Source organism: Aplidium turbinatum, chromosome 18, assembly GCF_918807975.1.
Source record: "Aplidium turbinatum chromosome 18, kaAplTurb1.1, whole genome shotgun sequence".
NCBI lineage: Eukaryota > Metazoa > Chordata > Ascidiacea > Aplousobranchia > Polyclinidae > Aplidium > Aplidium turbinatum.
This window is the reverse complement of record NC_137489.1, coordinates 12,803,945-12,862,222: the sequence shown is the minus strand read 5'-3', so window position 1 is coordinate 12,862,222 and position 58,278 is coordinate 12,803,945. Positions and strand designations below refer to the sequence as shown.

Genomic DNA, 58,278 nt, shown 5'->3' with positions numbered 1-58,278 from the left:
TACACTACAGTAGATCAAGTCATGTTTTTACATCGAAATAGGTCCACTGGTCCAGGCTGATGCATTTTTGTTTTGACAGGCACATAAACAAATTACTTCTTAAAACTTCTGCTGATTTGAAACACACGTGCGGTAAAACCCAGGTTGGGTTAAAGTAAGATTGAGCGAGCAAGAAAAATCGCATCTTCTTTCTCGGTTATGAAGGGCGCGTAACCAAGTGCCCGCTCTGGATCCTCCGTCCCCATAGCTCAGTTGGTTAGCGCGTAACTTCAACGAAGATCAAGCGGCGCTGGTTCGACTCTCGGGGTGTGCGCTTGAGCAACGCATTCTAAGGACTGCTCTCCATTTAGTGGTACTTGATGGATGGAATAATTCTACGGCAACAAGACTTTACCAACCGAAAATTTGTCAATTTCAGTAACCGGCCTTGCGTCAAGAGCCTCTACAAGTGAAACTATCAGGAATAACCTGTCAAGGCTTTGTTAGTCCGAGGATAAAGATTCAAACCCAACCAACCACTAAATTCCTTGACTAAAGGTCCATTCACTTTATTAGAAACAAATTCCAAACAAACGGTGACACACGAAACAAGGGTTAAAATCACGCGGGGAAACAGCCTTAGCAGATTTAGAGCTCTTGCTTCAAATAGGACATTGAAAATAAATTCTAACAGAAGTTAGCAAGTTGCTGATCAGATAAGCAGAGTAGGCGTCTTTGAGTTTATAAATGCGAGTTGCAGGAGACAGGACAAAGACTGCATGCGACACCATATCGCTACCGTTTGCTTCAGGCATTATTGACTACAAGATGAAATTGATAGCCTATATGATAAAGGAAACATCCAATGAGACTAAATGCTCTTCAGCAACCTCTTAATATTCAAGTTACCTAAATATCTACAAGATGGTGTGGCTAAAAGATAGACTCTAGAGTCTAGTGGCTCAAAGAAAAGTAAAAGCAAACTAATATGTCGTAAAGACGTAAACTGTTTAAAAACATAAACGCAATAATGAAGCTACAACGAATACCAGGTGGACGACATTTAATTTACAGAATCGACCCGTGGCAGGATTTCTAGTAGCTACCCAAGCGATGAGAAACAACGGAATATGTAGTACAGTGATACAGTCAACTCCGTTTATTTCGGTCACTGGGTAATCCAGACAGAGCGTCAGTCATTGAACGGAATTAAAAATCTCAAACAAAAACTTTGGTTTATTTGGCTAATTTTTCGCTTAATTCGACCACAGATACGAAGTTCGTAAGATTAGTTTTTGTCAACTTAGCATTTCGTTCGCTTCGACACAAAAGCAATGGCATACCCAGAGAGCAAAATCCGCTAGTTCTAATAATATTCAAAAAACGTAAAATCAAAATGTAGAAACGGATTTTGCTGTCTGGGTGATGAGTGGTTAGGGCGTTAGAATGGAGATTTATGTTGGTTGATCAAAGATTTAATCGAAGACAAGATGGGTTTGCTGGGATCAGTGCTGCAAAGTAAAGCCGCTGGGATGGCTGTGTCTTTGCCAGGACACTTTACTGTGTGCCTGAAAGTGCCAGAGCCATAATTTGGATTCTGAGATGAATCATCATTTTTTCTTCAAAGAACACAAAAGTCTTCGCTTCTTGAATTGGTAAAATTTTGCCATTTTTGTCAAAGTGTTCAAATTTCTCTGCTTAATTCGGCCAAAATTGAACGAACCTACAATGGCCAAAACAACCGGAGTTGACTATATCTGGAAGCGAAAGCAAACAGCAGGTCACATGCATCGATCTTGTTATATCAGTGATGGCCGTAGTTGCTTCACACTGAAAATAGGCAAGAACCTGTTGTCTCCAAACAAAAAAGGTAAAAGAACGATCTTTATAGAAGAAACAAACCAGTCCACTGTATATTGATTAAACGTCTGCAGACATTGAATCAATGTGACAGAGGACTGGTTTGTTTTGTGAACACGTCTCGAAATATAATTTCATAAAGACTTTAACAACAGTGTGTATAAATAGTCCACTTCTTAAGTCTAATAACTAGACACGACATGTGCAGTATAAGTCATGCAGCAGTTTAGCCTTTGTCGTCCAACGTTTGTATGAAGGAATCGATGTTGTATTCGTCATCATATTGACTTTGATCCCATAAGTCTCCGAGATCCTCCATCATGGCACGAAGTCCTTTGCTGGAAGAGCCGTCTGCTAGCTTACCGTGCGATTTCTAGTGGAAAACACGCTTGTTTATGTTTTTTTTTAATTTAAACGTAATATATATTTTTAAGTTATGTTGAAGTAATGGCTGGTTGAAATTTTTAAAAGCGTCTTTGATATTTACGAGAACGACACGAAAGAGTAGAACAAAACTTATCATAGATGCAGCAGTAAAACACATCTCTACAACATGAAAAAATACGAAACAATTCTTTAAACATCCAACTCCACGACGTCAAAAGATGTTTATATGGCAAAAAGCCCACCTTGTCCACTGTGAATAGCTCCAGTACTTGGCTGGTTCCCATACTTTGCAGGCCTCGGTTATCTTCGCCGACCACCGTGTTTGCAACGCTTAGCTTAAACTTTTGAAGGCCCAAGATCTTTTCTTCGAGGGTTCCTCGAGTAATCAGGCGATAAACGTTAACAACTTTTTTCTGCCCTATCCTGTGGGCCCGATCCATAGCCTTGGTAAAAACAGAAAAAGAATTTTCAGTTCTTGTGCCGAGACAGCGTTTGTTTAGTGACAAGTTAGAAGAATATCAGTAATTTTCATTCAAAGTTCAAAGACTAACACGACATCGGAATAAGAGCTAGTTTGTCTGAAATTAAAGGAGGCAAATTTTGCAAGCCACCGAAAAAAAGAGGGGAAATTTTGTGAGAAAAAACACAGCAATCACATTTAAAGAACTGAAGGCGAGTTCTTTGGATCAAATTACTGGATGAGAAAACAGGGAAATACAACTTCCCAACTGAGCAGTGATCCATACCACTAACCTGTAAATCGACCATGGGATTCCAGTCATGTTCGACAAAAATGACTGTGTCAGCACCAGTTAAATTAAGTCCCAACCCGCCGACCTTGGTCGTAAGCAGAAGCACATCTATCGATGGATCGTTGTTGAACCTGGTCATCAAAATAAGCTTAAAAGGTCAATCGTTAAGTGATAACACGCTTGCTGATAAAAAAAAATTGGTAATCCATAAACATTTAACATACAGATCAAGAAGGCGACGCCTTGAATTTCTGAAAACTTTAAACAACCTGGTGGAGGAAAGTGAGCTGCTGATGTAATCATGACAGCTATAATAAGTGACGTAAATTGAAGCTTTACATTTCACATTGCTCTATCTTGTTCAAATTACACCACAAATCGGTATTCAACAGACAAGTTGACCGACTCCATGCAGCATTGATACACTACACTGCACGCTAAAAATAATGCAAGTAGTGACATTACTAACACATATATGACATCGGTGCATTTGTGAACAGCAATACCAACCTTGTCACCAGAGAGAACCTCCGATTGGCTGCCACACCCCCATCCAACCTCAAGTAAGTGACCGTTGGCATGATGGCGGAAAACAGATCCTTCTCTATGATGTCGAGGAGGTTTCGATGCTGGCAGAAGACAAGCGCCCGATGCTGACTCACAACAGCCTGCTCTTGCAGCGACTCGCTTGTCACTGCATAATTAAGGGTTTCATTTATATCTTTTTTTATGTTTAATAAAACGTTAATTTAACGCAAAAGATATTGTTTCGCTTATAAACACTTAAACAGAAAACGCTTTAAGTTGAACAAAGCACGTGCAATTTGAATTTCTTTCAACATAAAACAGTGATTGAAAAAAACTCACCTCCGATTCCGCAATCCAGTAACAACTGCTTCAAAGCGGTTAGTTTTGTGGCGTGCCTGATGTCACGGAGAGTGCTCTTGAGTGAGGTCAACTTGTTCATGATTGACTTATAATGCGGGTGAGTGGGCGTGACGACTAGCAACGGATGGTTGCAAACCTTCTGAAGATACTGAAGCGCCTGGAAAAGCAATCACGCGACGTTTATGACTATGGAAAGTTGCCATTTGTACGATCAGTCGGTTGAATAGTGAATACTGCCATGTCACAATACATTAAAAGCAGCGGTAAGACCACTGACTAACTTTACGCTTCACTGAAGCGACTTAAGGAGGTTAAGGTCACTGAAGAAGGTTAACCACCTTTAAGCAGCACTGCTATAGTTATTGAATAAAGCCTGACAAGAGATATTCTCATTGACAACGCTTTCAAAGGGATGTGTTTCGAAGGTTTTGTAGCTTTTGAAGTGGAAAATTGAAACTGTTCGCTTGATGAGCGGTATTCAGTCGGTGAAAAAAGACTTTCGCATTTAGTCGAAATCACTCGATTTGAAATGTACAAAACGATGTATCCGCGTTGAAGTAAAATACTAAAACCGAAAGCCAATAAATTTGTATTGACTTGGAAAACGTGCGAGGCTCCTTTCATTCTTGACTTCTGGTCTTTTTCATCACCGACGTTAGTGATCGAACTCTCAGCGTTCTTCTTAGCTCGGCTCTTGGCAAAATCTTCGTACAACTCCAACTGAAAGCAAAGAATTGTGAAAAATTAGCCACAAATACGTAATTGGCGACGTTGGTACAATGTGATTTAAGGTCAAAGAATGCAAAAATGATGTTAGGTGAAAATTAGTTTGTTTCTCGGAGATCCATCTACCTGAAGCGGACTCAGGTCACAGTAGTAATCCTGAATTATCTTCGGAGGAAGATCTTTGAGAACATCCTCCTTCATTCTCCTCATCATGAAAGGAAGAACTTGACGATGTAGAGATTCCATTGCCAAGACGCCTACAAAGGAAACAAAGAGTAGACATTTTTTTCTCACGTGAACTCCATCTGGGCTTTTGCACGGTGACTAAAGCCATTTATTTTCGTAGGCCACGTCCATTGTTCAGGAACCTTCTTTTTTTCCTTCACCCGTTGAGATAACGTAAGGAAGATATATTTAGTTTACATAAAACGTACATTCAAGATTATGAATGTCGTGACCGATGCTTTCGTTGAAACACTCTCTTGACCGAATATTATTTTTTCCTGATATCGACTGCTGTGGTATCCAGCTATGACCGAGTGCACAGTTTTGAAACACATTTTGTCAATTTTCTCAGTGATGGTTTAAAAAAATACTTCAAGAGTAATCGATACGATACTGTTTTCGGAATAGATTTGACAAGCATAACACTATCAAACCTCTCATTTACTAACTGGCCTAAAAAAGTATATGGATCGATTTTGTCAACTCCTGTCATAGTTTAATTGCAGAGCAGATGATGCAGTCTTCGCTCCTTTTCAAAGCTTTTATCTGAAAACGTGAAAAATATGTAACACTCTTATGAACATGCACCTTGTTCTTGTTCCTTGGAAGAGCTTTTCGCGTCACGGCTGGCGACGATGGGTTTTGTGAAGCGAACGTTGAATTCTTGCTCAGAACCCAAAAATCCAGGAATCAAAAAATCGAAGAGCGACCACAGTTCCAAAACACTGTTCTGTTGTCAAATATAAACGCACGTCAACAAACTGCGGATGACATTTTGCGGATGACAAACTGCGAATGACTTGAATTCACATTTGTGATTCATATTATCCCAAACAGCAAAATCTGTCATATTTTCACATCGATTCCACGTCTGCAGTCTCAATCAATGTAAAAATGATTGATTTTGTTGTCTGGCATGTTTCAACTATCGATCAACAGTTTATTACGTTTATGCAACACCAAGAGGATACCTGTATAGGAGTTCCAGTGAGAATTAGTCGATGATTAGACACGAGGGACTTGATGGCTTGCGACGTTTTGCTTTTTCCATTGCGGATGGCGTGGCCTTCGTCCAAGACGCAGTAGTTCCACTTGAACTGACTGAAAATCAATAAATGGAGTTACCGCTTGCACACAGGCAGCGGGTTTTCTGTGTATTCTGACCGGCTAGAACTGAATGCTCGACTATATGATGCCATCAGCATCATTACAAGTCTTGCTCGGAATGTGGGGGGTCCGTACATAAAGCTAACCCAAGAAAAGAACGTTTGATTTCCGAATAAAACATAATGTACTCTTGGTCTGTTTCGCGATGTCGCAACAAGTCAATTATACGTATATTCTAGAAAGACGATACAGAGCTGCACGACTTTAGCATCGCACGAAAAACCCATTGTCCCACACGACAAGTGACTAGAGAGTGAAGTGTCAATTAACCTCAAAGTCTTGCATTCATGACCGTGTTTCGATGACGTTGAATCAATGCAAAAATAACAGATTTTGCTTTCTCCGAGAAACCACTTACTTGAAAAAGGTGATGTCATTCCTGACAACTTCATAGGAAGCGATCACCAAGTTGTGATTCTTCACCTCGCGCTGCAACCTGAAAGAAACGTCATCGAATGTTAGGTTCTTGTGTAAGGATGCGAAGCCCGGTCACCATTTGTTTACCCATGGCACCTTCCCAGACTGCAAAGTCCGTCATTTTCACATTGACTCAAAGTCTGCAGACGGATTTTGCTGTCTGGATTGTGGTTTGCCAAAGATCCTTTTTATAGCCATATCGTACAAATAAAGGTACTTTTAAAGTCATTTAAAATTTCGGATTGAAACAAGCTTGCATGGAGCTGAATGAAATGCAAAATATAATTGGATTATATAATTGGAACTGAATCTAACAACGAATATGGTCGTGACTGTTTCACGTACACAAAGGCAAGCCCAATAATGTTATTGAAACTACGTCCATTCTACAAGGCCATGTTTTGTAAACGGAGTTTATGTTCAGTTTCTGTTGTGTTTTTATCTGTCAAGAAGAGTTATAACTGAAAAGCAAACAACAAAACTCGGTCGGCTCAGTTCAGCGACACCAGGCCAAACCAAAATGTGAAGTCTAACTAATAAATCTGTAAGACAACAGACAGAAAACGTAGATTGGGTAAAAAAAGCAAAGAAGTAGAAAAGAAAGTAAATTGCTACAAGGTAATACGCTAAGATATAATAGTAAAGCAAAAAAACTGATAAACCCAAAGCAACAAAAACACGTGAATTGACGTAAATATATAACAACTTCCTACCGATTTCTTTCCATGGGGTTACCAGCGTATTGGAGAGGGCTGAGGTTTTCGCAAAATTTCTTCACCTCGTCAAGCCAGTGCCCGGTCAAGGTGGGAGGACATACGACCAACGAATAGAGATTCAACTCCTCGGCAGAGTTTTGCTTCTGTTGTTAAAATTCTGTGGTTGGATTGTTAATAGCTTTTTGCAATTAGACTAAAACCGCCATTTTTTTATGGTTGTTGGGAGAAAATATTTATTCTGGGACTAAAAACGTCTTCTGAAACATAACCTTGAACTTTCGCATGGAAAGTGTTTTCTCTTGCCATTGGAAATGTTGCCTGTAAGCTACCTCATCCACTATAAACCAAACGTTTTTTTACACTCTGCAAACGTTGAATCAATGCAAACAAACGATTAATTTGCTGTCTGGATAGGTGTCGTTGAATGAAAAAGTTAATGATACGTTATGCTCAACTGTACAGGCCCAGAGCCGAACCAGTCTTGTTTGATCTCGTTATTTCTTCACTTACGAGCCATATGTTGTTTATGACGAGTTGTCTGAGAGGTATACCAATGCATTCTACAGTACCTCATATAAACAACCAAACCTATTGAGCAGCAGCAGCATACCATGTGCATCTCTGCCTTGTAATGGTGATCGGATGCGACCATGCAGATGGTCTGGAGCGTCTTCCCAAGCCCCATCTCATCGCACAGAACTCCATGAAGCTTGTAGCGATTCAGAAAAGCAAGCCACTTAACTCCATCCTTAAAATAAAAAGTTAATTGCCTTATTTGGTAACTCAATTGCAATGATTAACAAGCCTAAATTAAATTGGCAATAAAATGCAAATTTTGTACGTTAATGTGCATGTTGTACGAAGCCATCATTATACCTAAGAAATTAGTGCTTTTCCGCTGACTCAACGTCGGCCAACGTTAAATCGATTTGCTGACGTTGAATCAATGTAAAACAGAACTATTGCTGGCTGGACAAAGAGAGTGTTTGCTCTCCTGCTTCAAGTATGTCGCTTTGAACAAAGGTGATTTTTTTTTAAATCCAGCTTAGCTTGGTATCGAACCGAGGTTGGATGTTTGGACGCTAAGAAGCGGACACATTCCTCCATTCAAATTAAAAAAATCGCCAAAAAAAAACGTCGCTGCTTGATAAACCAAGTACCGAAATTTCACAACGATTAGCTAGAACTGCCAAGATAGGAGTCACCTCTTGGTAAGAGCGAAGAGTGGCGTTGATTTGCACAGGGATCTGGTAAGCCTCAAGTGATTGACTGTCGAACAACTGCTCTAGAAACCGACGTTCTCGAATCTTCTGTTGCACAAAGCTATCTGGCATGTTTGGAGGGTCAGGGATGCTAGACTGTAAAGACAATTGGATAAACTTCTTACAGCCTTCATTGATTTGAAGTTCAGTCTGATGAGTTGACATCAAAACAAAAATTAACAAATGATTTAGGTGAACTTGTAAAAGCAGCCATTTTGGTTCCAATAAACCACCTTTGAGGCTTTGACATAAATAAAAAATGCTCGCTTACCATTTGAACAAAGCAGATTGCAATATCAAGAACACATCTACTGGGCAGTAGCATCATACGTTGAACGGATCTTACCTCGACTGGCATGAATTGAATGAGTTGTGCAAAGCAGTGGGTGGCCAACAGCCGCACTTGGGGGTCACAGTCGCTCATGCAACCCAGCAAGGGGACGACGAGTAAGACAGCATACGTAACCACAGAGGTGCCCATGATATCGACAATATCTGAGAATGAAAGATTCCGTTAGATTGGCTAAAGCTCCGACCTAGTCATTAAAAGTTGTCCTTTTTGCATCGTTTTAACGTCGTATCACGGTGAAACGATGTAAACAAGGTATTTTTGTTGGGTGAGATAGCCAATGGTCTATTATTTCGCAAAGAAAAATGTAATGGCAAAGCGAAGTCAGCATTGTTTCAAGATCTTTGAAATGATCAACCAGGCTTTTAGAATAGTAAAAACAGAAAGATTGTAGAACTGTTTCTAACAACATTCACTGACCAAGTGAAGGTGCAAATGGCACTGCTGTACTTACTTGCCACTGTTTCGATTGCTCCTTTTCTGACGTAAACATCTTTTGACGAATCAAGATTGGAACGAATCTAATAAAAAATCGTTTTAAATGGGCAGAAGTAGCAACAATGAAAAAATCAATGCGATTTAAGAGAATCTTTACTGGCTTGGTAGAACTTCCCTACATTTTCAATTTCCACCTTGAGCATTAGCCTCTAGCTGTTGTAGTTTTAAGCAATTTAGAAGAATGCTAGGAACCCCTACCCAGACAGACAGGATATCACGTCTGCAGACGTTGAATTAATGTAAAAAACAGTTGATTTGTTGCCTGGGTACATGATGTTTGCCCAAAACACGCTACGAGTTAAAAGTTACATTAAAATTAAAACCTCGCCATGAATGCAGACTAAGTAATAATAATTGCTTATCTAGGCGACTTGGGCACGCTTTGTCAATGCACCTTTTCAAGCACGACGGGCATCACTTGGGAAGTCATGTGTTCGGCAAAACGGGCGAGACATCGCGCGCTGAGAAATCGAATGTGCGCCAACTTGGTCCAAAGAAGCGACATGACTTGAGGAAGAAGAGATAGAATCTGAAAAAAAAAGAATTTTCCGATATAAAATTGGCACAATCTACTTTTCACCAATTTTTGTTAACCAACACTGTCACTGCCAAGGGCAACACTGTCACTGCCAAGTGCATCAAGTTGTTCAAAGAAAATAGTTTAATATTTTTCGTGCCACTTAATATTCGAAACGTATTTTAAATAAAATAATAAACAATGCTCATTGTCCATACAATAAATAGCGTGCTGTATGGCAAGCGTATACCAAACGAGTATATTTAAGGGAGTGAAACCAGCATTTATCAAAGCAACCGGCTGCCTCACACAATTGGGACTCTCTTGGCTGTTGTGGTTGCTTCAAAACAAAGTGGTTTCACTCACTTGCAAGAACACTGTTAAAACACTAAAGCTAAAGTCAATTGCTGGCATTGGCAGAGTAGTTTTCATATATGTTGGCTTGTTGGGGTTATTTCCCCCTTGATCTGTGCACAAGAGCCTTGTTATTTCCAAATTTCAACACAAATCAATGCAAAAAATACATCAAGACCTTCCACAAGCTGATCAGTACCTGTTCCTGCATGATCGGATCTCGAACCGGCGGGGCCATCACCTCAAGAGTGACGATGCTTTGTGAGACCCTTGTCCACGATCCGTCGGTTTCTGGGTCCACGCTTCCAGTCACAGAGGTATCTGTAAATAAAGAGTATGTGAAAATAGTTCTTTCTTTTTTATTATCTAGACTAGACCCAGACGGCAAATAAACCGTTTTTTGCATTGCAAAATGGCTTGAAACCACTTTTTTACTGCAAAAATACGATGGATTTGCTACCTGGGGGAGGTGAGAATGAAAAAAAATTGAGTGTTAATCGTACCTTGCAAAGCGGAAACAATTTCCCATAGTTGAGGAACGATATGAAACAATTTGGTTCCGTACATATCGCAGATTGTTTGCAGACAGTTCTCCGCACCGGATGAAGTGTCTGGTTCATTCTGAAACGTGTGATGATGACTGAATCTCAGAAACATGACATATCAACAGCTTTCATCGATTAACGTTAAATTGATGCAAGGAGATGTATCTCAAAACGTAACGTGTTTCAACAGTCAATGCCTTCTCAGTCACGTTTACAGTATGAAACTTTCAATACGATACGAGGATTAACAATAAATCGTTAATAGCGCCATTTGGTGTATTGCCGAGACACAGCTGCGTGCTCTGAAGCGGTGTCGTGCGGACGCTCCCATACGCAGCCGACAGAACAGCACACAAGACCAGAGTTTACATGTTGATCTTTTCTTTCAGCTTTTCGTTTTTTCCTATTGATCTCCGCCATGCTTGCCTGGCATCTTCGCAGTTGAGTGATGATTCCATCTTGTGCAAGGTGGTCACGTGATAAACTAGAAGCCTTCATTGCGTCGTCTGAATCAGTAACAACGTTACAACTTTGAAAAATGATGTTTTTAACTATTTACCATAGTAGCCTAAGGGTTAAGTGTGCAGTAAGAGGAGGCTAGTCAGAGCTCTGCCTTACAAACTGTTAGTGAAACGCGTACACAAGCGAAGTGCACAACACATACAGGACATCTCTTCTGCAATCTGCGTCCTCTGGTAAATAGGGTAGCCACAAGTCATTGGGAAGCAGCAACAATAACATTTTATTTTTCTATCAATAACATAAAATATTTAGTCGATCTTTGCAAAAGTTTACCATGTACCTGAAAACTCTTCCTGAAGGCTACGTGGAGTGGGTGCTCTCACATTGGACGAGCAGAGGGAGAGACACAAGTTCTTGATTAACTTTCCGTTCGGGCAGGGTTGCCGGTCGCAACACAAGCCGATGAGCCGCGAGAGGGCAAATGAAGCAGAACTTCTTACGGTGGCATTGGTTTCTTTCTTTTAAAACAAAATAAAAAACGTTTAACAGTTGTTCGTTAGCAAAAGTGTGGCATCAGCCGCATCATTATCCGTTTGTCCCTCCATTAGTAGATGAAACCTGACCTTTGCCCCCGCTGGCAGGGGTACGCCAGTTTTTGTTGTCCTTTTGAATGATTGATAAAGCTTTGGTAGAGAGTTTCTTTTATTGAACCATAGACAAACAAACACAAAGTAATTTTAGCGGGTAAAAAAAGGTAAAGGTGAATCCCATACTTGAATCCAAGCATCGGGGGATGAGAGGATAAGGTTCTCATTATATTAAGCCTTCGGCACTAACGAGAGTAGGGTGGCCAGTTCCTTTCTCTCGGCCGCCTTTACTTCAGCAACTACGCCCACCCAATTTATTACACCCTGGGTAGAGGTGAGTGGTGTTTTTCAACAACCAGCTTAAGCCGGGAGTCGAACCAGGATTGCATGATTGGAAAGCGCGCGCCTTATCCGCTGCGCCATCCCACCGCAAGCGGGTTTCACATGTTTTATTACAAACAGATATAATTATAAAATAATTTACTCCGCCGCATAATTTACTCGTAATCATTCTTGTATCACTTGATCATGTTGTACTTTTCAGTCCGGAGTGTCGTCACAGTTATAGTGCATAGTGAGATTTATCTTATAATTTTTCATTTTATGTATGTCAGCTGCATTGCCGAGTGGTAAGAGCCCTGGAAAAGAGACTCGAGATGGCGCCGGTTCGACACCGCTCAAGAGCATGCGGCTGTGTCTGTGGCAGGACACTTAAAGGCATGTCTGAAGGTGGTCACGAACATTGGCTTCCTTGCTTTCCCGTCCACTAATCTAAATCTTCAATCCCCGGGCGTAAGCCTGGATACGACAAACAGAAATGTTATGTATTATATTTCAGATTAAAGTACCTAATTCCTGATGAGGACACACGTACGTGTCGAAAACGTTTGAGTTGATTTTTTATTTATGTTCTATCTCTTTGTAATAAAACATGTTAAACCCGCTGAAGTTACTTTGTTTTGAAAGATTGTTAAGTAAAGGATTGTTGGAGATATGGAAAATCGGACTTTTCACAACTTTTTTTTCTTTTTGAGAGATAAAAATCGTAGTGTGCTACGAACAGTTCAAAATCAACACCTTGATGCATTCCATTAAAGGCCGGATGACAGGGTTGAGCTTTTCTGGAAGCTTCCAAAGCTCGTGCTTGTTACCGGTGGAATACACAGCACTGACAATGGCGCAGGCAGCACTGCTCTTCACTCTGCTATCGAGCATGCTCTGCATGGCGTCCGACTGTGCGGCGAGTTTCAAAAGTGAGTCTCGTTGCTCGTACAAACCTGAGAAACAACGAATGTGTGAAGTTTACTTTGGTCGTCAAGTTGTAGTAGTCGCCCAGTTTTAATCCGGTGGCGTTCCCGTTACCTGAGGGCGGAATGGCCCGTTTCGGCGAGTCCGATTCGGCGAGTCCGATTCGACTAGTCCGATTCGGCGAGTTCCCTATTCGGCGAGAGCCTTTTTCGGCGAGTGCCCTATTCGGCGAGTTTTTGAAATTTTTAAAAGGAAATTATCGGGTACCGTAGCCTAATTACAATTGCCGTTTTCACATCGTTTTAACGTCGCTAAACGTTGAAATCGTGCAGAAAGGAATAAAAATAAAATGTTTGAATTATTAAATTAAAATTCGTCATGTCAGTTCAGTTATTTTTATTTTTGACCATCATATCAAAAACAATACCCGTCAACATAGCAGAGGTAGAAGCGACAAAACGCGAACGTTAAAACGTGCTTGAATTCGTCATGTCAGTTCAGTTGTTTTTATTTCTGATCATGATATCAAAAACAATTCACGTCAACATAGCAAAGGTGTAGAAAAAGGTAGAAGCGACAAAACGCGAACGTTAAAACGTGCTTGTGACCGAAGTAAGTTATTGAGTTGAAAGAAATTTGGCAAGGTTGCATCACCTTCAGAAAAATTTAAGATATAAAGGAAAAATAAAACAAAGAAAATGTTACAAAAAAAATAATGTTTATGTCTGTAAGTTAGTACTTTTGAATAGTTAAAATCATAGGCGCCTAACTATTTTTTTGGCCGTGGGGGCGAAAGCGTGTTTCATCAGCAGCAACGTAAATTCAGCGAAATGTCACGCAGATGGATGACGTAATTATGTCGTCACACTAGGATTGCTTTTATTGCCACACTCGGAGTTATCGCTACGTTCGACCTGCCGTTAATTATTATAAACAAAGCTCGACCAAAACACATGCTATGCGTCTGCGTTGGCTAGCGGTTGATGGACTGCGACTCTTTAAGCTAAGCACAACATAAAGTTTAGCAACGAACAAGAGACGAAAAGGTTTACTAAAAGGTATACTGTAAATGGAATGAAAATACTAACTTGATCATATGCTTGAAAATATACCTGTTGAAAGCAAAATCATTCATGTTTACATCAATTCAACAGCACGTCACCTTTAATAAATTTAAAAGTTGCTGACATCCGTAAACAGACCTTGAAAAATATTTACAGAGAGACGTTTGATTAAGTTTTCGACTTGACATTGCTCCCTTTTCACTACAATATCGCAACTTATGGCTGACCAGCTTTCAAGTTCTAATTCGGTGTAATACGCCCGTTTTCGTGTTGCAGATGAAACAAAAGATGCGCATATTCCCCGCCTTTGATCGGGTTTCTATGGCAACGGACGTGTGTGCGCCATGCAGTTTGCGCGAGTCCGTTGTTGTGTTGTTTATGCCGCTTGTGCGACTGTGCGCAATGCGGTTTGTACCAGCCCTTGTTACGTTGGTTAGTGGTAACCTCGGGCCGAGACTTCAAGTTCATTTTCACAGCAACCGATTCACTGCCGCAACAATTCTCTGCAGAGGTTTCGACTTTCGAAAGCGACAGCGAGACTGTTTGCAAGCGTCTGCAGACGTTAAATCAACGTAAATATGACAGATTTTTTTGTCTGGGGTGGGATTGTAGCATCGCTACTCGTTCTAGTGATTATTTACTGCGAAGCTGTTGCGGTTTGCATTTAAAAATGTTTTCCTGCTGCCGATCGCTAGTTCATCTATTGTTTTATGTATCAATGCCGCATAAAAAGTTGCTCCCACGCGGAAATATGCGTGGGGACCTGGTCCCCACGGCTTAGGCGCCTATGGTTAAAATGATTAGTTTGGATCAACAAATGTGTGACCTACACTCCTACAGCTTAGATTGAAAGGAAATTATCGGGTAGGCTACCGTAGCCTAGTTATCCCGACCAGCAAAAATTTGTTCCAAGAACCCAGTTAGCCTAACAGTTCATTTTTACATTGTAGTAACAGAATGAAAAGGCTAACCAAGTGTGTGGCCTATCGTTTTAACGTCGCTAAACGTTGAAATCGTGTAGAAAAGGGTGCTTTTGCTGACTAGGATACGTTGAAACTGAGAAACATCCAAGCACGTTTTAACGTTCGCGTTTTGTCGCTTCTACCTTTGCTATGTTGACGTGTATTGTTTTTTATATGATGGTCAGAAATAAAAACAACTAAACTGACATGACGAATTTTAATTTAATAGTTCAAACATTTTATTTTTATTCCTTTCTGCACGATTTCAACGTTTAGCGACGTTAAAATGATGTAAAAACGGCAATTATAATTAGGCTACGGTAGCCTACCCGATAATTTCCTTTCAAAAATTTCAAAAACTCGCCGAATAGGGCACTCGCCGAAAAGGGCTCTCGCCGAATAGGGAACTCGCCAAATCGGACTAGTCGAATCGGACTCGCCGAATCGGACTCGCCGAATAGTAGCAGACCCACCTGAGGGTGGCCGGAACCACTGTCACGTGCCGCAGTCGCGTAGCAAAATCGATTAAGATTTAAAACGTGAATGAGCAATTAATAGCTGTGTGAGTTGTAACATGTCTGTAGCTACTACGACCACAATGCCAGAAGAAAGGTGAAGCTTTTGAACAAACGTCTAAGCTTGGCTGTAAAATCTAAGGTGTGTGACAGCGCAAAGAAGAATATGTGTCGGGTGGAATCTGCTTCAACAAACAAAAGCGTAATTGCTTGGTATTCCGTGCTGTATGGAAAAGATACCAGAATGAAACAGTATATCAGGACTCAGACAAAGCAGTTAAGCGAAAGAAAAGCATCCGCTCTTTATGTTTAATAGAACGATTAGATGCATGTGCAGTTGCATGTTAATCTGGCTGGCCGAGCCTGCGTTAGTACTAGTCGCTTAAGTCTCTGCTTTCTCAAGTATGCGAGACTGCAAAGACCAGGCTTCAAAAGAGGCAGAGTTAACAGGCTTTCTTTATCAGAAAATGAATATAATATATAAGCATAAAACAAGATCTTTGTCACTCATGCACCAACCTTTACTACATTCAGGAACAACTTTCGGGAAAAATGTTGTGCAAAATTCAATCACTTCTCCAAACATAAACATTTGTTTCTTTGCAAAAGCCTGAAAATGAAGACATTCAAGTTTTGAGGCAGGTTTGTCAAAACATCAATTCATTGTCTTCAACTGATAAACCACAACGGGTAAATGCAAACTAATTTATATCAATTAAACAAATAGTTCCATTATGTGGAAGCGTTACCTCGCAGTTTATTTGCATTTTTTGTAATGTCATCAGCAAGCACTTGAGATCGGTCTGAACTTGCACGAACTTGACAGAGACCTCGTTGAAGTACAAAGAGTCATTCTGAAGGTTAGAAAGGGCACAGTGTAGCTCGGTGGACGAACACGATGGCAGCGTCTAAAAATGTAAAATAAACGGCTCCGGTTTACTGACTTGGTAAGTGTTCAAATAATGCTATCACAAACAGGGAGGGAGAGACAATATATTAAAAAAAGGCACAGTAGAACAGGAAAGTGTTTTTTGCGACTCGCACAATTGTAACTAAACACAAGAACTTAACGTTATCACCAGAGAAAGCAAAACTCGAAAAATGACACTGAACCACCAAATCAAGCAAAGGCAGAAATGCTAATATTTGAACGCTGTACAACAGCGTCCCATGATGGTGCTTGACATATTTAAAAAATATATGGCGACCTCTATTATACTTTTGACAAATCCTCAACGACGTTTTATGACTGAACCAAAAGAATACAAGCCATGACGAGTTAAAGCGGATAAGCTGTGTTCATATTGATAGTCCCAGAAACTAACATACTTACAAATGTCGCCCGGTGATTCAGGTTGAAGTAGTGAAAGTGACAACTGGCAAAACGTTGAAGAGAACGTGGCTTGCAAAGAACTAAGACCACACCAATCAAAACAAATCCAGCTGCGAGTTTATGGGCAAATGCCGAGTGGACATTTCATTTGGAAAATATTTGATTTACCTTTAGATTCTCCCACCAATATCCTATCACGAGCGCAGCCATGATACGCTGCGTGGCTGATTGCGATTTCATGTAGAGGAGCAACTGGTGATTGATCTGATGGATGGAGGAGTCTTGGCGGATGAAAGCATCGTCAGGAAGATTGCGAAAAGCGTTATTACATAGAACTCCGATCATCCTGAGTATATTGACAAGTGTTTAGTTATTACGAGCCAACAAAACTCAGGACTTGATGAAGCAAAATTATCTTCAGCTTTACAGGATAAAATTTTACAACAGGCAAGATTTCATCAGTGACTCTAGTTTGCACAAGCATTTATTTAGAAAAATAAAATTATATGACAAAAGTTTCCACATGGGGTGAAGCAACGTTTTGAAATAGCCTTTCAAATAAAACATGAAGATTTGGAAAAAATTCTGTTCAACTAGTGTTGCCAAATTGGAAAATTCTGTGTGGTTGTTATCAGGGATATCTAAAGAAGGGGATACGAAGGCTTTTATTATGTCTGACAATAGAAGGGCTTTTGTTTATCGTAAATAATCTGTGTTTATCGTAAAATGACAATTGGCACCGATAGTAGTTTAATAAATCTTGTTATAACGACTTGCATTGCGCTATTAGCATCAGGCCTGGATATTCACAGCATGCTCATGGTTGCTTGTTAATTCAACTACCCATATACTTGTTTTACATCTAGCCTACTGCAAAGGCTTTGTAAAAAAAAACAGCTTACTGGTAACTTTTCAACTGTCTTTGTAAACAAGTATTCTTTAAATATGCTCTACGTAACATTTGCTAACTGTCGTCTGTAGCTCATTGTACCAGCTGCACTACAAAACTTTCTACGATTTTAAAAAGAACCACATGTTTAAAGCACTACAAACTACCGCCCTGGTAGTGTCATGAGAATAAGACAATCGCTGCGAGCCTTCATATCCCCTTCTCTAGATATCCCTGGGTTGTTATGAACAGGCTTTTCAAAATGACAATTAATTCTAAAAAACACACAACCTCCCTTTGACCATTACAAGCAAAATCAAGCAAAGCAAGATCATGACATTAAAACGATAAGTATGTTTTAAAATAAAGTATTTTTAGTAACAAGAAGGACATATAGTTGTACCGCTACATAGTTGAAAGTAACACGCAGGCAGTAACATACAGAATAGATGTGATATTTTCACACAACATAATCTCAAATTGCCAGAAGCATTGACAACTTGACAAGGTTGAGATGAAAAAGCTTACTTTGCTGATAATTCTCTGGTCTTCATTAGATACTCTTCAAATTCTTCTTCACAGTGAGTGTTTGTTTGCCGGCCAGCTATTACTTTCTCGTTCGTGTTCCCATCGTCCTTGTCTTTCTATAAAATTACGTACCGCAAACAGCTTGTTAACGCTGTATTACTATAGGGATAATTTTAATGTCAACTTCAGTCCTGATTTTAAGATACACAGTAGCTATTTCTGAAACCTCTGGTAAAAATTGTTTGAAACTTTTGTCTAGAGTAGGCTACCACATTAAACTGATCCAAGAGTATTGCACAGCTTTTGCCATACAAGAATGACTTCGTCAGTACATATCATTCTTACAAACACATAACTTTAAAGCTTAACTATCATTAACTTAAAAGCAAACTATCATCCATTTTCCCTTTAGTTGATGATACCTGGCATTTCTCAGTTTTTGCAGCCCTTTTGCCATGCTTACCGGGTGTTGGGTTGGGGTTGATTCTATCGAAATTCCTCACACTGATGTCTTCTCTCACCAACTCTAGCCATCAGTTTTACATAACAACTTTTAGCAAGAACTAGGAGTTTTGAAAATAAGTACTTACAGGCACCACAGAAGAAGGGATCAATTGCGATGGGTTGTAAGGAACAAGCGCGGGCTGGCAAGACAGAGCGAGCCAGCTCGAGATGCGAAATGTGCAAGGAAGAATTGAATTCGTCGGAGATCGTTCGATGAGTAATAGAAATGCCTAAAATACCAAGCGAAGTGTCACAAAGCTTATTGTGGTGTAAGAAATGCGTTGGCGATTACATGCGTGGTTGGATTGTTATAAATGTTTTTATTTTAATCAATCCTGTGGAACAGCTTTTAAAAGATATGACCGCAGCGCAACATTTCCGGGGTGGCGAATGGAGGTAATGTATAAAGTTCTATAAAGGAAAATCGTTAGCTTGTTCACCTCTACCGCAAGATCTCGTAGATTCGCCTTCGGTTCCAGCAAGCAAGATTGGAATAAATTCCACAGTCCATTCACACATACTGATGATAGCCACGAAAAAGTCTGGAAAACGAGATGTCAAAATTACTGTAAAACAAACAGTCATTCGAATACATACACTGATTTTGCACGGAATGGCCCGTTTCGGTGAGTACGATTCGGTGAGTCCGATCCCTTCACGGGGGATTTTTTCAATTTTTTTTTTTTAAATTATCGGGTACCGTAGCCTAATTATCATTGCCGTTTTAGGGTTAGGGGTTAGGGCTAGGGGTTAGCGGTTAGGAACTCACCGCACCGGACTCACCGAATCGGACTCACCGAATAGTAGCAGACCCGATTTTGCAGTATGGTAATTCTTTCAACGAAAAATTGCACATTGTTTTCTGTAATTGATCACAACACACATGCAATTTATTTGAAACTGCAAAGTTCGATTTAACTATTAATCCCTTAATTAATAAATTACACTACAAAATGCAAGTACTTTGTGAGTATTCGAATACAAATTATGTGACTGCATTCGAATACCTCAAGCCTAATGATAAAGTTTGCTGAGCTGTAGGCCTACCACTGACCTGATGCTGCGGACCAGCCAACATCGAAAGGAGAGTTGATAAAGCGGCTTCTCTCACGTTCGCAATGACGTGGTGGAAGAACGGCCAGAGAAAAGAGACGAGTACCTCAGGCCGGTTCGCTTGGCTGTACAAGATTTGAAGTCAGAAAAAAAAACAAAAAAAAAACACTTGGATGTTACAAGAGACTACATTACGAAACAGCTAATAACACTCAAGTAAAGCTGTTTGATCAATAGGGTAGAACTTGGCTTGTCTGACGCAATAGACCAAACGAAAAACAACGGCTCTGTGGACAAAGAGATGGCGAGACCGAGCAGCAATGTTCAACTCTTTGTCGTTTGAAATAGTCTACATACAACACTGTCTCCTTGGTGAGCAAGCTTGCGATAGAGGTTCAAAGTCTCTGCAACTGCTTGAATCTGTCAGGAATTAAGTTTCAGAAGATATAATGGCAGTTTGAGGGCAATATTCCCTTCAGCAACTTCCATCCTGACAAATGAAGGGCCATGCAAGGTCCTCCACATTTTTAAGACCTTGTGAGATACAAGTGAAAGCGTTTGGGTTTAAAAATCGGAGAGAAACACTGCAGCAAGCTCACCATATCTTGTTTAACGGTAACACTTTGATTAATTTGGCGAGTAACAGTAGAACAGATTGCGTCGATGACGTCAGTTCATCGTAGTCGTGCAGAGAATTCCATAGCACCTTGAGTAGAACTTGCAACTGGAAAAAAGGTGGGTTATCGCAAGACTGTCTTCATATTGTGGTATGTGGATGCTACTGTCATTGTAAAACCTATTCTCGATAAACAATAAACATATTAACGAGACAAGGTTGTAAGCTGATGGTGACATCTGCTTCGTATTTTTGATCGTATGTCTTGAAGATAAACGAGATATCACAGACTGACAGAACTAATTTGTAAAAACATCTTTGTACTATTGGCAAGCTCATGAAGATACTGTAGACTTACTATGGGCACAAAAGTTGGCATTTTACAAGCTAATATTATTAAATCAATTTCACTATAGAAACACCATTTTCTGTTTATTCAAATAGAAAAATGGAAAGCCACTATGACCACTTCAATAGTACACTTCAATTTAATTAAACGAAAGCGTAGGCGAAAGAAAAAATTAGCAAAAAATAAAAACGTACGTGCTGTTCGTAGTTAGGATCTTTGGTTAGTAGATCAGTGGTGGGCATGAGTGTCTTAGCGGACACGCTCCTCACATCTCCATCTTTGTCATCCAATCCTCGGATGACAGATGGAAAGCAAATTGGGAGCAATTTGTGTTGAAGATCCTAAAATAGAAAAGAGTTTAACGCTTTTGGATAACATAGATTTTTTCAAAATTAATACATAATCTTGAGTTAACTACAACTTTTCATACCTAAACGTGGTTTAAGTATACCCTAGCACAACACGACCAGATCAAATTACCTCAGTGATCAGACGGCATCAAGCCATGCGGTTTACTAGGGACATTACATTACGAAGTGCGCAGCTCCGCTTTTCCGGTCACATTAGAGAGTCATCTGTCAATTTTTTACACTTTGCTGCAAGCTTGCTTTCAACACGAAAAACTTAAATTCCCTAAAAACCAACTTCTCTACTCTTATACTGTATAACCCATAAAAAGTACATTATTTTGTAAATCCGAAAAAGCGTAACCCATCTTTCTGGTGAACAAATAAGCCAAAAGCGGATGCAGTTTTGCATTCCCATGATTTAAACAGAGGTGATAAGTGCCCTTGCTACAAGAGTTTATTGATTTCAAAAGTTTTTCCTATTTTTAATCACCCGGAATAAAGTTTATATTTGAGTAAAACCACAGGACTTCACTTAAGGATCGCAGCAGCACATGATTTTTTTTTTCTTTCATTAATATTACTGAACATCAGCCTATCTTGTTTCAACGTAATTTGCCGATGCTTGACATTTGTCACATTAAGAACTGGGAAGCAGCTGACTCGATGACTGATATAGTCTTTCGCTGCTTCCTGTCTGTTGTGGTATTTAGATAGCTATGGTACTATTTTATTCGTATTGTTTATAATTGTACCGTACTATTGTCGCAACAGACGAAATAAAAGGTTTCTCTCTTTCTCTCTCTGATAAACCTGCGGCCCGTCAAAGAATTTTGTGCGGCCCCCAAAACAATTTGACAATCGCTCATGCATTAAAGACAAAAGACATCTCAAAGCTGTTTTATGCCTTCACTGATACACCTTTCCTTTGCTATTTTCTTGCCTTAAACACTAACTTTCAGGGTTTAAAGTTAGAGAATATGAAAGCTATAAGGTAAAGTTATGAAAACACTATTCACCAAATTCAACTTGTATTTTTGGTCGATTACGACAAAAAGTCGTTACAGGTCGAGGCTGGCAGATGAAAATCTTAGTATGCAGTTGAGAGTTGCCACATCGTCTGTTCGACCTGATATTGAACGCTTAGTCAAGCAAAAAACTTTCCAAAAATCCCACTAAGCAAAAAAATTCAATGCTTCAATGTTATTTTTTAATATTTTATGCTTCAATGCTGTATTAGGCCTAGATAGCTTCAGCTGTATGATTCGCATTGGCTTTTGTTTGGTGTTTGAAATAGAAATTTCATTTTAAACTTATTTGTTGGTTTGGAGCATAATGGTGGAAACATTTAGTCAACTTGAGCAAAAAGGATAGAGCCAAAAAAGAAGAAATCATACTCATATGAAAGCAAACGCTTCGAAAATTGAATTGTCGTCATTATCAGTGTAAGTGCTGTTGCTCTATCCTTTTGCTCAAGTTGATTTGTTATTATTTTTTACTGCTGTATGTTTCGATTCTGCGTAAGATAATTTCAACTGTGTGGGTTTTATTACTCTCATCTGACGCACCAACTGGCAAGGGCAAATTGAGTAAGATGGTATGGACATGTGATAAGGAGGGAGGAAGGAAGTTTTATTAGAAAGGCACTAGATTTAAAGGTGGATGGGAAGAGGAAACGCGGTCGTCCAAGAAGAACGTGGAAACAACAAGTGAAGGATGAGTTTAAAAAAGTCGGACTGAAGGAGGAAGATGCAAGGGACAGGGTGAAATGGAGAAAAGGGATTAAGACAATTGCTGCGCGGAAACAATCGGCCACCCCCACTAGTGGGGAACAAACCGACGATGGATTATGATGATGATGACGTTTGTTACTTTTCATGAATAATATCTTGAGTCGCTTCTAAAAGATTTCATAGTAGGTTACGATTAAAAAGTTGTGTGGCCCGATAACTCATGTGTAATTGACAAAGTGGCCCGCGACAGCAAAAAGGTTTGTCACCCCTGATCTAAAATTTATAGGCCATCCGTTTAGGCTGCATAAAAGCGGTGTTGCTTTAAGTGAAGTTTCCAGCAGACTGCCAACTAACTTTTAGTCAAAGTGCCTTAAAAATGATACAATTTTTTTTCTGTACATATTGATTACATATTATCTATTAACTTCTGTACCGTCACATTCATTTGCAAAAAAAAACAGATATCGCGTAGAAACGTTACCTTCCGTACAGCTATGACGTATTGCAGAGCCAGCATCGCACTTTGACGTAGTTCCCACTCTTCCTTCGTGTATAGGTGAAGCAGAACATGGACGACCTCTGTAAGAATTATGGCAGTTTGAGCACAACTTAAATGCATAACACGATATCCTGGTGGCACCTAATATCGCTTTAGAGTTGAAAACCCTACAGTAAATAAAAAACTATATATACTTTTGTCTTCTTTAACTGTGATAGCTGTTAAAACACCACTTCGTTTTACCACATTTTAAACAAATTCCTATATTTGCTAACGTTAAAACGCAGCTAGTTACAAAGTCACGATAGACAGACTAGATGCAAGATGATCGTTGTATGTATGAAAAATTGACGACGGTATAATTGAAACCGCTGACAAGTTTAAAGAAAACAAGCTGCCTTGGTTCCGCCTACCACAAGCAACGATGACAGACGACGAGAAGGGAAGATGTGTAAATAGATTTTTTTAAACGAAAATCGCTGAAACTGATCCGACTTTTGTTTTAACGTTGAATATGTCAAAACATGTTCTTACCCATCACATTTTGCTCCTTCATGAAGCTCGTCACTACACTGAGCGTTTGAGCGCACGATTCTCTGACGGGGGCTACAACCTGAAGATGAGCATTCAGTTCAGAATTTTTAAAAAAGTTGTTCAAAATATTATAATTAATTATTATTTTATGGCGGCACAACGCGAGTCAAAACCATCGTTTCTAAACGTAACGAATTGTATACGCACGATCTAAACACACTAAGAACGATTTCATAAGTTCAAACCAAACTACCGCATCAATCGTCTGCAACTTATAACTTCAAAGTGTGCCTTGATTTTCTGACACCTGGCAAAATTGAAAAGAAAAACCTTCACCAGCCTACTCATGGAGCAAATCAACCGTTTTTCAGATTGATTCAACGTCTGCAAACGTTAAATCAATGTAAACAACGGTCGATTTGCTGTCTGGATATTAGTTGAAAACGTGATCCACATTTCGCTGCAGTTTTAAAAAATCTTCGCGTTAAAAACAAGTTCTCTTTATACACATAAAACAACACAGCACGAAGAAATAAGCATCATACCTGGTCCGAAACAAAATCAGCGAATCTATCCAAGGAGATGACGCAAAGAAGACGAATGGAAAGATCAGTCAACCATGACTGATTAGCGTCTAGTAACTGCGAAGAAAAATATCAATAAGGTATTTTATCATCCTTTTGATAAGCTACACTGCATGGTCAGGATCGTTTTGATACATCGTAATCCTCTGACAGAACTTTGCGCAGTTAATATCAACCGATGCTTTCCAAGCGGATATATCACAACGCGCTACATCGCAGCAGTAGTGCCTCAGCTATTGTGTTACTGTATACCCATCGTTGTGCACAGCGCCTAAAAGCGTGGTTATTACTGTAGAGTGAGTGTAGATCCGACTCTATTAAAATGCAAGCTTAGAACTTATTTTGACAATAAACAGCTTCACCTCTTGTCTTTGCATTCCGCGTTGCTTGCCGCTCCCGCTTCCTTGCTTCTTCACAATCTCGCGAAGGCCCAGACAGGCGCCGTGACGCGATTCCCACGATGGACTGAAGAGCATGTTGATCATTTCGTCACATATCCAGTTGAAAGGCCACTCTGTCCACTAGGAAAGAACCCGTGTTTTAATCTATTAAACCTTTCACTGCATTCGACCGGCCAGTAAAATCAACCCTTTTTGCACTTATTTAACGTCGGCAGCTGCGTTAAATGTAAAAAGGGCTGATTTGCTGGATGGAGTTTAAAACGGCAGATATAGTTTTAAAATGATATACGCCAATAAATCTACGTTTAATTGTTAAAAATCAATCGTAATTTTGAGGTGTTTACCTGAACAGAAAAAACAAGTTTTTTTCATATTTTGCACGTGTTGCTTTAACAGCAACAATTAATTTCTTTCGGACACATTCGAAGCAAACTGTCGAAAGATATCATTATTTCCGTTCAAGCTTAGAAAATTTAGGCAACATCGTCGCTTTCAGAAACAGCGGTACTTATCAACAATGAACGATCACTTAACCACATACATCTTGCATAACAGGTGAATGCTTTGGAATGTCGTCTGGCAGCATCTCCTTTTTATCGCACTTTTCACGCGTTTCCCTTTTTCGTTTTTTTGAAGGTTGCCCATCACAACTTTTGCCATCTCTGAGTAGAAAGTGAGTAAAGTGTTTTCAATATTTCTTCAAATGCAATTTGGTTATCGGTTAGTAAAACAGCACAGAAATTATTAAAAACATATTGTAACGAATAAGTTAATGTAGTTGCACAGCAATTTAAGTAGAATATTTCTGTGTGAAATTTTATCTGCAAGTACTGACAAAAAAATCAGGAACGAAACTAACCAATTTCAAAAATACAACCACAGTGCTGAAAAACTAGAGTTGCGTTGTGAATATAAAAAAAACAACAATAAAGTCACTCACTGGCTATGTCCGTCTCTACTTTGCTGCTTCAATAAGAGCTTTGCCTTTCTTTTGGCAAGGTTTCGTTCCCGACTGCTCATATTAGGATCAAACTGTGGCATCCATGCAGCATTGTTCTGAAGAAGGTTAATCATAATTAAGACTTCGTGAAGTTTTATTCATAATTTCAAAGCTAAACATCGAAAAAGCTGATTTAAAAAGCAGGTTGAAACACATTGATCAAGTTTTTTAAAAATTACCATTAACTTACAAGCTAGTGTTAAATTGTGCTTTGCTGAAGGGACAGAAAAACAACAGAATTTGTCACCCATCAAATAAATAACTAGACTCTAATTAACAACATCGACCTTAGACAACTACGTTACTTCGGATATATGTTATAAGAAGCAACTCATTGGAAAATGTGATGTTGACTGGGATGGTGCAAGACAAATGAATAAATGGATGACAAAAAATGAAATAATTTGACAATATCAAGAAACATACAGAACTGAAAAGCATGCCTAACTAAAGATAGAATAAAAAGGTGAGAGTTTACAGTTAATCAAGTATTATTACTCTGATAGATGGTTGTTTCAACTTGCAAAATCCGTTTTTTTTACACTGATCTAAAGGAGCGCTTTCGTTAGTTGGGTAACAAAGGAGTAAGCATAAGACAGACCTGGTCAATTTCTTGCTTAACCCCTTGCTTCACTTTTTTAACTGGAGTTGCCATAACCAAGTCTTCATCCCTGCAAAATACTCAAACATTAAGAATCATCCTACGGTGTTGCATTGTGTACTAAAGTGCATGTTCATTTCCATGCATCAAAAATTAAACCAGCACACAAATTTATTGCATGAATTCGTTAAATTTAGGCATCAAAAACCCAACCTATCAGTTACATCATTGAAATGACTTGACACAGCAAAGTCAGTTGCTCTATGTGGATAAGTAAAAAGCTGATTATGATAAATAAAGTGACTTGCCTGGTGAACAGTATCACTCTGTTTTTAAGCTGATTATGACTAGAAATACTACTCATCAATTGAGCAACAATTTATTGCATTTAGTGTGACAAGAAGTATTTGTAAACACTTAAAAGATTGCAGCTTACTGGAAAAGATCATCTGATGTCACACCAAGAGAAGTGTCTCCAAAAGTTAAGCCTAGTCGTTTTTCGAGAACTTTGCGTTGTTTTTTGATGCGATCTTTAGTGTTCAAACCTATAACATACATAGATACATAAAAAATAGTTTAGTTACATTGTTAAAAATTTACTTTCAAAACGTTTTTCAACATTCCAAGGGCCAATAATGTAATACAATAATGGAAACTGAAAGTAATGTTTTGTTTAGCATGTTAATCCATTCAAAAAAATAACAGTAACAACATATTGGCGTGGTGTATCGTCAAACTCAGTAACGCAAAAGCTTCATTGCACCACCTTCGGTATCCACTGGAACATGATATTCATCACCAGAAGATGCAAGCAGAAGCTGAGATCCACTCAACACTCTGTCAATGTCGAATTTTCTGAATGTCAATTGGCTGCTGTATTCCAACAACGGTTCTGAAAATATTCAATGACAGTCCAAAGAATGAATACTGTATATGCAACAAACAATGTATACAAAAATTATCCAAACCTACACACATATCAAAGCCAAATGCTGTGTAAAAATATTTCATACTGGGAAGTGTAATAGGAGCAACAACAAGTACAACTTACCACAAGGCCGAGATTGCCAATTCCCAAATAGATAGGCCTACCTTGTTTTTCTGCAGGTGGTTCTGGCTTCCAAACTGGCACTTGGCTGACAACAGCCTCCATGGCTTCAGCAGCAGCAATTCTGGTATCCCATTCATTTTGGTGAATGTAATAAAGAATCTATAAACAAATATATATGGTACTGGTATAGTTACTGATGAGTGATGACAGTACTGATACAGAACAATAGGCTCGCAGTCTTATTATGCAATGAAAGACTGAATTTGTTTTCTTGAATTAAAAATTATTGCCGCAATATTTGTCAGTTTTCTTTTGGTGACAGCTTAATTCAACACATGTTGCTGAAAAAAATTAATCGATTTGTTGGGGCAACACAGTTTCAGTTTCAAAGTACAGTTATGAACAAATATTTGTATATAACAAAGATGTTTTTGTTGGGTTTAAATACCAATCAAACATTATGTTTGATGGAAAATATCAGAAACTCAAGGTATTTTATGGTACCATCAAATTTAAATACTTGAAACAAGGAAGTCTACTTTTGACATGTACAGAAGATCATGCGGCTTACCAACCTTTGCCAACAAATTGTTCAGCTCATGTGGATGTTTACTCTGCACATCTCCAAGTTGTGTGGCAGCTGCTTTTCTTGTGACAGCACTTGCTCCATTTTCAAGCAGTGTAAAAACTCGATCAAGTCGACTACAAAATACACTCACTCAATATAAAGCAAACAAATATGGTATATACATTCAAACACTATATTTTGTCCTTGTACATTAATAAGATCGTTTACATTGACAGGCAAAAATTTTAAATGCAGCTGTCTACTGCATTCAAACATGGTAGAATATTATCAAGGGCACCTTACTTTGCGACAGGTGCCATAACTGCCATAACAATGACAAAAATTGAAACTTTAGCCTACTAGGCTACATTTAGTTTTTTTGTCATCTTCAGAGTCACATGGACTATCTGAGAACAGTTCTGTGATTGGAATGACATAGTATATTTCATACACATTAGTATAAACCTACTGTATAACATAGGCTATTGTACATTTTTTCAAGATAAAGACATATTTAAGCATTTAATTGAGCAACTTCGATTATATTGTGAGGTACCGTACAGCATGTAATATGTTAGTGTTAGTAGGCCCTAATATTTTATTATTAATAATGTAAGACATTATTCAAACCTTAAATTAGACTGGCGCGACAAATTGGCCATTCACAAGTTCAAATTCAAGAGTGCGTTCGGCGATTTCACTTCATAGAAGGTGTATAACATATTCACCTAAAACGTACCGGTAATATCAGTTTACTATATGTTAGTTACTCTAATCCAGTCAACACAAGTTTAACTACACCAAATATGATCTGCATGCCAAGCTTAATTTTATAGGAACCAATTTTGGTTAATGCTTTTCCACAACTGACAAAATCCATAACTGATAAAGTTGGTATGCCAGATTCATAAAGTCCATCAATCAATTAAGTTTAATTTTCCTTCGTGTAGAGTACTTCAACAAAAACAAAAGAAACTTGATACAAAAGGTGCAAGAGAAACATCTCCTCTATGTAGAAGAAAACGTTTTTTTCTCAGCATAGCCTATCATGACAGATTTTTCTGAGCCTTAACAGATTTTTTGAATTTAAACTGCAGCCTACACTAACCTAACTCATATATTGTGGTTAACAACATTTGTTTAATCTTTTTCAATCTTTTCACAACTGCGGTTAGTTTCATGAGCCAATTGTAGCCTGCTAGCAACTATAGACTTTTTGAAAAGCTGATCTCCTTGTTAAGTTGTACTACTGTACAGTAGGGTGGAGTGAAAAAACCTTTTTATAAAATTCTTAATAGCTTGGGGTTGGAAAACTTGCCAATTACTACTAAAACTAATTGTGCAAAATTAGAATGTAATCTGACGAGAGATTGATGTGCCACTAGCCACTTGAAATTTTACCATTGGGCTATTCCGTGTCAATTTACACAGTCAAGAAATTCGACCTCTTCAATTTTTCTTAAATTTTACACACCTTTTCACTATCTTATATGATGAACACCTGCAAAATTTAAGTGAAATTTATTGAGAAACACGAGAGCTATAAAACATTTAGTTTGGGGGGTTCTGCCGAGGGGGCACAATTTTTTTATTTTTGGCCATGTTTGAGGTCCTATTACTGCTTAAGTAAATTAGGTAAGAACCTAATTTTTTTACAGGTAATATTTCTTCTGCCAAATATTAAAAAAACAACATCATTCATATTGTCACTTTAAAAGGTCATAGACATCCAAATGTGGTCGTTTCCAGCTCTCGGTTAAAATTTTCCAAACTTTTAAAACCTTGCCAAGACCCTATTTTTGATTGATTTTGGCTGAAATTTAGTAGAAATGTTGTTTACAGGATTCTCTATGAAATTTCAGTGTAAATTTTCACTGGGGTCATGGGTAACAGGGATATTAAAAGGACCTCTTTTTTGCTTATTGTCATTTCGACCCATGTTTCACAGTAAATACCTCCCAACCCCTTTAATATTTTATACTGAAATTTACTCAGTTCATAGAGCATCCTGTAAACAACATTTCTACTAAATTTCAGCCAAAATCAATCAAAAATAGGGTCTTGGCAAGGTTTTAAAAGTTTGGAAAATTTTAACCGAGAGCTGGAAAAGGCCACATTTGGATGTCTATGACCTTTTAAAGTGACAATATGAACGATGTTGTTTTTTCAATATTTGGCAGAAGTACTATCACCTGTAAAAAAATTACGTTCTTACCTAATTTACTTAAGCAGTAATAGGACCTCAAACATGGCCAAAAATAAAAAAAATTGTGCCCCCTCGGCAGAACCCCCCAAACTAAACGCTTTATAATTCTTGTGTTTCTCAATAAATTTCACTCAAATTTTGCAGATGTTCATCATATAAGATAGTGAAAAGGTGTGTAAAATTTAAGAAAAATTGAAGAGGTCGAATTTCTTGACTGTGTAAATTGACACGGAATGGCCCAATGGTAAATTTTCAAGTGGCTGGTGGCAGATGAAGCTCTCGTCAGATTACATTCTAATTTTGCACAATTAGTTTTAGTAGTAATTGGCAAGTTTTCCAACCCCAAGCTAATAAGAATTTTATAAAAAGGTTTTTTCACTCCACCCTACTGTAAGGCAAATTTTGTCCACCCCGAGAGCTCAGATGGTTAGCATGTTACTTTGTGAACAAAGCTTCAAAATCAAGCAGCGCTGGTTCGACTCTCAGGATGTGCGGGCGGCTGGGCGCATGCGCTTGAGCAATCTCAGGATGTGCGGATCTCGGGGCGTGCGCTTGAGCAATGCATGTTAAGAATTGTTCTTCATTCAGCAGGTCCAATAAATGGAAAATTCCCTGGCAACAATCGGAAACTTCACTCTGTCAATCTCGGTGACTGGGCCTGCGTCAGTGGTTTAAAGCTTCTACAAGTATGCGAAACTGCCAGGATTAAGCCCTTACCTTTCACAGTCCAAGGATAAAGATTCAATCTTTTTGAAAAAACATCAACTTATTTTAAGTTTTTAGCTAATAGAGAACTTAACAAAGTATTAAAAGTTGCAATTACAAACTATCCAGCAACATTCACTTAAGCTGAAGGCATACCAATCTACACACAGGAATCAAATTTAACAGTAACACGAAACCCACCTTCTTCCACGGCGGTTTGCCGCGAATGTTTTTATAGTAAGTGCCATCTTGCTTATATCACGTGTCTGCACGCTTAAAAGACTTCCTATTGGTTGTTAATACAAGAACGCAAAGGGTACTTTTGCAACAATAACAATAAAAATATTTTCACAACTTACAAAACTAAATTCTCTTTTTAGACATTTTTAAAAAAAGGTGTATTCAGTGAATTATTTTATAATTTTAAAATACAATTTAAAAACAAGTTTTAAATGTATTTGGCTAAATAAAATTTGTTTTACATCCTTTGCTTTTATACTTTTTCAAAAGGTGGCGGTAGACTTATTTCCAACGTACCAAAACATTTTATCAGCTTTCATGTGACTATGAGTGGTCTTTAAATTTGCGATGTTTTCTACTAGTTCCATGGTCTACTAAAAAGACTCCAAGCCTCTGACAACATCTCCAGCTTAGGCTACTGCTCTTGACAACAACTGTGAAATTGTTTAATGTATTCAACATCCTAATATCTTTAGACCACTTCTACCTTTGAACCTTTTTCTGTTACAAATCTCATGTCGATTGCATAATATCGCAGTGGACTGTGCTGCAGTACTTTTTGCAAGTGAGAATGAATTTGTCTTTTTTGTTTTGAAAACATTTTTCTTTTGTGAGTTTTTGTTCTTCAATGTTGCATAAGCATAGAACGCTTCGTGGCGATGCGAGGTAGTTAGGAACCTGAACAATACCAACACTTCCTCTAAACCGAGATATTTGGAAGCCCACACTCAGCAGTAGATACAGTAGCGTTGACAAGAGAATCCAGTGAGTAGCCTACTTTAGGACCCGGGATCATGAAGAAACCACCGCGTATTCTTTGGATGCAATGCGCTTTTTCCAAAATTTTTCGATTTGGGCCCAAAATCTCATTGGTACCGGGCCCAAGATATCGTATCAACGGCCCTGAGTAGACAAACAACAATATATCCAATTGGGGTATAACAACCTTAAATTATGCTTACAGAAAAAATATTTCGAGCTGGAAATTTTTCTTAGAGAACACTGGGGGAGGGTGTGACGAAGTTTCAAAAAAGAAATATTTTAAGATAAAATAAACAATGTAGCGTAAAACGGTGATGCTCGAATAAGCAACTAGACTGGCAGGTGGCTATGGGGGCATGCTTCTCAGCAAATTTTCACAATTTTTGTTGTGCTTATTTCTGTGTAGGCTATTTTTGCATTGAGCGAGCGAGAACATTTTGAAAGTAAGAAATTTACATAGGCCTGAGAACGAGCAGCGTTAGGCCTACTGCTTCCGCCGAAGCCGCACTGTTTACAACATTCAATTGTGCTGTACATTGCCTGTAGCTAAGAAAAAGTATCAATAGGAACATTACGTTTTGCTTATATTTGTTCAACCGGTGCGGCCTTGACATTATAATAGTCTACCATTTTGCTTGCATGAGAGAGGTGCACAATATGTGTGTTTTGTTTTAGCGAAGCTTGCCCTGACGTAGGCTGCCCTATATAGTGGATAAAATAGCCCATGGCATTCGTTGAACAAAGTTTGGACACTTCTGCTCTAAAAATAAAAGTAGCCTACCAAGTCGGAGAAGACATCAACAAATGTTAGGCTATGAATTTTGTTTCACAATATTGTAGATACAAAACGACTTGTTTTATCCTGATGCTGCGAGTTCACCGTGGTAATGGCGATTTGCACTAGCTTTCGGAACGCAGTTCCCACACTCCACTCCCGCCTGAAAAAACACCTTAGATAAAAGTTCGGTCTTTAATCATCAATAACAGTGCCTCGCCGACTTTTTACAATCATTGTCAGAGAAAACGATGCGGTACAATTGCGCTTCAAAGAGGCCATTTTCATAAATAGACGGAGTCCAAAGATCAACAACCGTCCCGACATGGAAGAACTACGTCACTTAATCAATTAATCAACTGATTCAACAAAATTTCGCAGCAATAACGCCTAACACAGAAACTCACAGCAGCCTCAAATCAAACAAAAGAGTCGCATAAAACAACGACTCACTGACAACAACATTCGTCATAGCACATTACTAGAAAACTGTGTTCCGAAAGCTGGTGCAATTCGCTATTATCATTTACCACAGCGACCTCACAGCATCAGGCTAAAACAGATCGTTAGTATCTACATAGTGACGTAAGCAAAGATCATGCTGCTAAAAGCGAAACTCAATCTATTGCATATGATTTCTGTAACTACCACTAGCATAACCAGTTAACCGTAGTGCACGATTAGAACACATCAAACAATTTTTTTCTGATCGCATTTTCAACAACAAAACTAATCACTTTGAAACATACGCTAGGATTTGTTCTCATAAACTTAACCTTCAGTTCGTCATAGCCTCACATACTAAGAAATACTTCTACATTTCAATAAACATATCATCAAGACGTTGTTTTCATGTATTTTTCTAAGTTTAGGTTTCCTTCTTGCGGCAAGCGTAAAAAAGATTATGAGATGCATACTTGATATTTCAAACGTCATAAAATATAGGTTCTGGCTTTTTGAAGCAAAATTAAGATAATGAATTGTATTCGACGAAAAGCTGAAAAACACATCAGAAAAAGTGCCTTAATTTCACAATGAATAAAATATCAAGGCTTCGTAAACCTTCATTGAAATTCTGTAGCGTCACACTCTTTAAGCATTGGGATGTAAAATACGTTAAATTTCAGCAGGAAAACGTCACTTTTCAGTAAGAAAAGAACAAATTCAGTAGAACACGTGGAGATCATGATCTTGAACGAATAGCTCGTATGCAAAACAGAAGCAAGCGAATAAAGATTACACCAACAAAACAATTGCGGACGAGAATCAATAATTAACCTTGAAAGACTAAATGATGCTTTAGTTATAGATTGTATAGTATATGAATGAAACCATACAACCCTTTAAAGGTAGAAAAAAAAAACTTTTAGTGGTGATATGAAAAGGTGTTTCACAAAAATAGTGGAACAAAAAATGAATAAAAAGGCATCTCATACTAAAAAGTATTAAAAAAATCACATGTGAGTACTGTACTGTAATTCGTTTGAACAAGAGCATCAGAGAAAATAATTAAGGGCTGAGAAATGAAACTGGCATAAGCTGCATTCTAAATGAGTGCTTTGATGGCTTGGGTATGGATCAGTGGTTCAAATTTAAAGCAACTTTCTCTGTAACCTCAACGAATACAGAATACCAGGATATGGATAGTGGATACCCTGTTAATGAGTTATGTTCCACAGACAAAATCAAAGGTAAAAGACTGGGCCTAAAAATCTTGGTATTTTCAATTCTTACAGCCGTACAACCATCAGAGTGTAAGCAATTTCACACAATCGTTGGATAAAAATATGTCATTGCAAGAGAGTTGCATCATTTTTGAAAAAAAGGGATGAGGGACCTGCAACTCTATGAAATGATCATATGTAAATTTTTATAAAATTTAAACGTGTTTTGTTGAGTATAAGTATAACGAAATAAATTTGATGTAAAAATACGCACCGCACAAACGCAACAGCACCGTGACGGGCTGGGCGGCTCTTACGAAATAACCATCTATTGGAAAGGATATTGAAACGTTAAATTCAATGCGAGCTAGAAACATTCCCATGCATATGGACTGTGAAAAGAATGACAACAGCATAAAGAAGCTGCTTCAACCTACTAAACTCCATCACAACTGTCCTATTCTTTCCACTAGTTGTAAACTTCCAGTGCTGAACGGAATACTGAAAACTTTAAATGTTCATGAGGACATTTAGTTATCTGGTGCTGGCTGCAGTGTTCATCAGATGGGCACTGCACCCAGTGCCAGGAACGTCGAAATATTATAGTTGAATTTTCGTAAGTCGATCTTTGAACGCTCTGGCTATGTAGGCTACGGAGTGGCTGTTACATTGCATAGTCATAAGGTACAGTAAAATATCAATTATTTTTAAATCAGTTGTCGAAAAACTGTTTGGTGTTGGAATAACTTCGATTAATAGGCTTAGTGGTTTATCGAATCGATGTATACCAGAAATTACATCTTAGCACTGCAAGGCTTACAAAAGCAAACATTTTAAAATTGCGCCATGGATCAAACCAAGCAAAATTGTTGTAAACAATTGCCACAAAACTGCACGTGATAAAATTGTGATCGTTGATCATGTGATAAATATCATGAAACTAAAGCATGATGAATGTGATGAGAAAATAATAATGTACCAACAACGCGGTTTTCACACCGATCATCTCAAACCCATCAGGCGAGCAAAGTTATAATTACGTTATAAAACGTCATGTAAAGGACTTTGTCAGTCTAAAGGAATACCTCAGTTAAAGCATTAATTGTTAGCCATTGTAATATATAACAAACGATAGTATTCATTTAACGATATAGATATACAACGCACAATGATAAAAATAGCCAGTTTTGTCGATCGTCATGTATGAAAATACATTCTCTTGTTACTTTAAATTACATCACTTGCTGGGATTCCCTGTAGCACATAAAGCATATTACGGTCAGTCATTTGAAATTACTTTCAAGATTTTAAAGTCAAAGTTTTTGCATAAAAACTGCAAGCATTGATTCATATACGCGTGAATAGAAAGAAATAAAAACTGTGGATATTGTAAATAATAACAATAATAATAATCGATGCGAGTAAGCAAGTAATCTGAAAGCAAGACAACCGTTACATTCTTGATCGAAAAAGCAAAAGCACCGTAAACTAATCAAACTAGCATGCTTAACCTGCGGTCGCTGCTGCGGAAAAGGACAAACAAAATTGAAAATATACGATGGAAAATTAAAGAGCAAAAGACCTGTCTTTCGACGGTTATAAATAAACCATCTGTATTTTAACACTACATTTACCACATTATAAGGTACCGAGGCAGACATTTTTTAAATTTTCTGCGGTTTGTGATAATAAAACTATTTACATTTACTCAATTGTACCCGACGCAAACAAATAAAATGTTACTTTCTAAGGCTTGTTTCTTTAAGTGGTTGAACCGTCACGCTTGAGAAGTGTTGCCATGTCTTTCTGCAAAAAAAAACGAATTTGAAACGTTGTAAGAAAAGTTGTGAATTGGAAAGAAAATCACAGTGGAACATGCCTTAATATGTTAATCGACACCGAAAAGCCTAACTACAAGTGAGACTCCGCAATGCATCATAAGCCTCATGTTGCACGCCTTTCTGTTTCATCGTCTAGTGTAGTTTAACGTCGAAACAGCACGAAAGCCGATAGGCTCCCACCTGCAAAGCCTGGCGAAGTGCTTTTTCATCATCTAGCTCCTTTGACAACCTTTGCATTTCCTTCCTGTACAACAAGTTGAAAGTGATACGTCTCTACGTCACACAACAGCAAAGGTTTGCAACTAGTTTAAATAAGTCGCGGCAATAAAGCGACGTTAAGAAAAACAAATTTGAAGAAATAAAAACCCTTCAGCTGGTTTGTTTTCAAGATGAACTTTGTTATCCTCGTTGCTGAGGATGACTGTATCAACCAGGGGTTCCTACCCGGGGATGCACTCACCATCAAGGGGTGCGCGACCTGTTCCCAGGAAATACGTGGATGCAGAAACATTAGGGTTAGTTATAAAATGTTACAAACTATGCTTGTTTGCAGGGCTTTTACCCAAAATTCTCAATTGTGGACGACTATTAATTTTCTGCCAATCTAGGAAGGGGTTCGAGAATGGGTTGGTAATTTTAAGGTGGAGCCAACAAGTAAAAAAGTTACGAATCACGAACTATTGGAATCCATCATCTTCTAAAAAGGTTTCAAACAGAATAGAGTAGAGGGCCGTTCCATAAACGACGCCAATGCACCAACATCATAAACTTTTACAAGTTTAAGTGATGTTGCTTATCTAGAAAACTATCACATAAAAGATCAATGTCAAGGGTCACAGCTTACACGCTTTCTTGTCGAAAGTTGGCAAAGTGCTCTTTGAAAGCTTTCAATTCTTCTTTCAGTTCATCAATGGATGTTGACGACGGCTTTGCTCCGGTATGAACAGGTTTGATCTTGGGTGGAGGGGGTAATTTGGGCTTCGTTAGGGCCACTGGCTTCTGGGCATCGATGGATGGCTTTTGATTCGGCTAAACGTAACAATGGTGAAATGTTACTTATCTACAAATCAAAGTTTCAAGCTTTATTCTGTTTGGTAAAATCACTACATTAATATAGCGACGGCATTAACTCAGCTTTATCGAGCATTCAGTATCAGTAACACTGTCCAAGAATGGCATATCACGTAAAATAAGTAGAAAAAAAACTTGCCCAGTCATAAGCTGACGATGTTATACTTACAAAACATCTTTAAACAAAAAATCAATATATCAAGATTAGAATCAACTGCAACGTGTGATGCACCATCACGCCAATGAATAGAACGTCAAAAGGTTGCAAGATCAAATATTCATTAACAGTTGTTTGATATGTCGCTGGCATAGATACAAATGCTAATAGGAAAACACGAATGTAATAAGTGGTAAACTCATCCCTCCATAAAAAAGTTCAAAGATTATTGAATTTACAGTCACAGAGGAACACTTGCAAAAAGGCGACTTGCTGTCAGTGCGACAGTTACGAGTTAAACTTTAACAACGAAAAAAACTCTTCATATCAAGACAGTTTAACTTTAAACAGTGCATGTCAACTGCGAAGTCACACAAATTGATAACCCAGACAATACTTGTACTCATTCACAACACATTTGCATCCATCGCTTACGTTTTAAATCATGGCATCTGGTACAACAATCTAACCTCGTTTTGTTACAATAGCAGACACTTTGCTTGCTGAAATAGATTGCACAGTGGCAATACGTTTCGGCTTCATTACAATTAGCACTGTACTTATTACGTATCAAAAGTGGGAAAAGTTAACTCCACTTAACTGTATGAACGAAGTAGGTGTATTTTTGTATAACCAACTGGGTTAATGGGTAAGCCAATGACATGGCGGACCAAGTAACTAAGTCACAAATCTCAAATATTGCAATGGTTTCGCAATGTCTTTCTATTGGTTGAGGCGCTGTGGTTGCATATTGTGAACTATAATTACTGGTTTCTTTGGACTTTTTAGAGTTCTGGATTAAGTTAATGATAAAAAGCAAAAAAATCTATGTCATGCCTCGGCAGAACGTGTACGCACGGTATGTTAACTCACCAGTACTTGATTTACATTGTCAGCTTTGACGTGTCGCTTCAACTCCGGACTGTTTGCTTCAGTGACGGCTTTGAAAGAAATTGGTGGCCGAGCAGGTGCCTGCTTTGGCTTTTGAGGCTGGGCTGGCTTTTGGGGCGGTTGTTGGGTAAGGTTCGATGACGCTGCACTAGGGCTAGGTTTGGGTTCAGGTAGTGGGGTTTTCTCTTCTTCTGCAAGCTTTGATTTTTGAAGGTTTGACAACCAAGCTGGTTTCTCGGGCTCTTCAGTTTTATTAAGAAACGCTGCACCGTCGGGTTTCTTTTGAGACTTTCTTTTCTTTAACTGTACCATCCACGATGGCTTCTCCCCGGGGTCCTCTCCCCCACCCAATGCAGGCATGACCTGAATACCTCGAGTTGGTCCCCGTTTAGGCGACTCTTGAGGCTGAGGTTCTGCTTCAAACTCTTCCGGTTCAGAATCTGGAGATTCTTCAACAGCATCATTTGCTTCTGCGGCTTCGTTTGCCTGATAAATAGAAAATGAAATGAAGTTGGTCATCAAATTCGTCTTGATCACGACCACTGTTAGTACAAAACTACTGCAGATGCTTTATGCCTAATAATTTTACAGAGTTGGTATCGCAAAATTGTGGAGCAATTTTACGCAGTTGGGTACAAAAAATCAGGCTTTTAAGTTTAGAATTAAAAAAAAAAAATTCAAAGTAGGGACAGTAGTGTTAGGTCTATTAAATGTTTATTACTTCAGTTGTTTTTGTATAGTAAAAGTATAATTGTGAATTAATCTGCTCGCTCCATGGTCACTGAGCTCATAAAACATGCTCCCTACCCGCTTCCGACGTTTGGTATCAGCAGGTTTCCTTCTGTTCTTCGGGCCAGCAACTCGTTTGGGATGAGTTAGCTGCCGCTCGTCAGTGGCAGAGCCAATCAACTCCGCAAAATCGGAAGCTGTCAGATTGAAATTTAATGAAGATGTTTTTACTACTATGTACCGACGCAGTGATAATAACGCTTGTTTTTATATAGCGCTGTGTCCATCGCAGAATGCGCTGCTACCCAGCGCTTTACAAATTCGATACCGACAACGCATCGAACCCATGCCTACCGATTCAGAGGTAGGCGCACTAACCACTAAGCCGGTTGATATATAGCATGGCTGATACAGCATTCCGCAAGAAAGTTTGCCGGGTAAATATAACCCGTTAAAATTACCAAATTCTGTATCTCGAAGCTCTTTATGGAATTTGTTTTAAATAAAAATGTATTTCACTGGTTTAAGGATAACGACAACGGTGAAAACGAGTTTTCCACCTTGATTGTATTTGACATAACCAACTCTGCTAATGTTAACCACATTTACAATTGAGTTGCAATAAGATGTTACATGGCCAATTAAAGTTACGGCCTGATTTGTCACATTTTGCAGAAATTTCCAGGTTTTTCTAACTTTGGGCAAACGTTTAAATAAATTTTTCTAAAAATTAGATTTTTACGCTTTCTTTATTCTTTTCCCCAGATGACACAATAGGTTTTAACATCCTCACATGTTGAAAAACAAAGAAAATTTGATTTCAAAGATTTTAGTCAGACTGTTAATTTTCAATAACAGTCTGATTTTGCGTTTTTCAACTTACTTTTTCTCATTTGCTACTGCTTCCCCAAGGCAACAAAAAAGTTTTATGTCATTAGGAAACCGCAAAAAATAAAAACATCTCAAAAAATGTCAGTCAAGCACTAGCAGCAGCTGTAATCAAAATCTGCAAAATGTGACAAAACAGGCCGCATCTCCAGGTGGCCATGGATGTTATAACTATAAAATAACCGATATGACGAAGAGTCCTTTTCACGTCACCTCATCACATGCTCTTTGTGTTAGATGACGTCAATAACAATGCTTTTGGAACAAAATCGTTCAAGGCAAAGTCAAGGCAATGAACGAAATCACAATCATATAGAGTTATAGACGGGCACTCACTTTCTTACAATTCATCTTTTATGGTAATCAATCTCGTGAAATTCAGCGAGCTGTTTTAAATGTGCATGAAGAACAAAAATAAATGCTGTACGACATATTGACATTGCAAGCGTGAAAATCCAACACCATTGAGATGTTGGTAAATACGATTAAGCACACCATACAGCATCGCAAGTCGGTGTCATCATCTGCAAGTTTCGTAATACCACTCTAACTGATAATAATAGGGCACTACAGTAAATAATTTATGGTTTGGACAAATTCGGAACGTATTCAGGATTTCAGGTAGGTTTGGCTTTTCCAGCCGTTACGTAAGTTGAAGAAATCCCAACAATTCTACCTAAAAAAGTACCAGAACTAGCGATATTGTAGGAATGAGCACGACATGGTTCAGTTGTTTCAATCAGCAGCATTCAAGCATGACCATAAATTCAAGCTCACCTGCATTGCCTCCGCTTTCTTGCACAGCCACCTAAATTAAAAGAGAATTTAGTTAAACCATTCTTACTTGAGAACGTAAAGACTAGGTTCGATGATTTACAAAGCCCATTCAAATCTATTGCCGAACGCTATGGTGAAATTAATGCTCATGTTACTTGGAATACAAGACGTTATCCTTTCAGCATAATAGTTTTTTTTTTCACAATACACCTTAACTGTTAAGAATTCCATCACATAAGAAACTAGCTGTTGGGTTGAGCTTTGTTGTATTGTTTTGTTGATTTTTTCTTCGTCTGCTTCAAGCATGCATGCAAAGTTTGGTGGGCTTATGAAATCACCGTTTCAGCTTACAAACCAAGGAACAGCCTACAAACAGCAGGTCAATCGCTGAAAAGATTGACACACTCAAACACAAATGATTCTTGGATCTTGTTGAATTAAAACATATTGCCGGTGAATGATTGGAATTTAGAGCAATGAATAAAAATCATGAACTTTGAAATGTGCAAAGACCGAAACAAAGTTTATCAAAAAAACTAAGAATTACTTTGTTTTTCTTTTTATTGTTACAACAAAGATGTATATTCTTACTTGAGAATCCACGTTTGTAGCAGGAGCTTGGGCTGGAGGAGACTCCGGTCTTTCTTGTGTGATCAATTGACCTGAAATGTACATAGCAGTGATGGCCTGTGGAAGACTATGAAACAAAAGATGATTTTGTCAACCCTGAACAACCGCATTGACTGTGACAATTGAAAGTACCATACGGTATTCAGCTAGCAAAAAAAACAAAGTAACAAAGCCGAAAACGCAGAACCCATAACTCTGGCTTTATGATCAGTGTTGAGTGTCCCCAATCAAACTTCTTTAAATTAAAAAACGCAATAGCTGACAATCGCCATTTCAAAACCACGAAATGGCCCATTTCGGTGAGTCCAAATCGGTGAGTTCCCTATTCGGTGAGAGCCTTTTTCGGTGAGAGCCCTATTCGGTGATTTTTTTTTAATTGTTGGGTACCGTAGCCTAATTAATTATCATTGCCGTTATAGGGTTAGAGGATAGGGGTTAAGGGTTAGGGGTTTGGGTTAAGGGTTGCAGGTTAGGGTCTTATTTCAACGTTTAGCGATGTTAAAACGATGTAAAGGCGGCAATGATAATTAGGCTACGGTACCCGATAATTTTCAAAAAAAATTTCAAAAAAATCAACGAATAGGGCTCTCACCGAAAAAGGCTCTCACCGAAAAGGCTCTCACCGAATCGGACTCACCGAATAGTAGCAGACCCTCAAAACCAAGGCACTTCCAACAGTGAATTACTCTCTCTGCATCTCTCACCTTCTTCTTCTTCTTCAATTTCTGGCTTTTTGTCCACAGATGTTTTGTCGGTAGTTTCCTATTACCAATTTTTTTGTCATTAAAAACCAGCTAATAACGTCGACGAATAAGTCAATTTGTTTGCAAGATTGCACCGGTTAAAACTAATCAATCACAATACTGGCTATATTTAAAAATTATGACTATATCCTAAATACAAAGCACATATTAAGCTACATAATATGCTAAATACGGAATAGTCATTCTTTTTCTGCAAATGAAAATAAATGACTACTCTACTAGCAATTATTTTGTCCATGACAAGTTGAACAAGTCGGGTTGGCACCAGCTAAAACTGGTTATAACCGCATAGTAAAAGCAGACAAGCAGTTTTTTTTATTTACAATAACTCATGTGTGCAATGGACAAAAAAACCTTCGCAAGCGAATTTAAGGTGCCAAGGTTTAACAAGTGCATTAATTGAAAAACGTGCTGAGCTGTAATCGCAAGCTCAAAGTCGAAATGCTTGAGGCTCAATGGCTGGGCAACCGCCAGTGGGTTTGGAAAAGAACAATCCTCCACAAAAAAATCTTTACGTTAATTCAACTTCAGCAGACGTTGAACACATGTGAAAAAAACTAAATGTGTGTAGCCGACTAAGTTCTCACCAAGTTTAGTTGACCAAGATAGCTCATAAAGCGAAACGAAAAAGCGGAACAGAAAAGACTACTTGAAATGTAAAGTTCGCGTTGTCTCCAATGAAAACAGTGGTCTCGTGATGACGTGATTATTACTAAGTTGCGTTTTATGTTTGATGAAAGGAAACAAACTTGTCTTTTCAATGATATTTTTTGTGTGGTCAGCTCAAAGTGAAACATTTGAAAAACTAAGACGCGTTCCACATCATATTCGCATAACAACTTGTTCAAAGCCAAAGTTATTAACCGAATCTGATAAGTTACTTTATACTTATTTCTCACACCTTTTTTTTGCCTTCATCAGGAGGTATTAGCTCGACAAAATTGTCAGGAAAAACTCCATGGCGCTTTCTATAAAAACAAATCTGTCAATAGCAGTAGTTTACTTACTTAGCAGCGGAAACGATACGGTTAATCATGGATCATCGAGTGAAAACTATATAAGTAGATTGCACAAATCGTTTATAGCTTCTTCCTAATTTTTTACCAAACATTAATATAAAAGGGGCCTTTATGAAGTCTTATATACCGTACAGTAGTAACAAAAAGAAATATACATGACGATAAGCATAAGCGAAACACACAAAGTAGTTACTGTATGCTAAAACACTTGGCTTGATGGTCAATGATCATGTGTGGGAGTTTTGGGCATATTTTAGGAGTCGCCTAAAGTCTGACGCAAATAGACTCGCATGAGACGTTTAAACAATGTAAAAACCAAACCAGCATCCACCTCTGTTCAGTAAGTCATATCAAAACCTAAAACTCTTATCAACGATATAAAGTTCAAACAGAAAAAGTCAACAATGTGTTGTTTGAAAACCTTTTCTTTCGACTAACAAGTTAATATTACGCCCCTGTATTGTATGTACCTTACTGCTTTGAGATTGAGATGTAAAGTAATTAAGTTTGACAGCTGAATAAAAACCTACAACACTAGCTCAAAGCCTTTACATCCACAAATATCACTGTGAAAGAAACAGTCAAACTAGTTGCTAAAATAAAATCATTTTGAAACATTTCGTTTCAACATCAAAGCGATTTCGTTTCGTTGTCAAAACGCATCACAATTTCATATAGGTGGGTCGTAAACAATATTCTTCAAAGATCTAATAGTTTGTTAGACACACTTCGTATTGGCGCCCCTCAGTCACGATTTCGTTTCGAATTCAGTTGTCTTGCGACAAATTACGCTCTGTTTATTTCAACCTGCTTTTCTTGAAAGAAAGTTTATTTCGTGCAACGAAAACTTATTTCGAACAGCCCCAGGAGCCCGTCATGATCGTCACTGCAGCGTCAGAATATTGGCTGTCAGTTGTCACTGTAGAGCTGATCACTCTAGTGTGGACCTCTTTCAAACACATATGAAATGTGCACACACACGGGAAATATAATGACCGCTGCATGAATAAGATGAAGTGACTCCCTCTTATAAGTGGGTGATATCATGGCCCTAACTAAAGAAGTAGTTCTGTTGACTAGATTTGTCACGCACCATTTGAGAGTACAGAAGTTACCAGCTCATCGAAGTACGCAGTAACAAACAATTGTGGAATACAAAAATTGAACCAGCAATGAATGGTATCTAATAGTTTTTCAGTAACTCTACAAAAATATGAAAAAAGCTTTATATTTTTAACTTTGCTTTGTCGAAATATAATCACATGTACTGGTCCAGTTTTAATCCGGTGATGTCCCCCCGTTACCGAGGATGGCAATAATGGTTGCCAACACTGCGATATCTACCAAAGGAATCAATAAGCTTGTATTAGAACAAGACAACTAATACCGTGTTCAATTTTATTAGCTTCCACAATCCATACCTTCCATCGCTGTCAGTAACTTCTCCTTCCCACCAACCAGGATCCTCACAATCCTTGCTCGTAATCACAATGACGTCACCAACTTTGAGTGACAGCTCGTCATCTGTGCCTGCTGGGTAGTCAAAAGTAGCCCGGCATCTTTCTACATGCGGATGCGACTGCTTGCTCGTCAACACTGTCGCTTCCACAAAAGGCTCCTTTTTAAATGGGAAACTTTAAGTCATTGAAGAGACTTGTATTGCAGTGAATGCGGGCGGCTCATTACAGGCTTAATAGGGTTCGAAAGTTAAACAATTGGATTGCTGGACTCTACAAGAATGTCATTTGTGTGCAGCTGATCTATGAGCATTGCGGTGAGGTGGCGTTTGCTTTGACTTTTGGCTGTCATTGGCAGGCAGTTATGACCAAGCATTGTTAAAAGAAATTTAGGCCTAATTGACAGACAAATTAAAGTCTTAAAATCTGTTCTTTATAAGTGCAACCAAAAGTGGCCACGATATAAAAATTAAGATAGAAACAAGGAATGCGATTATTGCAAAAATAAAAAAAAAACGCCTCTAGCCAATAAAACAACCATAAATTTTACCGAAGACTAACCATCTATTATAAAAATGCTACGGTACGGTAATTGAATCTTCAAATTGAAACATAAGCAACTCTACAGCAATATCAACAATGCCAAACAAAGCATTGATAGGCCACTCGTTGGCCATCCCCATATATCAAACCAGTAGGATCACATTTCTCTTTATTGTACGTACTCCAAAGAGGTCTAATGCTTAAAATACATCACAAACTTTTCTCGATAAAAAAATGTGCCAAATTGAACTCATATAATACTGAGTATGGAAGATGGTATGAAAATGCTCTCTTGAAAGTGTAGTTACTTTGACACTTGCGCAGCAAAGTTCACTTCAAAATTCAAGAACTTCAACGGGTCATGTTCGACTGGTACTAGTAATAATGCAAGACAGGTAGTTGCAATCTTAAGCAATCAGTCAGTTCATCATGATGCGTACCTGTATTTTATCTTCAGCTTTTTTCGTGTCCGATGCATCACCAGCAACAAAGCTAGGGCCATCCACGGTAGCATTTTCACCTTTAACTTCTATGTTCTAAGTTGAAAAAGGGCGAAGTTATTCATTACAGAAATAGAAAAATACAAGAATATGATGAAATCATTTTTACAGTAAAAGAAGCTCCAAGAAATATGAAGCTATCAAGGACTGCTCAGCGACAATCGCTAAAAACCGATTTTATTGTTTGGATCTCAAAAGATTGCTAAAATGCAATTTGAGCACCTGGTTTGATGGAATTTGATCGTGAGCGTCTTCACTTTTCGGACCTTCATTTGTTGCATCACTCTTGGTGTATGACTCAACAAAATTAGTAGGAAAGAGACCTTCCTTGCCATTTAAACGACCTCTGGCCCAACCTGGCTCCATCTAATGTAAATTTTTGATATTGTGAAACAGTTAAGGAATTTGTACTTTAAACAAACTTTCTACCAAACTAATTTGAAAGCTTAATTCTAAACAGAAATTGCTACACAATCTTTTACACACCAATAATATGAATCTGCTCGTTTGGAATGAATGCATGAGATAGGAGTTAATCCTTCCTAATACACCTACTCAGTACTCATCCGCCACGTTGGTTAGCGCGTGACTTCGTGATCAAAGAAGCTTTAAGATCAAGCAGAGCTGATTCGACTCTCGAGGTCTGCAATTGAGCAACGCACGTTAAGGACTGCTCTCCATTCAGCGGCATATAATGGATGGAATAATTCCCCGGCAACAACACTTTAATAATCGGAAACTTCACTTTGTCAACCTCGGTAACCGGGCCTGCGTCAGTGGTTCAAAGCATCTACATTCTACAAGTATACGAAACTGCCAGGATTAAGCTCTTAAAAAAGCTTTCCCAGTCCGAGGATTAAGTTTCAATCAATCAGTTTATAATGAAATTTAGTTCAAGAAGCTAATATTTCTATGTATGGTATCGTACTTTTAAAAAAAGGGAAAAGCAACTGTATTAGCATTAACAAATATCAAGTGACAACATTTTCGTTATTACATCATCTAAAACTTCCACAATGTCTCCACTTGTGAGAGCCAATTCATCCAGCTGTGTTGAGTCGTACGTGTGGGTAACTTTAACTAAACGTATTGGTTCTGCAACAACATAACAATATCAAATTGAGGCAAAGATTTTTCAGCAAAATTAATAAACCAATCAACTTGCCTGCATAAAAAATGAAACAAAAACATGTTCAATCCAAAAAGACCGCATAGTAGTCAAGGCTGTAAAAACACTCATCAGTCATGTTATCCAAGATTAGGTTGGTTTATGAACATCACATTTGTTTTTTGTTAAAATCATAAGTCATAATAATGATCCCCTTAGCATAAGAAGAAGCATAGGAAGGAAAACTCCAAATTTCAACATGAAAATATAGTATAGGAATAAAAACAACTGTACAATACCGAACACCATACTAATACACAGGTAGACACTGCAAAGAGTCAGGTAGCACATGAAAAAGATATGATATAGCTTGTGGTGAAGTTGTACCTGCATAGCTAGTGAAAATTTTAATTTGAGCTCTTGCAACTAAAAAGAGAGATAAATACTACGATGTAGATCACGATGCACCACAGTTGCTAATGAAATCAATCAAGACAACAACGTGATACCTACCAAACATGATATACAAGTACTTGTATAGTATTGCAACACACCACCATTAAGGCATAGCTACACTTAAAGCATATCAAGAAATAATTTATTATTGAAAAGAAAATTTAAAAAACACAGTTTTAAAAATGATTTTACTCAAAGCAGTAACTACCATAATCAAGGCCAAGGTGTTAAAAATTTAAACACGATGACGAACTAGCCAAAACTGCCATGTCATATTAAATTTATGGTATACAGTTTTTGTTACCTTTTTTAGATGTTTCAACAGGCGTAATGTTAGTGGCAGCACTTTTATCGTCTTCAAGCTGAAAAAAGTTAAAAAAATAGGAATGTTTTGTAGTAAATACGTGATGCATCGTATAATCTGATTTAAGCATTATTCAAGTTTTTTTCAGGCAGTTTTAGTGTGTGTGAAAGGAAACTAACGAATTGTCAAATTAAACATTTTTAGTATGAAACTTAGTGGTAATTGCATCCATGTAAAACTGCAAGAGCAAATATCCAAATATTTAGTGCCAAGACATAATTAATCAAACTTCATATTAATTCCACAAAAACATTGTAGAAGTTGCAAATAACACGGCCGAATGCATCACAACAAAGTAAGAACAATAACAATGACAAACCTGAAAAGTCAAGCGCTGTCTTCTTAGAGGTTTCTTACCAAAGCAATCACCAGCCACAAACTCATTGGACTTGCGCTTATTTATTCAAATAACATTTCGTCATGTTTAAATGAGCATGTTGACGTGTTATTGCTTTAAGTTGCATTGTAATTTACGTTGTTGCTGATTGCTTCGTTGCTGATTGCTTTGTTACGTTGCCTTAAGTTCCTTTGTCGTTTTTACTGGTGTTTATTTTCAGTCTCAATTCAGTTTGCAGTTTATGTCGTCAGAACAACCTAGTTGCATTTTAGCGTAATAAACTTCTTAATAGAGGAATTGTAGATGGTTTCACTACATTTTATTACGCTAATAAAGTATGGATCTAAAAGACTTGCGCCCTAGACTCTTAGCTGCGGACCCGCAAAGTAAAGACGCTAAACGACAATGGGTGCATTGGTACAAGTCTTTTACAATTTATCTAGAAAAGCTCGGAGAAGTTTCAGCTGAAGACAAGTTGAATTTGCTTATAAATCACATAGACGCTTCAATATATGAACTGGTGTGTGAGACAACAAATTATGATGAAGCTATCGAACAACTGAAGCGCCTTTTTGAAAAGGTTTCTAACCCCATGTTTTCTCGATTTGTTTTAAAAACTAGGAAGCAGAAGCCAGATGAATCACTAGACGAGTACATGCAGACCTTAAAGCGATTGAGCCTCTCCTGTGACTTTCGGGCCGTATCGGCAGTTGCGCATAAAGAGGAAGCTATACGTGACTCGTTTATCGCTGGGATTTCGTCAAATCACATTAAACAACGCTTGCTAGAGGAGAAAAATGCTTCGCTACAACAAACTTTTGATAAAGCTCGATCCTTAGATGATGCCCAAACGTTTTGCAATCGTGTCGAAATGACTGCGAGCCAGACTCCGTCTTCACTTGATTGTGGCGCAACAGCTTTTGAAACACGTCCTACCTTTAAAATTGAAGATTCTTCAGATAAGGAAGAAAGCTCAGATGTTAGCGCCGCGTTGGTTGAAAAGTGTAACTATTGCGGAAATAGGCGACATAGTAGAAGATATTGCCCTGCTCGTGAAGTTATTTGTTTCAAATGTTCTAAAAAAGGTCATTTCTCAAAAGTTTGTCGTCTTTCCAGGGTAAATCGAAAACCTATTTATTCATCTGCTTCTACTCCACGAGATGTCATTATGAATATGACAACCGAATCTTTCGACACCCACGCAAAGGTCAACGTCCCTGTTACAGTTAACGGAGTTCAAGCCAATGCTCTCATCGACACTGGCTCTACCCTTTGTCACATGAGCGACCGTTTAAGAAAGCGTCTAAATCTAAATCTTGAAGAAAGTGAATGCCGCATTGGTTTAGCCGTGAAAGGATGTTCATCGCAAAGTTTAGGAATCTGTAACGTAAAAGTCGCGCTTTTTGGACAAGAGTATGATAATGTAGGAGTCACTGTTTTGAAAAATTTGCTGACCGACCTAATTATCGGACAAACTTTTATGAAACAGCACAAAAGCGTGAACATTCAATTTGGAGGGCCTATGCCAACGTTACAGATCGGAGCATTAGAAGCTATTAAAACGTCTACTTCAATACAGCTTTTCAAACACTTAAGGAAGGAGTGCCATCCGATTGCTACAAAGCCTAGAAAGTATTCTCAAGCCGATAGAAGTTTTATCTCTTCAGAGGTGCAGCGACTTTATAAGGAAGGTTTAATTGAGCCGAGTCGTTCGCCATGGCGAGCACAACCTCTTGTGGTCACTCAAGAAAATCACAAAAAGCGTATGGTCATCGATTTTAGCCAAACCATAAACAAATTCACTTGTTTGGACGCGTATCCTTTACCTCTTATGTCAGACGTAGTGAACAATGTTGCTAGGAACAGCATCTATACAACGCTAGATTTAAAAAGTGCGTACCACCAGGTAGAAGTTCCTCTGCAAGATCGAAATTACACTGCTTTCGAAGCCGATGGAAGCTTGTGGCAATGGAAGAGAACGCCGTTTGGTCTAACGAATGCAGTGCCTGGTTTTCAACGGATAATGGACAACATTATCAAAGACTACGAGTGCAAAGGTACGTACGCTTATCTTGACAATATTACCATTTGCGGGAAAACCCAAGAAGAGCACGATCAAAATTTATCAAAATTTCTTGCAGTAGCTCGAGAATGCAATCTAACTTTCAATGAAGCAAAAAGTACTTATTCGGCAGATACAATCGACTTGCTTGGATATAGAATCTCTAAAGGTACTTTAAGTCCTAACCCCGAAAGAGTGGAATCTTTACTAAAAATCCCGCCTCCAAAAAGTAGTAAACAACAGCAGAGGATTGTCGGTTTATTTGCGTATTATGCGCAATGGATTTCGCGTTATTCTGACAAGATTCAGCCTCTAATTCGAAACACTACCTTTCCTCTGAATGATGCAGCCCTAAACTCTTTCGCGACGTTGAAAGCTGAATTGGCTCAAGTTACGCTTGGGGTGATAGATGAAGAAATTTCATTTACAGTAGAAACTGACGCATCTGACATTGCCATTTCAGCCACTTTAAATCAGAACGGGCGACCCGTTGCTTTTTTTTCCAGGACACTCAACAAAAGTGAAAAGGTTCACTCAAGCATAGAGAAAGAAGCGACGGCAATTATCGAAGCCATTCGAAAATGGAGTCATTTTCTAGCGGGACGCCGATTCAAACTTGTCACAGATCAAAAATCGGTGGCATTCATGTACAACAGCAACAACCATGGCAAGGTAAAAAACGCAAAAATTTTGAGATGGCGACTGGAACTATCACAGTACGATTATGAAATTGTTTATCGAGCAGGGAAGTATAATACTGCTCCCGACACTTTATCTAGAGTGTATTGTGCAACTATGATGGACAATTCGTTGTATGAAATTCATGCGGCCTTATGCCACCCTGGAGTAACTCGCATGCATCATTATGTTAAAACAAAGAATTTGCCTTATTCTATTGATGACATCCGTAAAATGACATCCGCTTGTGAAATTTGTGCTGAGTTGAAACCTAAGTTCTACAAGCCAATTGAAATTCCATTGATAAAAGCTACGCAACCTATGGAGCGCTTAAGCATCGATTTCAAAGGACCTTTACCTTCTGCTACGAATAACAAATACATTCTGACTGTAGTAGATGAGTACTCTCGATTTCCTTTCGCCTTTCCTTGTAGTAAAGTAGACACTGAAACTGTAATCTCGTGCATGTCTAGTCTTTTTGCAATGTTTGGTAAATGTGGTTATGTGCATTCGGATAGAGGTGCATCGTTTATGTCTAAGGATTTTGTGTCTTACATGTACAGTTTGCGTATTCCTACCAGCAGAACCTCTATATACAATCCACGGGCTAATGGCCAATGCGAAAGATACAACGACGTAATTTGGACTTCTGTAAAACTTGCTTTGAAAACTCGAGATCTTCCTATTTCTAAATGGGAGTGTGTTCTACCTGATGTTTTACATTCTATGCGCTCTTTATTATGTACTGCAACAAACGTGACGCCACACGAGCGATTTTTTAATTTTCAGCGTCGTTCAAGTCTAGGTCTTTCCATACCTACTTGGGTTAAATGTCCTCAAAAGGTTTTATTGAGACGACACGTTCGTGCTAGCAAGTATGAACCGCTTGTCGAAGAAGTGGAAATGACTCATGCAACTCCGAACTACGCGCACGTTCGTTTCGCGAACGGACGCGAAACCACAGTGTCAATTCGTGACATCGCTCCAACTGCTCGTGGTGGCCTTGACGAGTCGACTCCTAGTTTGCCGGATCCCGGGAGTCCAAACGAAGGGATAAACAATCCATCTGTCGAAATTCCCGAACAAATAACAACTAATAATGAGTCTGTCAATGAAGATGCTCCTGCCCCGTCATCGGAAACTCATATACCGACTGATTCCAGCGAGCGCCCCATGCCCCGGCGCTCATCTCGTTCAAGGCGACCGCCAAACAGATTTGTAAATTAATTAAATGTATTTAATGTATTAGCGCCTTTAATTTTTGTTGATCCCTATTGATAATCTATGGAAGGGGTGAATGACGTGTTATTGCTTTAAGTTGCATTGTAATTTACGTTGTTGCTGATTGCTTCGTTGCTGATTGCTTTGTTACGTTGCCTTAAGTTCCTTTGTCGTTTTTACTGGTGTTTATTTTCAGTCTCAATTCAGTTTGCAGTTTATGTCGTCAGAACAACCTAGTTGCATTTTAGCGTAATAAACTTCTTAATAGAGGAATTGTAGATGGTTTCACTACACATGTATCTGATGATTGCTTCAGCACGAAACTGAAGACACCAGAAGTGTGCACTGTGCAACTTTATTTACATTTTACTGATACAGTATATAAACCCTTGATTAGAATAATAGTCAACACTCTATATATTATTGAGTTGGATTTAAATATTTTATTGCCAAACTGAAACAGATTCCAAACCTTAACAAAGTTGTCAGGAAAAACGCCTTTCTTTCCATTCAGAATCCCTTCACACCATCCTGGTTCAATCTGCTTTACATCAGTCAACACATCTCCTGCTTGCAGTGTTAGTTCATCTGGAGCAGTTGCCTCATACTCAAACTGAACAATAGCTGAAAAAGAGATTGCAATGGATCACCTGGTATTCTTCCTACAATGCTTTAAAACTAAATACGTGATATCACTTGTCGTGATATGCATTTGGGGCTAAGGGTCTATCCTTTTATCATTCCAGCTTCTCGATGTTTCCGGACTACACTGTTAGGCTGCTAGAGAGCAGCCAACCTTTGATTTCATCATCCAAGGCATGCAGATCTTCATCATTGATATGATACCAATTGAAAAAGATTCCCAATATAATTTAAGTGATAGAGAACCACAAATGACATTGATGTTCGACTTGTGAATAGCACAAGTTTCACTGGCGGGCACTGGGCAAATAGGCAATTGGATTTTTTAAAATTACAATTAGAATAATAACTGCAGGATGTGTAATATATTTTGAATATTGTCTTAATCTTTACTGTGTTCAAAATACATGTAGTTTTACTAGCTTCAATTAAATTAAATATTTTTGAAACCTCACATTATATATATATACTGTAATACTGTTAAGCTCAAGAAAAAACAGATATACAAAAAATACATATGAGCTATGTAGCAAAATAGAGTCATAGATGTCTCACCTTTCAATTTTGTCATTTTATGACATTCAATGCAGATATTTAAAGCATTCAAATTGTGACCAACAAAGGATCACACACTGCAATAACTTAACCTTTCAACATAAATCAGTAAATGTGCATAATGAGATTAACTGTGCCACAACAAATATAACTAAAACTTCCAAATTGGTTACACAATAATTAGTAAAATTAGGATTATAGATGAGATTTAACTTCAGTTGTAGCCTAATCAATATGGCTTTTGACTTCACAACATTAATTAATTAACACTTAAACAATCTCATTTTCCAGGAAAAAATCATGATAGTTTATAAATTGCAATCTCAAAATGTTTTGTATTGTAGAATGTAGACACCCGAAAAACTCGGATGTTTTAAGACTTGGTTTCGTTGATTAATGCACAATTTTACAAAAAAAATTGTATTACACATCAAGCTTCTGCAACAAAACAAACTACTTTTTTATGCAATCTTTACGAATGACTATTAAATAAAATATAAAAACCTATGAATGAATAACAGGTTCATGCTGACATAATGCTGCTGACAGATTGATGCTAACATAATGCAATGTTGAAAAACATGTTAAAAATAATTTGCTTCAGGGTTAAAACTGATAAAAGTTCTTTCATCAGCTCTGGCTACAGAACTTCAGATCACTGGAGTCAGATATATTTTATTTCTTGTCACATACCTGCTTTGAAAGTGTGATGGACTGATGGTTATAAAAACTGTTAAAAAATTATAGGACATTGCCATGACAAAAAACAAAAATTATATGGTATTACACACGATCAACAGGCCTCAAAGCTCCCGGCAGCTATTAAATGGCCCCCAGAACTATAGCGCCAGTAGGCCATGTTTGGTCTCCGGTTTCTATAATAAGCTAACATTTCTCCACTTGAGTTTGCAACCTTTTTCACAAACAAGACAAAGTCTCTCACATGACAAGAAATATGCTGAGAAGTTTCACAAAAGTCTGAGCGTCGACCTATAAAAATTGAAGACTAGCTCTACTCTACTTGGGAAGCAGTGTACCGTATCATATTTAAATATACCAGCAAATATTTTTCAGGGCCTTGTTTGCGTTGTTCTTACCAATATTAATTATATAACAATTTTATTATTTTAGATGCCAAGAAGAAGCTCTGATAGGCCATGCTTGATTGCCGGAGAAATAAAGGAGCTTAGAGGCCTGTATCAAGAAAACACCATGACAACATATTTCCACATGCAACCACTGGCACTTGTTTATAATGTTTTCAGAATACAAAAAGTAAAATAAATTGCTACAACAGAGAAAACAGCCTTTGCTTTGCAATATGGTATTACAAAAGATGATAGGCCTACTCAACAGAAAATATTTAAGTTGCACTTTAAAAGGCAGCCAATATCAATAATTGAACAAAAATACATGAATTAAAATAAATAAAATATTTGGAACAATTTATCATACTAATGCAAAATAACTCATAATTTTGACAATGGAATTTTCCATTTATACATTTTCACCCAAGCGATTGCTTGCTCTGCAAAACTAAGTGACTTTTTTTTAACAGCATTATATGAGGACCCTATCTCAGAAAGACCTTCCAACAGTCTTATTGCTTTCATTTTAGATGGAAAATCGGCAATCACAAATTTTGTGATTGTTTCACCAATTTCACTGTTCTTATAAACCATCACTGCACTGTTTACAGCTAAAGGGAGTATCTTAGAAGAAGGACTAACATAGGGCAGATAAAATGAAAGTAGGTTGCCTATATACGATACTATCGGCAATTTATTTCTGTTCATCCAACCAGAATTAAAAGAAACACTGATGCTGAATGTTATTTGGCGATCAAAGGATAGTGTAATTCTAGCTTGACCGCGATTAAATCCAATTTCCATTTCTTTGCAATTTATCACGCACTTCTTTATATCAGGATTCAGATTCATTTTATTTTTAAATTGGAAAAATACGCTACTATTTAGGTTAGCTAAAAATTACACTTGAGATGAGGCAATTGATTTCAACAGATTTTCAAAATTGTCTGTAAGGTTCAAAACTGCAGATCTTATACTAGGTGTGTGAGATCTGCAGTGCTGTATAGAAGTGAGACAAGGGGTGCTAACAAGAAAACTACCGGATTGGGGAGTTTAAGAAGAACTGAGAGAGCGATTGTGAGGGCAATGTGTGGTGTGAAGCTGATGGACAAAAGGAATACAGAAGAACTTATGAACTTGCTTGGATTAAATGAGAAACTTGATAAGGTGGCAAAGGCAAATGGAGTAAAGTGGTATGGGCATGTTTTGAGAAGGGATGAAGATGATGTTTTGCAAGTGGAGGGACAAAGGAAACAATGAAAACCCAAGGAAACGTGGAAAAGGCAAGTTAAGGAGGAAAGCAGCAAGGTGGCATGGACAAGAGAGCACGCATTGGACAGATTGATGTGGAGGCAGAGTGTGAAGGTGGTTGTGCCACTTAAAAGGTGAATCTGACCACTCTCGGCAATGGGGACATCACCGGATTAAAACTGGACACCACTACTACTAGATCTATACAGAACTTGATTGATTGAATCTTTATATTTGTACTTGGGAAAGCTTCTTGCAGGGCTTAATCCTAGCAGTTTCGCATACTAGTAGAGGCTTTAAATCACTGGCGCAGGCCCGGTAACCGAAATTGGCAGAGTGAAGTTTCCGATTGTTGAAGTCTTGTTGCCGGGGAATTATTCCATCCATTAGATGCCGCTGAATGGAGAGCAGTCCTTAACATGCGTTGCTCAAGCGCACACCTCGAAAGTCGAACCAGTGCCGCCTTGAAGTTTCTTCGTTCCAGAAGTCACGCGCTAACCAACTGAGCTATCGGGCGGACTTGGTAGTACTAGTACTTTATGGATTCTTTAGTGAAAACATTTATGAAAAGCAAGCATCACAATGGAGCTGTTCATAAAATCATGTCAACGCAAAGAAAACATGGGACCTGATGGATGTGATGGACAGAGTTAGTAAGTATCCATGTAAACTGATAAATAGCCTAAGGGAAAATATCCAAATATATATTAGTGCCAAGACGTATTCAATTTCAATCAAACTTTAAATCAAATATAGTTTATTCAAATAAAATTTAAATAAGGATCTTCTGATGATCCTCCTTTTAGGGTGAAACAGGCTGTCAAGGGTTTAGAGAGTAATAACTATATTTGATTTAATTCGCTCTGCTTGGCATTGAGCACTTTTTGTAGTATTAATAGTATTTATTGTTTAAACTTTAACACAACGTTCTGATGTGACCGACTTTATGCGAGACAACTGACCGAAGCCAACATGTCACAGAAACAGCTCACTGCAGTCGCAGTGTAGGTCTCACCGCGAGACTACCGTACTTGAAATGTTAATTATTCTCGTATTGTATATTTATTTTACGCAAGGTCTAGTTTCTAGACCTTGTGTTGCTACTAATCCGATTAACGCTTCCTTGTTTGACTCAAACCTGAGACATTTATTTTTGTTCATCCAACAAAAATTAAAAGGAACACTGATGAATGAATGATGATGCTGAATGTTATCTGGCAATCACACTCATGAAAAGCAAACATCACAATGAACCTGAATTAAAACCTTTCAACATAACGCAAGAAACAAGCACCTTCTCGTAGTCCCTCCCGTCAGTACCATATCTCCAAGAAAAAAAAAGATATGCGAAGCGAAGCTTGTCACACTGGAGCAAACCTTCCACGCTCCCTGACTTCATACCCGACGCCGATCCCCGTCCACCAGGGATGTCCCTCGCAAGGCTTGCGTGGGTCAGGCTTAACCGCCTGCGAACTGGCGTCGGCCGCTTTCGTTCGAACATGCACAAGTGGGGCCTGGCTCCTTCATCAGAATGCGAGTGTGGTGCCACGGAACAGACCGCAGACCATGTCATCCACCACTGCCTAACTCACCGGCCTCCACACGGTGCGCATGGTCTGAGGGTCCTGGACGACGAGACTGCTGAGTGGCTGAAGATTTCCTGCCCTCCAATCTAGCCTGGAAAGATCGCTCATACGCCATCATCAACATAACGAAACATGTGACCTGGTTGATGTAATAGACAGGGGTGTGTAAACTTTTTCCCAGGCAGGCCAGATTTGATAATGCAGAAATGCTTGCGGGCCAACAGCCTTTGAAAACATTGTTTGGCGTGAAGAAAGATGCAAAGCTCACTGCTTGCAGTTTGAGCACTTTGGCAAGGTTGGTGGTATCATTTTTAGAGCTTAGGTTCCACAAATGGGAAAACGTCACACGGAGGTATATAGCCTATCTCCGTGGCCATTCCCAGTGTAGCCTACCTACTGCACAATTAACCGAATGTTTGCGACTATTCACAAACAGGTGATGGACACCATTGACTTAGATTAGATGCTGTTGCAAATGAGTTCATTCGAGCAACCGACCCGCGTAAAATGTAGCCTACTTCGGATTGGTTTGATATTGTCTATAGCCTACATTATAACAAATTATCCAGTGGACACTACTTTGCAGCAGATTGTGAGACTATGAACGTGAAGTTGTTCTTCGTTTCTTCTTGTTCAAGGTATTTCAATATATTTCTTTCATTTATCTTCATCTGCCACACATTTCGATTTATATGGCTATTGGTAATAGGAGAAAACGATTAATGAACTGCGGCAACTGCCTAGCATTATCGCTACATGCCTACATCTTATCACAAAACTTAAAAAAAAATTGGCCTTTCAGCAACAAAAGTGCTTTCTTTTCATAATCCTGCCTCCCCCGTTCAAAAATAGTTGCGGCGACCCTGCGTAAAATATCACGTAAGTTAGGTGAGAGTCGCTCAGCTTTGATCTCAACCGGTTCTTGCTCAAGTTTAGAACCAAAAACGTCTGCTCACATAAAATATGTTGAACCGAACAAGTTGCAAACTTTCGCAATTTCTGGAAATTTGTTTTTTATTTAGCTGCTGATAAAAATGATGTTGACCCACAACCAGGCTTGATATGAACGACTCGGTTACATGTCTTGTAATACAAACAAATTCATTTTCACACGAGTCAGTTCAATCATAAACAAGTAAAAACCGATTTGGATCAGCTAGCAGCTAGATCATTTTCAGTTGAGCTGAAAGCAAACAGCACAGAAACAGTTTCTCAGAATAATGATCTCTTGTTGTAATCGG

The 58,278-nt window shown here is 38.3% G+C and overlaps 2 protein-coding genes across 2 annotated transcripts; both read right to left on the bottom strand.

The window, feature by feature from the left end:
• Positions 1–527: 527 nt before the first annotated feature.
• On the bottom strand, positions 528–28,800 carry LOC145787469 (TATA-binding protein-associated factor 172-like). Its single transcript, XM_082599216.1, has 42 exons — positions 28,701–28,800; positions 28,078–28,204; positions 27,544–27,661; positions 27,218–27,343; positions 26,888–26,996; positions 26,452–26,521; positions 25,791–25,906; positions 25,392–25,512; positions 24,812–24,970; positions 24,411–24,506; positions 23,866–23,944; positions 23,314–23,411; positions 20,947–21,093; positions 20,387–20,511; positions 19,789–19,912; positions 19,175–19,276; positions 18,821–18,964; positions 18,231–18,346; positions 16,982–17,159; positions 16,230–16,388; positions 16,000–16,090; positions 12,769–12,968; positions 11,445–11,622; positions 11,012–11,148; positions 10,601–10,718; positions 10,297–10,418; positions 9,621–9,755; positions 9,183–9,249; positions 8,726–8,874; positions 8,323–8,475; positions 7,728–7,865; positions 7,115–7,260; positions 6,343–6,420; positions 5,789–5,918; positions 5,406–5,547; positions 4,719–4,849; positions 4,464–4,586; positions 3,846–4,023; positions 3,489–3,672; positions 2,980–3,109; positions 2,469–2,669; positions 528–2,212 (listed from the first exon to the last, which is right to left on the bottom strand). The coding sequence occupies exons 1-42, from the start codon at positions 28,730–28,732 to the stop codon at positions 2,066–2,068; spliced, it is 5,424 nt and encodes a 1,807-aa protein (XP_082455342.1). The 5' UTR covers positions 28,733–28,800; the 3' UTR covers positions 528–2,065.
• A 4,794-nt stretch (positions 28,801–33,594) lies between these two features.
• Positions 33,595–53,205, bottom strand: LOC145787320 (uncharacterized). The gene is made up of 16 exons (XM_082599042.1): positions 53,113–53,205; positions 52,388–52,539; positions 47,558–47,615; positions 46,687–46,784; positions 45,912–46,055; positions 45,630–45,725; positions 44,611–44,807; positions 43,072–43,138; positions 42,111–42,168; positions 41,368–41,438; positions 40,777–40,807; positions 39,190–39,308; positions 38,365–38,868; positions 37,108–37,292; positions 36,444–36,507; positions 33,595–36,228 (listed from the first exon to the last, which is right to left on the bottom strand). The coding sequence occupies exons 1-16, from the start codon at positions 53,126–53,128 to the stop codon at positions 36,184–36,186; spliced, it is 1,905 nt and encodes a 634-aa protein (XP_082455168.1). The 5' UTR covers positions 53,129–53,205; the 3' UTR covers positions 33,595–36,183.
• Between the last annotated feature and the right edge of the window lie 5,073 nt (positions 53,206–58,278).

Excerpts from the sequence above, each read along its gene's own strand:
- LOC145787469 (XM_082599216.1), bottom strand. The coding sequence starts at position 28,732 with ATGGCCAATTTGTCGCGCCAGTCTAATTTAAG. Across the intron at positions 28,205-28,700 it reads TCGCGCCAGTCTAATTTAAG|TCGACTTGATCGAGTTTTTA; the intron begins GTTTGAATAATG and ends TGTATTTTGTAG. Across the intron at positions 5,919-6,342 it reads AATGACATCACCTTTTTCAA|TCAGTTCAAGTGGAACTACT; the intron begins GTAAGTGGTTTC and ends ATTGATTTTCAG.
- LOC145787320 (XM_082599042.1), bottom strand. Across the intron at positions 41,439-42,110 it reads AATTGAAGAAGAAGAAGAAG|GTCAATTGATCACACAAGAA; the intron begins GTGAGAGATGCA and ends TGTACATTTCAG. Across the intron at positions 36,229-36,443 it reads CACTTCGCCAGGCTTTGCAG|AAAGACATGGCAACACTTCT; the intron begins GTGGGAGCCTAT and ends TTTTTTTTGCAG.